The sequence below is a fragment of the Clarias gariepinus genome, chromosome 11 (genome assembly GCF_024256425.1).
Source record: "Clarias gariepinus isolate MV-2021 ecotype Netherlands chromosome 11, CGAR_prim_01v2, whole genome shotgun sequence".
NCBI lineage: Eukaryota > Metazoa > Chordata > Actinopteri > Siluriformes > Clariidae > Clarias > Clarias gariepinus.
Window position 1 is genome coordinate 21,070,265 of NC_071110.1, and position 50,651 is coordinate 21,120,915.

General features: G+C 36.5%; 1 protein-coding gene across 1 annotated transcript; it reads right to left on the bottom strand.

Moving 5' to 3' along the window:
- Positions 1-593: 593 nt before the first annotated feature.
- Positions 594-48,578, bottom strand: tyw1 (tRNA-yW synthesizing protein 1 homolog (S. cerevisiae)). Its single transcript, XM_053508038.1, has 16 exons — positions 48,390-48,578; positions 46,828-46,958; positions 46,539-46,673; positions 45,986-46,087; positions 44,103-44,297; positions 42,157-42,420; positions 41,314-41,430; positions 31,118-31,247; positions 27,033-27,085; positions 26,803-26,921; positions 23,453-23,562; positions 22,170-22,347; positions 18,942-19,077; positions 14,277-14,387; positions 5,106-5,273; positions 594-1,671 (listed from the first exon to the last, which is right to left on the bottom strand). Exons 1-16 carry the CDS (start codon positions 48,454-48,456, stop codon positions 1,450-1,452), a joined length of 2,238 nt encoding a protein of 745 aa, XP_053364013.1. The 5' UTR covers positions 48,457-48,578; the 3' UTR covers positions 594-1,449.
- Positions 48,579-50,651: the final 2,073 nt, after the last annotated feature.

Below are 50,651 nucleotides of genomic sequence, written 5' to 3' on the forward strand. Positions count from 1 at the left end.
TCAGAAAACAAAATCTTGAATGTAGATCAATTTAATGCTTAATGAAGTTGCATGGTAAAATCAATGGTAAACATCACAGCTATGTTTAATAGTGAAAGTAAGGGCATTTTTACACACACACTCAATGTGATGAGGATGCACAGGTTTGGGACTAAGCCTGTTCACATAAGAAAACCTATTGTTGGCGAGACTACTCCGAAAAAAACTTGAATTTACTAGGGAGCATAAAGTGTGGACTTTTTAGCAATAAAAAAATCGTCTGATTAAATCTGTCCAGATTGAATCTGTTTCAGAGCGATGGCGTGTCAGAGTAAGGAGGGAAGCAGCTGAAATCATGCATGGTGCCCACTGTACAAGGCTCTGGAGGCAGTGTTATGATCTGGGTTTGCTTTGGTTTAGTTAGGTCTAGACTCTTTAAGGACTCAAATTGTGAAAGAGTGGTTCTGGGAGCATAAGGAATCATTTTTACACATTTTTACCGCCCACCACTGTGTGAGCTGTAATCTAATGTAAAGAGTGTATATGCTACCTGTTTCTTACATAAACATTTTGCCCAGATCACAGTATTTAATAATTTTCAAAAGAAAACTACATTTAGTAAGTACAATATATTTTATTCAAAAAATTCAAAAGGCACCACACTTTCAGGTACAAGCAGTTAAAACAGTTACCTTTTAAGACACCCTTTGAGCAATCTAAAAATAGAAAGGTGTGGAAAATGCAGTTAGTGCAATGACAAATCACATGATATGCTTATATTCTGCAACTGCCATTGAAATCCAGATATAACCATGAAGCAAGTCAAGTCAAGCTCAAAATAATAAAAGCTCCTTGAACAAAACATAATGAGAAGTCACACACACAAAAAAGAAAATCAATTAACACCTACATTCACAGCAGGAATCTATAAGGGAGAAAAAAAAAAACTGCAGTGCCAATGTCACTGCAATATTAGCTTCCCTGACTGAATTCTGGAAATGAAAGCTCATGACACAGTTGGCCTTATGCTAATTTTGCACAAAAGAACTACCCAGTGTGTGAAGTGACATTTTAATTAAATAGAAAAAATAAAAGAATATTTTGGCGCAGACTAAAACAAGGCTGGGGACAAAAAGAAACCAGAAACAGGTGAAGGTGAAAAAATGAGAGAAATGACAGGACTTAATTGTTAATGCAAAGCACATCCACATTATGGATTATGAATGTGATGTTTCAAACCTAGCATACAGTAAAAATGAGAAATCTATAAACGGCAAGGGAACACGAGTGAGTACTTCTTAACGACATGGGATAATCCTTAAAAATTCTATTATTATATATAGAATAATAATTCAGACAGATCTTCAAGTCTAAATTCCTTTAAATAAAGTTTGTCTAAAATGCATCTATCTTATGCAGATGTTAAACAAGAGAATTCAGAAAAAGAGATTCAGCTGCCAGTGTTTGACATCAGCACCCGGAGATGTCTTTGGTCTTGTTTTTCCTCAGGAAGCGTGTGTCTGAGGGGTCGAAACCCCTCTCTTGAGCCCCGAACACGGCCCAGCTGGGCGTCTTGGCCATGTAGTCCAGACTGGTGAAGGTCTTGGTCCCACCACTCTCGTCGTACTGCTGAATAAGCTCATGGAAACGCTCGTAGTCAATCCAGGTCCACCACTCTCCATCCACTTTAAACTGGAAGGAGATATGCATGCAGAGGCAGAACAAAACGAGTGAGGGAATGTGAGAACAATGGGTCGAAGTGAGTACTACACTATAGATGGGACAAAAGTGTGGGCATGCTGGACAAAAGGCCAGCATGCCCACACTTATTTCACAAACATTTTGGGTAGTAGTAGGAATCAGGAGAACCCAAAGTGAATCCATGTGGATATATATAATATAGTGGATATGTGATAATAAAGAAATCTACAAAAGAACTATCCATCCATTATTTATACTGTAAATTTATATTCATAGTATTTGGCAGACACACTTGTCCAGAACTGTGTGTGTGTTTATTCATTATACATCTAAGAAATTGTGTGCTAAGGAACCTGTTAGACTGGGGGTGCTGGGGTTTAAACCTATGACCTTTCAGTCGGTAGTCCAATGTTTTAACTACTGAGATACCCCTATAGGTCAGGTACGCTGGAGCCTAACCAAGAGGATCCAACTTGGGGAACAAGTTCACACACACAAACAGAGGCATACATCTATTTATACACAAAGGATAATTTTGAAATGCCAATGAACCTGGATGTCTTTAGACTGTGAAGGAAAACAAGGAACCGAACAAGCACAGTAGAACAACCAAACTCCATGACACAAAACAACCCTGAAGCAATGAATTCCCAACCCCCTCCAATCTCTAAAGGGGTGACTACAGTTTCAGTTAACATAACAGGGAGGAGCTTTTCCGGACAGTTATACTGATTACAGTATATACCAGCGAGGTAAAAAACATTATATTTAGCTACATGCCTTATGTCCTGATCTTTACCCTTACGTTTTTTTTAATAAAGCACTGCAACAGTGGGCTCATCCCATGAGGCATAAAATCCAGACATCATTTCATAATACAAAGCATCTGCGACTTGTCAGCAGAAGTAGGATTTCCTACAGCTTTTCACAAAATGTAATACACCACTTAGCCCCAAATGGACTTCTACAGGCTGGGAGGCAGGTGGCCAAGAGGCACGACTCCAGGGTGTGTGCTTAAGTGCAAATCAAGTTGTTCATCAGGTGCCTGTGAGGGGTGATATAATGCTGTACTGAAAGGAAGGCTAAGCATTTTACCTCCACGAACCGTCTCTCAGAACAGTATTTATGTTGTCATAAACAAACATCTCTTTGGATCAAACATAATTGTGGACAGAAACATTCATGGATGCACAACATTCAGAATGCTGTCTGATTTAACAACATTGTTTCTTTGTTTTAATCAGCTATATTTTTTACAGGTTTGGAAGTACAAAAAACTAGTAAAAATAACTAATAAACACTGAAATGCTGTGTTCTTTCTTTAAATGCCATGTCTTACCTAAAAAATATATATATCTTTTTTTTCCCTTGTTGATCTTATGATTTACACTCCGGACCAGTAGGTGGTGGCATTGTACCAACTGCCCATAAACTTCAAAGAAGAAGAATAAGCATCAGCAATTATATTTTGCAAGTACTTTACAAAAGAGGCAAGCAGTTTGTCTATCCTGCCTTTTCTAGGCATTTTGAAATATAAATATTTTTTCATACAATTCATAATTTCCCTAATGTTTTTTTTCTTCTTTTTATTCTGTAAAGCTTATTTTGCGACAATGACCATTGTTCAAAGTGCTATAAAAATAAAATAGAAGTGAACTGCTTTGCTGCAATGTCATCTCTACCTTAATGCTCACCTGTGGTAGTGGTAAATGCAATTTCAGTGCTGAGTCTAGCAAGTCTTTAAATATAACTCCTCATGGGGCAAGTCCTTCTAAGCCACGCACTTTCATTACAAAGTAATTTGCCCGACGGAAGTGTTTGTGGCAACCCCCTTGGGTCACTGAAGAGAACAGTGCATAGACGCATAAAGGCAACAGTGCATAGATGAGTGTTCATGTGGGGCCAGAACTGATGTTGCTGGAGGCTGCAAACTCATCACCACGTCACCTCCACTCCTGCAATCGCATATCTAGGACCTTCAGCTAACTTGAGGTGAATTCTACACACTATCCTAGATAATGAACATGAAACACTGATTCCACATTTCCATTTTTAATAGGATCCTTGCAATCTGAGCTCTGAGTATCGACTGATACCTTGTCAGAGCTGACCATTTGCTTATCATCATTTAAATCATCTGCAAATGACTGGGTTTACAGTATGTTACTTAAAATATTTGTGGTTTAATGAAGGCATGCTTAAAACAAGTTGTATTTTTGCGCACATCATCAGTGTTTGTTCAACATCCCAGGCTCATGGCATACATTCTCCAGCCAACATCCCAGGCTCATGGCATACATTCTCCAGCCAACATCTCAGGTTCATGGCATACATTCTCCAGCCAACATCTCAGGTTCATGGCATAACTTTCCATCAAATCAAATCTAATCCAAAACATGTTTGTTCAGGTTTTTAAACTAGTAATTTGGAAAACAATAAAACTGAGTGTATATGAATATGAATACGTGTATGGAAATATATGGGTGTGTTTGTATCTCGATTAGAACTTTTTTAAAAATTACATTAAAACATTAATTCAGACTAAAACTAAACTGTATTCACTCTGTTCAGATATGCACTGAGCAAATTTTATGGTTAATATATATGCATCCTTTGTGTTGCATATCCTTAACCTCTGCTCTGACATACAGTAGTTGTAGGACAATGTTCTCACAAGTGGCCTTAATGGTGATCCAGTTGGGAAGAACCTCTGAAAGCAAATTTAATCCATGTGGGATGAATAAAGGTATATCTTATCTTAAAGGTATATCTTATCTTAAATAAACTGGTTCAGAAAACCAATATATGTACAACTGTGCCAATAAAATAAGAAAACATGGCAACTCCAAAATTTCCCAAAGCAATAAATACAAGATAACTGGAACAACACATATTAGACTGTCCTGACAATGCCCCTTGTGGGTCTCACACACACCGGAGACTGCACGCACTCAGCCTCTCTCTAATCCTGGCTGTCTGGGTGTGAATAGTGGCTGCTCCACTCTCATTGACTCACCATCCAATTTTCAGCTACTATCTTTAAATACACTATTACAGAGGTGATATCATGAGTGCACTATATTTCTGTATAGCTCTGAGATGATCACTATAAAGATAGAAATGTCCCTACAAAGCAGCATAAATCATGTAGAGAAATTATGAACTGCTCTGGTGACAGCTGATGCTAAGGCGCATCCATCATTATGCTTTCCTAATTGATTCAGCATAGATTGCAGATTGTGAAGGTGATTGAATTGGACGTAAACTTGGCATTAATTGTGTGGATTGAAGGCTGAATATGATCTATGTAACTTATCGGAATTCCGTTCATGAAAAACCAACAATACTAACCTACTGTAGCCTTAAATTCATGAGAACAACAATTGCGTGGAGAGTTTGTTATTTTACAATGATATAAAAATTACCTTATGATGGGCCAGTAAAATGCAGTTAGAGTGCTCGTGTTCGCAGGCGATGTCGTAGTCGGGCAGGAGGTCGGCGAGCTGCTGCACAAAGTGGACGACTTCCTCATGCCAGGGCACGTTGGCCATTGTCAGATTGCTGGCTGAGCTCTCGCCACAGTAGGTTACTCCCTGAAATGAAAGAGAGGAACATTGTGAAATTGCAGAGAAAATAAAATCAAAGGACAGCAATAGAGGAAAATGTCAGGTTCTGCATTTTGACTAATCTGTGTATAACTGAGGAGGCACAGTGCAAAACATAACTAGCTCTGACATTTACATTCAGTATACTAGGGCTGTAGCTCATCATGCAACCTGCATCTGGAACAGCTGCTAAATTAAAGTAATTTTAAAAGCTGTGATAAAAGGTTGAAAAAAATTGTTAAAAAACAACAACCCAAGGAAAGAAATGTAAGACTGCTACAAACCTCTTCTGCACTGCTATTTTATTTTAAATTCTCTGCTTTATCCTGACATTTATTTTTTTTTTTGGACTTTTAAAATTTTAGAATACATCTTAATTTGCATGTTGGTAGTCTCTTCAGAGTGACTCTTCCTGTACACAAATGTATTACTCAACATAGTCTTCATCACAAGCAATCCATTTGTGAAATCCTCTTTGTGGCAGATGTTCTCCCACCTCACTACAGAATTTTTACAAAGAGGACACCATTGACAAGATCAACGTGCACAGATGGATGAGGAAATTCAAAGAAGGCAAAACCAGCAGTGAAGACAAACTATGCAGCGTGAGTCCACCAACAGTGACGAAGGAAATTTTTAAAGAGCATCGCTTGAAATGGAGACTATGTTAATTAGTACTGTTGGGGAATACAGACATGACAGGTGGGGCGCAATGAACGGGAGGGAATTAGTGGAAAATAATAGGAAAGTACCTATTCTAATTCATGCTTTTCTTTATTGATTTATTTAATCTTTATTTTCTTTATCGGACACTTGAAACTAAATAATGACACACAAAGAAATGGATCATTAATACAAGTAAATTAAAATAACATCAGAGAAAATGTGGAACCATAGTGCAACAATAACGGTTTAACGTCGGCATGTTAATTGCAGAGGAACAATATATAAGGAAACAATCGGTATTATATATGTAATTTCATTTATTCCAATGTGTATGCTGATGTTTCTGTATTTTTGTTAAACTTTAATATTTTATCAGGCAGTACCAGTTTGGCATTTTTAGTTTCCAGTGTGTCAACAAAGTTGCTTTTTGATCCTTCAGGCGCTTTTTGATCCTTACGCAGCTATTGAATTCGGAGATGCGAATATCAAACTAACTTTACCGCGGACACAAACAGGTGTTATGCGCTAAAATGCCCCACTGCCACGGATGTTGCGCTTGGATTCATGGTGGGGATGGTGAGGGCAGAGGAGAGACCCATGTGTGTTTTGTGTCTTAAACCGCTGGCAGCAGACAGCATGAGACCCAACAAATTAGGAAGACACTTAGAGACAACACACCCCAGTCACGTTAATAAGCCACTCAACTTCTTTGAAGGAAAGCTCTAGATAAGTGACGAAGTAAGCCTGTTATAACAATTGCACATGTATTTTATCTGTTTTGAACTTGGTGTTATTTGATCTTATTGGTTTAGAAATTGATAGTTCAATAAATAGTAAACTTGGCTGTTTTCGTTATCATTTTGTTAACAAGTGGGGCTTGAACATTCGCCCACCGCCTTAAGTGGGGAATGACAGAAAATGTTTAAGAACCACTGGTATAGAGAAAGAGTTAATTAACCAATGTGTGCAGTTTAAATAATCTACTGTACCTCAGGTAATATAAAAGTTATGCCCACTTTTGCGTTATTTTTGAAATAGCCCTTTTATATATATCTAATAATATTATAATTTAATTTACTCACAGATAGTTATTTAGTCAATATACCAAAACAATATAAAAATTAATTTTTGGTCAAAACAAGTAAGAAGGAGTGCATTAACATGGCTGATATGGCATTCATTTGATTCTATTTAAAAAAAAAAAAAATATGCACATAATTTGCCTTGTATAACAGATGTTCTTGTTGCCTACAGCTCATTAAACATTTCCAAAAATTGACGATGTTTACGGTGTTTAATGTCATCATAAATTGATTAAGTCTTCATTTACAAATGTAATCTACATAAATGACAAAGATCCTAAGAAACACAAACGGCTCTAATTTACACTTTGTAAGAGAAGGGTTGTAAGAGAATATATATCACATTTAATTGTCCAAATCACTAATAAAAAAAAAAAATTATTAAATGAAAAACTGCAAATCGTTAAGGCTTCCCATTTTTCCAGATGCAAAGATGCAAACTACAGCAGCATACAAAATACTAAACCACAAACCTCAGAATATGTCTGTAACAATGTTAGAGAGGACAGCAGACTCGGTGAGAATGTTCAGGAGTGTCTTTATGTATTTGTGCACATCGGCATGTCCGACAGTCAGTAACATACAATCGGTTGTCAAAGTACATATCTTAGCTTCCCAGCTCTGTTACTGCTTTCTGTTGTTTCCATACACTTCTGCTGTCTTTCAGTTTCTATACACCTCTAGTTCCTCCCTTCACACTAAACCACACCCCAACTTCAACAATGCTGCTTTAAATAGGTTAAAGAGTTTAGTACATCATAAATTGAAAAATTATAGCACTGCAGAAAAAAAGCTGATCTGCTTATATGGATAATTGAACATGGGAGAACTCTTTCATTTTAACAAATGTGAACAATTAATAAGTTTACATTCACAAATGCTGCAATGATCAGGAAAAATGAGCTGTAGAAACAACCAGGAGGGAACCAGACCACACACAGTGAGAGCATATTGTTCAGTTTAATCAGCAGACAAAGGGACCAGGAAAGTGCTATAAACAGTGTTAACAATGCCTGATTAATTCCTTCCTGGTGAATTTCTCTCATCACTAAGTCACTGTAATCTACATCCAACAAACCAACATCAACCACATCAATAAAATACAGTTTAGGTTCATAAATTATGGAACCAAAAAAATTATGGTTTGTTGGTATTTGGCCTCCATACAACAGCAGACTCAATTTGAAATAAAAACCATCAAAATGTGAGTGAAGTCAGGACTTTCAGCTTTAATTTAAGGGGTTTGACAAAGTGTGCCATTACCATTCAGGAATGACAAAAAAAACAAACAAAAAAAAAAAAACCACACATGCACCATTTTATCATTGTTCTTGTATTTCCATAAACCTGGCTCTAAGTGTTATCTCACACATGCTCTGCAGGAGAAAGAGAAAGCGTGGCCTTGTTTTTTGTTTGGAAAAACAACCACATTATTAAATCAATAGACATTCACTATGTTACTTCCATAGTGGTCTTTCATCTACATTCACTGTGTTGGCATTGCTGTGTCACATCCATAGAACTGTGTGGCAGCTTTGAATTGATTAAACCTTCACTCCTGTTGAACTGCCAATCTATTTAGAAAATAGGATCCATTTAGAGGTTTGCTTTAAGATAATTTCAGGGTCATAACTTTCTCAAACAACCATGTGAAGAAAAACTCTGAAAAGAGAGTAAAATGAACACTGGAGGCCAAAAAGCAATCAAAGGAAAATGCAACAGACGCAAATAATTGGTCTTGTTTGAGGCTTGCTAAATAATCTCTCCATTTCAGAGGAAAGTTTTACAAGCGTGAAATTGTTTCTGTAACATATTACAAACCACAGCTCACACAGCACAATTCAAAATGTCACTGTTCGTGAAAGAAATACTGAGCTTCTTTGGACAGGAGGATGTAAACAAGCCTTGAGACAACAACAATAAATCCAAATGCAATTTACCACAGTTACGACCTAAATAAATCTCTAGGGTTACAGAACCTCTATTAGGAAACAACTAAAAAACTTTGAAATCCATTCTTTTAATAATTGTGTTCCTTAGCAGTTAATGAATAAATAACTGGCAGATGCAAAGCAAGTATAGGTCCCGCCCCCCAACCACCCCCAACCCCCCCCTTGCTAAATCATGAATGAACTGTAATTTTTGGGAAGCTGATAGTTAAATTTTAGCCAGGCCCGATTACTGCCAGACCTGTTGAATCAAAAAATTTGAAGTACACAAAGATCTAAAAAAGCAATGCAATCTAAGGAAATGCAAGAACAGATTAGAAACAAAGTAACTGACATGTTTTAGTCTGGAAAAGGTCACAAAGCCATTTCTAAGGCTTTGGGACTCTGGTGACTCACAGTAAGCGCCATTGTTCACAAATGGAGAAAATTTGGATCTATAGTAAACCTTCTCAGGAGTTGCTGGCCTGCCAAAATAACTCCAAAAGCACAACAACAACTCATCCACTAGCTCATAAAAGAACCCAGAACATCTAAAGTGGGCTCACTTTCCTCTGTTAATGTCAGTGTTCATGAATCAACAATAAGAAAGAGACTAGGCAAAAATGGCATCGATGGGAGAGTTTCAAGGTGAAAGCTACATCTGACCAAAAAGAACACAAAGACTCATTTGCCAGAATGACACAGAAATAACAAAAATGTGTGTATTAGGAACAAAAAGTGTATGTTTGAAATAAACTGTAAGTCAAATTGAGCTGACATTTGGTAGATTGCATAATTTTGATGATCTGCAATAAATGTTCTAATTTCCTAACATTTCATATAATTAGCTAGGAGTTATTATCACAGAACTGATAAGTATTTTGACCTATTCGCTATTCATACATAAAAAACACAAGGCACAAACTACGAATATGAAATAAAGAAATAATAAAAGGTAATTAGTATTGAAATATAAAAATATATACCTTAAAAGTATACTTATTTAGAACTGTTAGCATAGCTTAAACCTGTGTGTATGAAATACATCTTTAGCTATGCTAATTAGCAAGAAGTACAGTATAATGTGTACTATAAGGTTCTACAAAATGTTATATATGGAAATATTGACAAATGCACAGATGTGATGTGACACTCTATAGTTGCTATTTATATTATATCCCTGCTATGCATACATATTTTTAAACTAACCTGTAATCAATAAAGTGTTCTCACCTTATTATTTCTCGACACTGGGGTGATATTTGTTAAGGTTTTTTACATCTAGGGCTTGTTTCCAGAAACAATAATGCAGTCATGGGCGGAAACAACATGCCCTGGCAATCAATACGCACTTAAACTATGACAAGTAACAATGACCTACAACAGCGGCTCAGATAAATCAGACAATCCACAAACTATACAGCAACTTTAATGTGCACATGCCTAATGTGGATTAAATTAAAACTTTATATTAAACCATTTCAAAAGCTAAAAACAAAAGCTTATAGATTCAAATTCCAATTTATGTCAGACTTTCAAGGCTTTCAATTTCTTTTTACCCTTAATAGTTTAGTATTTGACTTAAACCTTAGCTCTTGGACAATAGCTTTTACAATTCTACCAAAATATACAATTATTAAACCTATTTACGAAATTTAAACCAATTTTTAAAATATATTTTATAGTATATAATGAATTAGTTTACACAAAAAATAATCTAGCAAATTTATCTGGCATTTTCTATTATAAGATTGTATTGAACGAAATATGTACAATTATTAAAACTTCTGATTGTGCTGAATATTAATGCAGTTATGAGAGTAAAAAGTCCATTTATTTCTCTACGTAATCCTCTGCTACAATAATGCACTTATACCAGAGTTTCACTAATACTTGGACACATCAAGGTAGAACGTTTTCTCAGTACACTGAAGCCATGATCGGACTGATTGCTTCTTGTCTGAAATGCTGGCCTCCTGGGACCTCCTTTAACGTCTTAAAACATGTGGAAATGACTTGGATTAAGGTCTGGACAATACAGGAGATGTGGCAATATCTCCCAGACGAGGGGCAATTGATGTTGGCGAATCTCTTCTGCAAGTTGGCACCAAGTTATCTAGCAAGGATCAGTCGTTTCACTCCCTGAATGTTAACAGGAATGACTTCAGTGGGCTCTGAGCCACTTTAGCCAAGATCACGGAAGTGCTGTCTTCTTTAAAACGTTTACACCATTTGAATGTTTTGCTGTGGCTCAGAGTCTCAATACTGTGCTTTTCTTGAAGACTTTAGTAAATGCCAATAGGTTTTACTCACAGTCCCAGTTTTACTTGAACACCATATACAGTAATGTGGTATTAAAATACCATAATTCCTGGTAAATACACACAGTACTTTGTGAAAGAGTGAGTATATTTTACACTTATTTCAAGTAAATGTAAAATACTTTTTACAATAACCTGGTTGAATAAAGAATACCATACTTAATGTAACTAAAATATTCACAAAGTAAATTTAATGCGCAGGTTTGCAAGTATTTGCTAATAATTTTAAATATTTTAAGATCATAGTAAGTAACCAAAAAGTCTGGATCTTTGTATTGTATACATCAGAATAAAAATATTTCTTTAATAAAAAAAAAAGTCTGATGAACCCTAAAAAGTATAATTACACTTTACATTACTGCTTGATGAAAAAATTCTCCTTCACTTGAGAAATTGGTGTGCTTTAGAATATGCACAACGAATAATAAAAGAGGGGAGAAAAATATATTGGCTCTCTGCTTCTGGAAACAGCAGATTAAACATTATTTTAGTGCATTATATGCAATAAAATAATCGTGGGAAACAATTACCTTTTCCTCCCAAAGACCAGGGACATCTTGTGAGGGCAGTTACATAATTTGTATACTGCCATTAGTGTCATCAAAGCACAAGATGTTTTTAAGGCTAATGAGTTCCTGAAGATTTAATTTATCTTCCAATTTTAATGATAATTACTCACTAATAGGAGGAAAGCAGAACTGCAAAAAAATGTAAATACGAATAACACTTTATTAAAAAGGCAGTCTGGTAGTAGCAAACTTCTAAAACACAACATTCAGCAGATTTCCACACATTCTTGTGTGCATTTAACAAGAAAGGGTCACACAAATACTGGCATCCCAATGTCCGTCAAAGCAGCTCGATTATTGTTGCTAGGAAACAGCATGTCAAAGTTACACGCTGCTTCACTTTGGAATGGAAATGCGCCAAGCCTGTTTGCAGTGACGCATCAAGAGGCTGTTGAACGGCTGCTAAATGGGATTAACAGCTTCACTGCGGACCGGCAAGGTTCCCCTCGCCTCATAATGGACGTAATGGCAGATATAAGAGTGCAGGGCAGGAAGAATTTAAAGAGGAGGCAACCACACAGGTTTAGTTAAGTGTGCCATTGCAAGCCACAATCAAAGATTCATGAGGATCTCAGAAAGAGAGTCATCAGTTGTCAACAGGCTGGAAACGGTTAAAAGCCCTTGGATTTGGCCTCCAACCCATTCAATGTGACGAGCATGAGATAAAAATTTAGGAAAGTCAACAACACTGTTACTCTTCCAAAGAGTGGTCCTCTAGCAAAAATCATTTCAGAGATATTTGGTGATTAGTATAATGAAAAGCCACAAAAAATTCTAGGGTAACATCTAAGGGTTACATTTAACACTTTTACATTGAATAATGTTAATGTTTATGAGTCTGCAAACAGTGTGCATGGAAGGATAGAAAGGGAGGTTACCATTCACAATTTTCCATAATGACATTTGCTTAATTAATTTTTTTTTTAGGAAGAATTGTTTAATGCCTTTTTTATTAGCTGGATTAAAAATATTTAGTAACTGTGGAATACTATAAGAAATAGTAAGAAAACTTCCAGTTCTTAAAAACTATGTACCCTGCCAGCCACTTATATGGAATGTGTAGAGTGGATGGTGCAGGTTCATGCCAAGACTGAGATGCCTGGAAAACTGCCCATTTGAACAGTGGCTCATCCTTACTTGATGAAGAAAAATATGGCATTAAAATCTATGCCTGTGCCATCAGGGAAGTAAAAAAAATCCATATGTGATACCTTGGTCATTCAGTACATGCAGGTAATCAGTTGACTTTTGTCGCCACATTACATTGCTAAGCCCAAATCTTAGCACTGTCTCCAGAGGCTTGTACACTGGGTATTATGCATTATAGGCGCATCGCTTCATGCTCTTTTCTTCTTAACCTGACATGAATCAATCGGAACTCATCAGACCACATGACATTTTTTAGCAAGCAAACCGAAGGCTGTTAAACATACTGTAGCTCTTTTTTTCACCAAGCATTTATCTTCAATCACAGTCATTCGTGATATTTTTTTCACATTTCTTATGCAAAGGTGACCGCTATCTTTCCATGTTTTAATAAAACATTGGACAGTTCTTAACCCAGTAATTCTTGTGTTTGCTTGACGTAGGCCAATAAGTTGACCCTTAATTATTTTTTTAACCAGGCAGTATACCACAATTCGAATATGTCAAACTTACACTATGAAAGCAATATTGAAAAATAATTTAAATTAATTTAATAAATCCAAAACATATTTTTTTCACCTTATTTTTTAAAATGAATATGAGCTTTCAATATTTTCAGTGCATCACTACAGGACATCTTATTTTAGGATTGTTTATGAGTCAGAATACTGAAAGTTAAGCACTGAAAAGTCAAATGCCTAAAAACATATGTTTTACAATAAGTAAGTTATAAATATTACATAAAATATATAAACAGTATATATAAAAGCAATTACACTACAACATTTATAATAATTAGAGTTCAACATAGTGCTTAGAGCACTTCCAGTAATTGTTCAGTACATTAATTTCCTCCCCCCCCCAAAAAAAAACAACAAAATAATTCATCTTAATTACTTATTTTGCTGATAGTCTAAATTCATTATTTGTCCACTTGCCTATAAAGTAAATGTAATGATTTAGTCATTATGTGGTTTGCTTGATAATGAACTAACGCACACATTTTTTTTTTTCAGTTTTCAGATAGCTATCTGGTTAGGCTGGATACATCTCACTAATCTTCCTATTTATTCTTCAAACACAGGCCAACTAATCTGTAGCCTTGTGGGGTAAAATGATCTGATTTACTGTAGATGCTTAGAAAATGAGAATAAACCCCACTTCTGTCTAAGAGAATTTGAAGGAACTGTCGATTAGAGTACAATATTTCGACTGATACGACCCTGATAACTAAAGAGAGGGAATATATATTTTAAGAGAAGAAAACACTGGGGCTTACCTTAATCTCAATGAAGTCTGGCTGGCCTAGTGCAATAAGCTCAGCATAGGCTTTCAGCTCGTCTACGTTCCAGGCCTTCACCAGGGTCAGGCGGTATACTGTGCGTTGTTGCTACAAAGGGGCGAGACATGAACAAAGGGAATCTTTAACAAAAAATGAAATCTAATCATACGTTGCTTGATGACACATCCTGCCCCACAACTAACTATTTCAGTTATAGGGGCCAGGGGTAGCTCAGTGGTTAAGGCATTGGACTACGGTTCGGAAGATCCCAGGTTCAAACCCCACAACCACTAAGTTGCCACTGTTGGGCCCTTGAGCAAGGCCCTTAACCCTTACCTGCTCAGATGTGTAATGAGATGTAAGTCGCTCTGGATAAGAGCGTCTGCCAAATGCGTAAATGTAAATTTCATAAGACATGCAAACATATTCCATAGAAAAATAAAAAGTCTTCTTTTTTATACCTGCACTGTTTATTTACCTATGCCAGAAACAGGTAAGTGAAAGAGATAAGCTTTAAAGTATGCAAATCTCACCTTATCTTTCCAAACATTCTTATACTGTACCTTAAACCCATCATAACACAGAATGCACCAGCACAGAAACTCTAAAGAAAGGCTATGCATTCATGTTACAATGGCTACTCAGTTCCATGTCTGCTGATTTCCCCTGTCAATCATTCTGGAGAATATGCTCTCTTTAGTATTTCTAAAAATAACTGGCAAGATGCATTACAGAGCCTGTCAAAAGATCTCATAATATCCATATCAACTAAGCTGAACACGAACAACAAAATGAGTGGAAGAGTGAGATCAAGAGAGGGAGATATATAGAGAGAGAGTGTGAAAGAGATCTTCCCATTTATCCATAGAAAATTACCAGGGGGGAGATTTTCTAAAAGGGGGACTATTTGTTATCAGGTGAGTGGTCACAATGTTATGGCCGATTTGTGTATATCATAAATTCAACACACACATTGGTGATATGTCGAGGAACTTGACCTTGGAGTCTTGTAAAGATTTCCTGAGCAGAAGAACACGACTCATCCATACAGAACACAAGACGAGCCAAGGACACGCTCTCTGTCTGAAAGTTTATCTCTTTGACTTTTGCTGATGCAAAGCAGCAGAACACAAAGCTTTAGGGGAAATAAGCCCCTAAACTGAATTAAAAAAAAAGTCATGGCTACAACAGGCTAACGATATATGTTACTTCTGAGCAGAATCTTCAGCTATATCTTGAGAATAAATCAGCTTTGGGGAGTCAATAGGATTTTGGGCCCTGGTCTGGATACAGATGTTTAAATAGAAATGCTGGTGTTGTGCACATTCATATTTACAAAGACCTCAACGTGACAGAACTTTTTGAAAATATGCCTATGAGACTCTCAGCAGTACTCCTGTTCCTATAGTGTGTATAGCACATTTGTCAAATAAAGCTCTATTAAGCAGACTTAACTGCTAATAATCTCTAGGTAATAAACAAGAGACGCAATAATCTATAGCTTTCCAACTGAACCCTAAAGAATGATGCACATTTTCATGCTGCAGATTCAAGGCCACCGAGTTCGGAGCTAAGTCAAGGAGGATCACGTCGGCCAAATGATCTGTGCCGCCCTCCCTACCAGCACATGCTCAACGCTTATTAACTACAGTGCACTCTGAAGAAAAAAAATATACTGCTCCGAATTCACTACCAAAAACTGCTTTATTACATCATCCATCAAATAATTTAAAAGTTTTACCAAGCTCGTAGCTATTATTCAAAAATGCATTATTTATATGCGGTTATTTATTAATGTATTCATCGCTTATGTTATAGCAGTTATAACGATTCTACCTGCACTATTGCTGTACTTTCTCCTAAGGTTAATAAGGCAAAAATAAAAAACTTACAAATTGTTACTTAAAAATGTTACAGAAAAACGTTTTTCACCCAGCTTTTCCCATAGAGCAAAGTTTAAAAGAGTAGTTATTCCTTTGCTTGACTGTTGTTCCTTCTGTAAATGGAAATCAGTCAAAAGTCTCCATACATAAAGTCACCATATCAACTGTTCTCCTTGTTAAATAGCTAAACATTAAAATAAGTTTATTATTAGTATGAATTATATACATACACATTGTTTAGCATACAGGATGGCACAAGTAGCTAAACCTTTTTAGAAAAAAAAAGAAAGAAATTACCAAATAGATTTTTTTTAGAAGTAAAAAGGTAGTAAAAAAAATCTCCTCTACTACCAAGTAAAAAAGCTAGTAAATCTCATCACTTGATTTGCTGTATAAAGTTTTTTAAGCCAAACAGCATTCATTTAAAGCTTTTTGAAGGCTTTGTGCTCAATACAGCAACACAGCACACATGCCATAAAGAAACATTTTGCCCAAATTTAACCTTTACAGATCTTCAAAACGCTCTCAATATGACTGCAATTCAGTTCATGAACATAAAGAAAGACAACAATAAAAGCACTGAGACGGATCGTCTCTTATGGGGGTACACTCATAAACCCCGTAATTTGGATGAACTGAAGAATGCCATCTGACGGCTGTTTATTCATTGGATAATCCTAAAAGTGGAACGGTCTAAACTAGTCCTTTATTGGCTTACCGTGTGGTAGGAGAAAATTATTTGCTGTTTGTTTAAAAATAATAATTATGGCAGATGACAGATGTATGCTGCTTAGTAAAAATTTTGCTTTTTGTTTAATTTAAAGTTAAATGTTAATCTCTTGTTTTTGAAGTATTTTTGAAACAGTTGAGAAACCTTATATTAAGGCTACAGTATATGTCAAAGGTTTCAAGGTCTTAACTTGTAACAAAATTGGAAAAAAAAGTAATATAAAATCAGGATATTTATAAAATAGTCATTCAGAATCGCAATATTGATTATATCGGCACCTAGGTACACGACATCTACAAACACAGAATCAGTTCTGATAGACAACTGTAAATGTCTTCCATTTGTAATAAATCCAAATCTAGCATATTTAACTCTAAGAGAAATTGATTAATGGGCTGAAATCAAGGTGACTTGAGAGGGATGGGCTGGGGATGATCTGAGATGTTGCTGTCCTGCCTCCTGCTGCTGTCAACAATATCTTTCAATATCACCCAAACCTTGCAGCCTCCACAGGAGCTGTCAAGTCATTCAACAGTAGCCAGTTTTAAGCTTCCTCGCTGCAGGGTTACTGAGATTTTACCTCCTATGATCTAAAAACAACCCCAAGGTTGTTCTTAGTAAGCACATGGTATGAGCTGTGGAAAAAAAAATCCCTGACCAGTGATGGCAGGTTCATCACAGAAACTCAAAAAATAAGGTGACAGATAAAAAAAAAAAAAAAAGGTTTTCTTAAATAATCAATGATGAGAGTAAATTACAGTGCACCCGGAAAGTATTCACAGCGCATCGCTTCTTCCACATTTTATGTCATGTCACAGTCTTATTCTAAAATGGACTAAATACTTTTTTTTTTTCAGAATTTTACACACACAACACCCCATAATGACAACATGAAAAAAGTTTACTTAAGATTTTTGCAAATTTATAAAAAAAAATAATAAAATTGAGAAAGCACATGTACATAAGTATTCAGAGCCTTTGCGAAATTGAGCTTGGGCGCATCCTGTTTCCCCTGATCATCCTTGAGATGTTTCTGCAGCTTAATTGGAGTCCACTTGTGGTAAATTCAGTTGATTGGACAAGATTTGGAAAGGCACACACCTGTCTATATAAGGTCACAGTTGACAGTTCATGTCTGAACACAAACCAAGCATGAAGTCAAAGGAATTGTCTGTAGACCTCCGAGACAGGATTGTCTTGAGACACAAATCTGCGGAAGGTTACAGAAAAATTTCTGCTGCTTTGAAGTTCCCAATGAGCACAGTGGGAAAATTGAGCTTAGGCGCATCCTGTTCTCTGCAAGCAATCTCTGCAGCAATCCACCAATCAGGCATATATGGTAGAGTGGCCAGAGAGTCTCATCAGACCTAAGAATTTTGTTTCCTATGGTCTGAGAGTCCTTTTGGCAAAGTTCAGACGGACTGCCATGTGCCTTTTACTAAGGAGTGGCTCCTGTTTGGCCACTCTACCGTATAGGCCTGATTGGTGGATTGCTGCAGAGATTGCTTGCAGAGAACAGGATGCGCCTGTGCTCAATTTTGCAAAGACTGTGAATACTTATGTACATGTGCTTTTTCAAATTTTTTATGTTTAATAAATTCGCAAAAATCTCAAGAAAACTTTTTTCATGTTGTCATTATGGGGTGTTGTGTGTAGAATTCTGAGGAAAAAAATGAATTTAATCCATTTTAGAATAAGGCTGTGACATAACAAAATGTGGAAAAAGTGACGTGCTGTGAATACTTTCCGGATGCACTGTAAATGACCTTCACTGAGTCCTGGAGAAAAGATGTATATTTCTAAATTACTTCAGCAGAACATGTATAATGTGAGTGTTAGCCTCTACCGTAGTTTAAACATTTGAATGTCTTTCATTTACATGACACACAACCTTCTACTTTGTCAGTTACGATGGTACCTGGCATTCAAAGTAGCAAGAAGATTCACACAGATATACTGCTGTGTAATATTTTGATATTTCTGTACTTCAAATAAAAGGAAACAAAAGTTCACTTCTATCAGGGTATCTGAACATTTCTTAGCTTTCACCTTCACTCCAAGGGCTTTGAGACTGTCCAGGAAACGCTGCCAGAAGTCTGTGAAAAGAGGACGGTCTATCCGCTTCAGACTGTCCTTGGTGCTGGCATCTACACTCACATACAGCTGGGTGACTGGCATCAGGCTCCTGCAGAGAGGTGAAAAACTAAATCAATAGCAAAAAATATATATATAAACCACACAAATCCATGGCCCTTAACTTTCCATAGATTTCTATTCAGTATGCAAGTCCACTGAGCTTTTAATGGCCTCAGGCACTGTGTTCCTTTATTCTTGTTTGTTTTTCTGTCCATGTACTCCAAATCAGGTGGTCAGCAACAACACAATAAGTGTATCAGATAAATTTTCTATCATCACTGTGAAACAGAAACCTAACCGTGTTACATCATGCAAACCATTTGCATGTGTCAAAATCCTACCTTAAGTCTCGAACTTATCTACTGACAGATATTTGTGCTGCTCTTAAACAAAAAAATTTCGGAAAGAAAGCAGTTAGTGTAGATGTGTATATGAGTAAAGCATTTATGTAAGCAGCAATTAAACTATGCAGAGCATTCAAATCAATTAGGGACTTTTGATTGTGTGTGCAGAATAACAGAAGACAGTTATGAGAGTAAAACATCATTTTATTTCTTTAAATATTCCTCCGCAACACTAATGCACTCCTACCAGTGGTTCACTAGTGCTTGGATACCATCAAGGTAGAAAGTGTTTAGTACTACCTGCTTTATGTCTGAAATGCTGGCCTCCCAGGAACTCCTTTAAATGTTCCAAACGTGGAATCTCTTGGAGTGAGGTCAGGACAGTACTGGTATGTGTTATTAAGTATAAGTTATCTGTCAATTTGATGAATGTTCAAGGGGACCGCTTTAGTGGGCTCTGAGCCAACTTGGCCAGGATCGTCACTGATGGTGGTACAGCCTCCTTTAAAATGTTTGCACTTTTTAAATGTTTTATTGTAGCTAAGAGTCTAATCACCATACTGTGCCTACAGTCTTCTGTAATCATCAATCAAGAAGAAATCTCACAACTCCTAGTTTGACTTAACCGCCACTCGTAGATGAGGAACAGTCATCCACACCTCTGACATGAGTCAGCAAAACCAGTATTCTATAGCCCACGAGGAAACAGTACCACACTGAACGTAAACTTCTGCTAAGAATCATCATTCCATTAGTAGTCATTAATAGAAAAGTTTTCTATTTTTATTTATAGTTACAATAAAAAATTTTTGAAATATCTTCATGTTTCAGGCTTTCATGGGTGACCCTCTGCTCTTACTCCCACTTCCTAACAAGCTGTGTTATGCAAAGAAAATAATTTTATTATGTTGAAATGTATAGGTGACAAATGAACTCATCTTCTACTAATTTAATTAGGCAGATTGGAAGATTTGCTCACGTCATACGTATTAATAATTACAAGATACTTTTATCTGACTCTAATGTAGTAACTCATATAACCCAAGTTAAAACTCATATTTGTTCGTCCACTGATTCATTTCAAACAATGGATACTATTTTAACAAAGAATATACTTTTTAGTTTTTGCTTTGGAGTATGGAAAGCAGTTAGATGCTGTTTTTGTTGAGGCACAGACGATGTAAGAAAGCCAGACACCTCACTTTAGCTGTTTTACAGCTATTGCTGATTGACGACAGTGAGGCAAAATGTCACATAATGTAAGTTCCAATCTGATCATTCTCATACAAATTTCATGATCACAATTAAGATATATATTCAATCTAGTATCTCTTAAGGAAGTAGCTCAGATCCAAAAACAAAAAGTAACTTTAGGCTGGTTAAGTTACCTTAAGCTATAGTTCCCATAATTATTATTATTTTTTCTCTTTCTCTTAAAGGTAATAAGAAAAACATTGGCGTTCTTAAGACACTCTATAAAGTTAAAGTTTTTCTTTTGATTGTTACATGAATTTTTCAGTCATAAAAGCTCCTCTTTAGTACAAAGGTTAGTTGTAAAGTATCCCTCAACTATCACTACTGCTTTTGGGATAACGTTTTTTTAACTAGGTTTGACAATTTACAGCACTGTGTTTGGCTTAAGACATACATAATAAATAGTTCTAATAAATGCACAACTATGAATATGATCTTGTCTTCAAGTCACAGGCTAAATCAACTTTTACAAAGAAGGCAAATTATAATTTCTGTAAGATAAATGGAATGCATGCGAGTTGCTGCATCTTAATAAGGCAAGATAACCAAAATGTTTTTTTTTTGTTTGTTTTTTGTTTTTTTACAAGTATGACAAAACTAGACAAGTTTGCCTGATCCTTTCTCTTACTCCACTATAAGCTTCCTTTTTTGTTTGTGAGCACTCCAGGGATGTCTGATACCAGAAGAAAACAGAAGTCCTTTCTTCCTGGGATTTTCTAAAGTATCCCTACCGTGCTGCATGCTGATTGAGATAAGAGAACTGTTTGTCCACAAGCATGTAAACATAAACCAAAAACCCATGAGGATCAGACCAGACAAAGTGTATGACAATTCATTATCACATAAGGTCACTTTGCAGCACCGCATAGAGCGGTGCAATCCGAAGTGAGCATGTATTTTCATAGGGTTTGGGAGAAGAAGCCACATAAAAAAGCAGAATGAGAGCTAAGGACATACACACAGCTTACTGAAAGAGAACCAAACAGGAGGTAGGGCAGAAAATTTCAATTCCATGGCTGAGTGTTAGTTATCAGCACGGCCCAGAACTAGTAAAGCTTCAAAAAAAAATGTGCAATTTAAGTTGGAGGCCATGATCGAACAACCAAGATGCAGAGCACACACAGCACAGTTGTTTATGTACATACTACTATACATAATACTGTAGTGTCTCCTCTAAGAATACCGTTTCATTTTTAATTATGATTGCTTAGAAGGTGTTGATCAGTCACCTGGAACAGCAGAATCCAAACAAGTTTCCAGATCCAAGTTAGATTTACATATTTACACATTTATATTAAAGTATAACAAGTTTTTATTCTAATGTTATTATTTTAATAGTAACAATGTACTGTACATAACTACTCACACAGTCTATAAAGTAAATCACTGTTTATACAACTCAAACAATGGTTTAGGAGATGTTTATACTGTGCCCTTGCAATGTCGGCTTAAACATATCGACTGTGGTTGTAAAAGGAACGAAGAACAAAATACGTGCTACACAAAAAAAAATTGCCCAAATATTTCCAATACTGAAACCCACCTGATCTCTTCAGGGAACTGGGCATTGGTGACTAGGAAGCTGGAGATTTTGCACTGGTGGAGGAGACGCAGAAAGGAGTTGATCTCTGGGTACATGATGGGCTCGCCCACTAAAGACAGTGCACAGTGCTTTACTGCCAAACCCTCCTCAAAACGCTCAGGCCGAACTCCTGGGACACCTGTTACAGACAAAACACCTTATTAACACTAAAAGGCAACAAGCATGGAGACAGATGTTCCGATATTGCTAACAAAATCTGAAAGAAAAAGCCAGACAGTTTAAACTCTGGATAAATGCATGGATTCCCCATAAGCTAGAACCAATCCGGAACTCAAGATTCAAGGAAATGTCAGCATGGCTTTCATTAGATCTTGTAATTTTGGGCTTCAATATATACTATATTGCTCGCCTGCCTGCACATGCATATGAATTTGAGGAACATCCCATTCTTAATCCATGATGTTGACCACCCTTTGCAGCTATAACAGCTTCAACTTGTCTGGGAAGGTTTTCCACAAGGTTTGGAGTGTGTTTATGACCATTCTTCGAGTAGCAAAGGTGTTCTATCAGGTTGAGGTCAGTACCGTGCAGGCTAGTCAAGTTTTTTCACACCAAATCACTCATACTCTTTATAGACCTTGCTATGTCTACTGGTACACAGTTATGTTGGAACTGGTGTGGGGTTGTATTTCAGGAGGTGGGCCCAGAACGTTTAAATTTACTTCACTCTTTGCTTAACTAATCAGAGACAGACATGTATGAATGTCAGAGAAGGAAAAGAAAAACGTAAAGAATCCCATTTGCTGTGTATAGCAGGGCTGCTTGACGAATGCTCTGACAAAGCCATCCATGGAAAAAACGAAACTAAATATCACATGGAAAAGATACTAAATTCTATCTCATGAATTAGCATCACAAACATCTGATCTCAAAGGGATCATCTAGGGGTCAACTAGAAATCTATTCCTCATTTTCTCCACGTTCCAGATGCTCACAGTATTCAAACATGAACCCCCTAATTGGTCATACTCATGTAAATGTTAAAACATCAGCAGCAGCTCATTGCTTTGCAGTTGTTTAAGCATAGCAGACAAATATTTTTAATAGCTCATTTGTTGTCCTATGGCTTTGAATAATGCCATGGCAACAGTATTATATCGTCACTGACTGTCAGACTGCTTCCCTTCTTTCTTTGCTTTTTCAGTTGTTCATTATCTTTTGGATACAAAAAAGCATTGCTGCCATATATACAGTAACATAAAAATCACAGAAAGGCAGAGTACCTCGGAATTGGCGGATCATGTTGCGATGATTCTCCAACGCTTCCTGAAAGATCTTCTCAGCAGGGTCCATCTTCCAACGCCACTCAGTGCCTACAGGGTTCGTGTGGTGTCTGTGGTGAGAAAATAAAAGAGAGCACCAACTGTGAGCAAGGTGAAATAAGGAGGACGGAAAGAAAGTCTAGTAGAATATGGGGGTCAGAACTGGCTGGGTGCTGAAATTATCTTCCATGTTATATACAATAGTCACATTACTTACACTTTTGCTACTATATTTGTGGTCAAAAATATAAATAAAATTGGGCCACAGACATTCACAGACACTAAAGTAACTTTTAGAAGCGTCTGATTGGCTAATAGCATCATTAGAAGTTAACTGGGTAATATAACATCTAAATATAAAAAGACCAGACGCTGCATTCTTCAGAACTAATACACAAATTAAGTCCCAGGGTTGAGCAAACCTGTTTGAGAGATTCAATCGATCTCTCCACACAGCACCACCAAAGAAACTGGTAAAGAAACTGGATGCATTTGGTGTACATAACTCTGCTTGATCCAAATTGCACAGTGTAAAACAAGTCAAATATATTCTGTAGGACATAGATAAGACTTAACTCATCTCTGTGCTGAGGTAAGCTTTCTATTTAATGGTTGGTGGGTTTGACATTTAAAGGATTTCGGTCTATTGTCAAAAAGACTCTTCCCCTCCCTCAGAACATGGTTAATTTTGTACCCTTAGACTTCCAGCCACTCTCAGGCTGTGGCATCATCAAGATTCAAACTCATGATCCCTGGATGATAAGGCAATATTTTTTTTCTGTTGTGTCACTTTGGGAGCCCCAAATAGATTTTCCCTTTTTCCCTGTGTTCTACACACTCACCAGCCATTTTCTTAGATATATATTTTTAATACTTGACCCCTTTTGCCTTCAGAACTGCCCTAACTCTTTGTGGGCTGGATTAAACAATGTGCTGCAAATATCCCCTTTAGAGATTTTGGTCCATATTGACATATGTCATAAGCTGCATAACCCTGCGAATCTCACCTTCCACCACACTCCAAAAGTGCCCTATTGCATTGAGATCTGGTGACTGTGTAGGCCATTTGAGTACAGGGAACTTGTTGTTAAAGAAACAGATGATTTTAGCTATGTGACATGGAATGTTATCCTGTGCTCATAAAGGAATGGACATAGTCAGCAACAATACTCAGGTAGGTTGTCGAATTTAAACCATGCTCAATTGATACTAGGGCCTAAAATGTGTCTCATAATTACACCACCAGGAGCAGCCTGAACCATTGCTACCAGGCAGGATGGATTTATGCTTTTATGTTGCTTACATCAAATTCTGACTTCACCATTTGAATGCTGAAACAAAAAATTTAGACTCCTCAGATCAGGCAATGATATTCCAATCTTCTATTTTCCAATTGTCAGCATACCTCGGTCTTAACAAGATGCTATTAAGCTACTGTTGCCTTTCTATTATCTCAAACCAGTCTGGCCATTCTCCTCCAACATCTATAAAGCATTTTCACCCAGAGAACTCTCACTTCTCACCAGATATTTCCTCTTTCTCTGTAAACCCTACAGATAGTTGTGTATAAAAATCTCAGTAGATCAGCACTTTTATACCCCTATCTGACCTACGCGGTTTCACGCGGTGGCCATAAGTACGGTTTATGCAGTTCATGCGAGATTCAACTGCGAGTTTTGCCGTTGTAATTATGTTTTCATCTTTCCGCGCAAGAATTAAGTGATTAATTTAATTAAACAGCTTGCGGACCTTGCAGAACTTTGCGGGAAGGTAGTGGGCAATCGCGGCATCTCACCGTGGGCCAAGCCGCATAGGTGAGATAGGGGTATAAGAATTACTCAGACAAGCTTATTTGGCACCAACAAGCAAGGGTTGCTTAAAAGTTGTTTCAAAGTTGCTTAAATCACCTTTCTCCCCCCATTCTGGTGCTTAGTTTGATCTTTAGTAGATCTTCTATATGCATTGAGTTGCTGCCATTTGATTGGCTAATAAGATATTTGTGTCAAGAAGCATACATACCTAATGAAGTGGTCTTTGAGTGTGTATTCCAGTACAGGTAAGTATTAATGTTAGTCATTGCTGGGATTAATGATTAATACAGGATAATGCATGCTTTGCTTATTTGGTGTATTCTGCTTACAGTTAAGGATACAACATTAATGATGGTTTATATAATTAAAAGTTATTTCATTCTATAATCACAGACTACATAAACATTAATCGGTGTATTTAATTAGTCATTTGATTCAGATTGAAAATGTGAATTAATTCAAGGGTCAGAGTTTTCTTATTTGAAAATAATTCAGAAACAATATGCATGCCAAAGGCATCACAACAGTGCTGATATCCATTGCAACTTAAGTATGTGTATTTGTGTCTAATTGGCTAATTGGTCATCTGTTATTTTCTGCTATCACAGATATGAATATTTCTGAGAAAGCAGGCTTTTAGAGCGAGGACCAAACAAGCCCAGAAGCAAATAGCACTTCTTTTTTTTAAAAATGTATCCATGATTTTAATCTTTCTTTTCTTTTTTTCTTTCCTCTAAATAGTGCAGGATACAAAGAGAACACTGAGATGAGTGGATGAGTAGAAAACCTAAAATTAATTCTGTGGTGCATTAATCACTGTGGCTAGACAAAAGAACATCTTGGTATTAGCTCAGCTTTCCAGTAGCATGTATCCTAACAAAATAATGTTAAACTAATATGGCTTTGAAGCATAGAAAGCATCCTATTTCCATAAAGCAATAATATGTTAATCTGGAGCATTTAATGATTATTATTGCACTTCTGCTTCATTGAACAGACCTCAAGAAGGAAAAAAAGTACCATCAGATACCATCAGTGTATCACCGGTGTTTGTTTACAGAAATATTTACACCTTGTCAACAACTCGGAACCAAGAATCTGTACGGCGGAAGGCAAGTCATTCTTAATCTAGCCTTCAAAAAAGATGTGCAGAGTCTTTGTGACAGCCCTCCTCAGAGTTCTTTTCATTTGTGAGAAAATAGCAGACTAGCTTGTGTTTTATGCATTGATGTCAGCACAAATCAGCATCACTGTCTGAGTTGCTTAACAAACCTGTGTGCAGGAAGTTGAAAGCGGTTAAGTAGCTTGATTTCCTCCACTAATCGATCACAATGACATATCTTATGATCTTAAAATTCAAGCAGAGTACAGTACTTATGCCCAGTAATAAAAGAAAAAACAAAACAATGAGTGGCTGAAAAAAATATGTAAAACACCCTGGAAATACCATATCAATCCTTCACAAGGTTTATCATAAAAGAGCAAAAAACATCAGCTTACCTCCAGCAAAAAACACACTTGTTGGCACAGGCCAGACTGGGAGTGGTCTCCATACACCGGTGAGATTCAATGCCGTAAAATGTGTGTTTGTAGCATCCTCCTCTCCCTCTCAGCATGGACTGGATAGTGAAACAACCAATAGTTTCATAAACCTCTTGATGGAGGCGCTGATGATTTAAGCAATTTTAAATATGAACTTGAAGGCAACATAACAGAGAAAGTGAGCTTACCTTGGTCCAACGACACAGCTTTACCCCAGAGTGACTGCCTATTAGTTTATATCCTGTAGGGAAAAAAAAAGAATAATAAATCACATAAACAAAGAAATTAATCTGTCTAAATAGTTAGTAATCATTAGTTGCCAAGTAGAATGATATCATTTTGCAGAGTATGCAAGTGGTTACTATGTTCTGCTAAAGCTGTGGTAAATTAATTTGTCTAAGACACATTTTAAAACCAAGCAGAAACTAAGAGAACACTCTTGCCAGCACTGCCCGATTTGCTTGCAGTAAAACGTGTCGAGAGAAAACAAGGACATTACCCAGTCACCAATACTATTGTTAGGCCACCTACAGATGCTCAGCGTCAAAGCCGTTTTAATCATAGCTGAAACATGATCCAAGAACTTGCCGAGTTTTTCAATCGAGGACAAAAACATATGAGAAACTTAGGACAGAATAATGATCATATACACTGGTTTATATCCAAGTATTACTCTGCATGTGACTAGCTCACCACAGGCAGCCCATTATAGCTTTCACTTGCCTGCTGTGCTAGCTTTAAATGACTGATTTGTCCACTGTTACTACGTAATGCCAATTACAGTACACTAGTGTCCTTTTCTGTGAAATACAACAGCGGTCTTGATCTGAATAAATATCAACCAATCATTAAGTGTGTTTTGGCCCCCAAAAAAGTTTCTATAAAACCGTAGGGCAATCGGTACAAATATTTAAATTACATTACAGGGATTTAATTAGGCACAATGTTCCTGATATAGGATGGAATCTGAACAGAATAGAGCTGATTATTCGTGAATAATCATCACAGTACAAACATTATCACAGAAAATAGATGGATTATATGGGGATTATGAACCATTTATCTAATTTAGTACATTGTGCTCTTATAATGAACCTACATCTGCTTTCATTATGCTTCTTTCCACTGCAGGTGAACTAAAACTGCGAGCTCTCTCCCTTGCCTTAGCTGATATGTTTTAGACATTCCATTCCAAAAGCCATGGGTATTAATGGGAATGATGTTCCCCCTTTACCGCTATAAGCCTCCACATTAAATTTTATAACAGACACAACATCTTTATTGTGGTCCAGTTCATCTTAAGAGTTTTCAGTGAATTTGAGTTCTTACACATCATCATGTCTTCCTGAAACTTGATTTGGTGATGAGGCAATGTCATGCTAAAACAATCTTCCTTCAACAAAATTGAGACATTTCATTTTAAACATTTTTTTTTGATGAGTTTAATAAACACTATCAATTATCATTGTAATAGAAATACGTACAGGTTTTTGCTAGAAAACTACGCTGCTGGTGAAGTTATTTTAAGGTTAGCGTTGTCAAAATGAGGCATAGGTTCAAAGTTCTTAGCCTTAGTCGTTTGCAAATTTTCCCCTTAAAACCCAACTAATAATTGTTCGTGGAAACCCCCGCAGTTTTTCGAAAACCGAAAATTATCCTTTGGAATTTTAATTCTCCTCATAATTTTTCATGCTAAATGTATTTTCTCATGTTTTAAGGCTAACATATTAAGAATAATATAATTTGCTAACTTTGTAACAAAAATAATGTAAATTTAGGTAAATTTTCATATAAAATATAATACTGTATACATTCTTTAGTACTGTAGAGAGAACACAAAGCAACCGTAGAGGAAAACGTGGCTTGAGATGATGAATTATTACCTTATTTACCCTTCATACACCAGACAAAACCACAGCGCATACCAAAGAAAACGTGAGTGCATGAATAACAGTACATATAGGGGTAACATTGGTGCATTTTACATTCTAGAACTGCGGAGACAGCAGTGTACAGTATACGTATTTACCTTTTTTAAGGGTAATGTATTAATCGTTTGAAATGGAAGTGGGTCGACTGTATTCTAAACATTGGAGTTTTATGGATTTTCCCCAAGACCCGCCTTGTAACAAATTAGCACTCGCCATATCTCATCAACTGGGCATGATACAATAATAAAGTTATTTACTCAACGTCAATACCGCTTTATCCTGTGGAGCCTATTAAAGAAGACTTAGGGCACAAGTCAGAATATACCCAGGCCGGGGTGCCAATCCATCGCAGGGCACTCACACACACACATTCACACACTATAGACAATTTGAGAACACCAATGTCACATATGTCACAAATATTTCAAGTACACTATACTGTTAGCCATGCATTGTATATTTTGGCGAAAATTACATGTACATTATATTACATGTAGGCATTTGGCAGATGCTCTAATCTAATTAGTTATGCTCTACTTCTCCTACCAATTTACTCTGCCTGGGCCTCATAAAAAAAAAAAAAAAATGAAGGACTTTTAAAATTCACAACCCCATTACCAGAAACAGACTAATGAGTCTGTACCTTAATCATGCTATGTTGAAGATGGGTTTATGACCACACCTTGAATGCCCATCATCCTTCTGGAAAGGTGAGGAATGATAAGGACAGAATAAACTTAAGTACTCATTACAATAATTTACAGACATCATAAAAAAAATCCATCACACAAATTAGGTTTCCTATATTTTCTTTGTTTGGTTATTGAAAGTCATGAGTTTGGATAAAAGGGGAAATAGATTTTAAGTAGGCGACCTAATCTGGCATTCACAAAGTAATCTCGAAGGCCTGACTCTTTAAATAGGTTATTAGCAAGCATGTAAGGAGCCTGTTTAGTAATCAATGTTAGATTACAGCCATGTTGTCAAGGATACCACTGCATGCAAAATCTAATAATCTAAATACCTAGCGACAACCAGAAACATAATACTACTCATGGAGTTGGTCTTTATATTTTCCGTTAAATATAAACTATTAAATTTCGCGTTACATAAATAACAAAAATTGCTGTAATTTGTAGTGCAACAATAATATATGCATCTAACGTTAGACAGTGCATATTGCACAGAATTGTAAAGCACCCTCAAAAAGTACAACAAAATCCTTTATTGTTCAGGACTTCTTCATTCCTCTACAAGAACATTATAATCTAAAAAAAACTAATGTAAAACACTGTCTTCTCTCTGCCTGGAGAGCAACATGGAATGGAGAGTGACACTCTCTTCATAAGAAAAAGATTAAGTCTTTAATAACATTAGATCTTTAAAGTACTTTTCAGACTAAAACATAAGAATAAGTTAATGAAAAAGGTAACAGAGTGTAAGTCAAAGACTTAAAAAAAAAAACGTAACCCGTAAATCCTAAGATGAACCAGAAGGCCATCAGGGAAAGTGTGAGAAGCTACAGATTTTACCTGCAGCACCCTGTACTATGAAACAACAACTCAATGACATGACTGAAAACAGTATCCATCATTTTATATTATAATTTCTTTAAAATAAACCGCAATCATGCAGGAGACAGTATTGAGACAGTATTACTTTATATTACAGTGCAAAGGTACATAGCAAAGGTACTGCTTTATTAATATACTGAGCTAGAAATAGCACATAAATTAAAGGAAATTGTCAGCAGGCTGAAAACCTAAAGTATGCTTCACACTTATAGAGAAAAAAATGCCTGTGCAATTATGGGAATAAAGTTATAGAAGAAAAACTCTGAAACTTGCTCAATTTAAGGTCAGTATAACAAGACACTTTTTTTTCATCAAGAAAGAAAGAAAAAGTATGTAATGATGACTGTAGGGTCTACTGTAGGGTCAACTTGAGAAATGAAGCCAAAATGTAAATATGTTAGGTTCAAGAAAAATATATTTAAACAGTCATGAACAGTGTATTTTTAGATACTGGATTAAGAAGCGTTTAAAACTAATCAGTGTTAGGTTTTGCTGTCTTCATTTGTGCCCTCTATTCCATCACAGAAACGTAACTAAACTTTGAAATCAATGTCAGTTATGTTAATGTGACTATGGACATGGACTGCACTAAATTCAACCGAAAGCATCATACCATTTGCTAACTGCAATTTAGAGGCACTCAAAATCATATAAAATAAAATTAAGGGTGTATCTGAACTTGATCACAAGCAATGATGAGTTGCAATAAATACCCAACTGTCAAGCATCTACATGTACATTTTATACACTGAACACGTAAAGTTGTACCTTGCTTAGTGAGCGCTTCTCTCAGTGCTGAAGTGATCATCTCTCTCCCCTCTTCCTCAGGCTCAGTCTTCTTTGATCCATTCAGTTTTGACAGTTCACCCAGCTGAGAAGGGTCCTCCTCCATTTGTTTCTGTAGCACATCACACACACACGAAAAAAATCAGTTACATTTTACTAATTCTTTTCTGTGGCAATTCATACATCACCGTACTGATTACAATTAATTTATACACTAATCAGCCAGGTCCCCAACACTTCTGCCATTTTTACTACCTAATTTATACCTAATTATCTCAGGCTGAAATTTTCTATCAAAACGCAATATGCTAAAAAGAGGCAAGATGGCAAGACTATTAGCCAGAGATAAAATTTAAAATGTTTTGTAATGGCTAATAAAAAGTACAGCAGTTCAGCTTCTGAAACTGATTCATAACTTTTTAAGTATCTTAGATGTAAAAATAAAAACTGTTCTGTTAACTTGGCAGCTTACAGAAGACTGATTAGCACTTTATTAGACTTTACAAAGTCTGATATAAAATTGACAGAGAGGACAGTGTATCACTGACAATATTACAGTGGTGTTAAACAGAGACTCAGCACGAATATCCAGTTATCAAATGACGAATATCAGCAGCTATGTGCAGCCTCAGGTGTCTGGGGATCAGCTGTCGAAGACAGTAGCTCATACCAGTTAGTTGATCATACACTACTTTTGATACATTAACCGTGTGGATGCATGAAATTTTCAGGGGTGGACAAAACACTAACCAGATGCCTAATTGTATGCCCAGACTCTTTTATTTATGTACTACTTCAACAAATAGGTATGCTTTGGGCTCTAGGCAATACCAGTCTCATTCAACAACTAATGAAAGAATAAACCACACTTGCTGTTGACTAGAAAAACAAAAGTTTGTATCTGGTAAATACCAAAGATGGATTTTTTAAATTATTGTTTCACATTATTACTGGAAGTAACATTTAAAACAAGCCACGCCACAAATGGGGATACCAAATTTCCTCATTTATCTTTCTTATCCAACCAAACTGGCACCGTGTCTTACATTGCATACTTACCTACTCTTCTAGACTGTTACTGAGCACCAACACTCACAGGTTCCCAAAAAAAAGTCTGTGTACAAGCAAGTGTGTTAATTTGTTTTTGCAGCATCTGGACACAGTCATGGTCAGGTCATATTACACTACCCAGGTAGGGATTTTCCAATAACACAACAACTACCAATGGAGTTTGGTCAAGGATGATGGGTTCAGTTAAAATGTTACAGCAGCCCTTCATTTTAACTATTAACCCAAAACAGACAGAAACTTCATAACTTCATAACGTCCCCAATGACACAGAAACTCCAAAGCTACCAGGTGGTGTAACCTCCAAAACCCTAGTGCTACACTATACACATCAGCTGAAGTCAATGCGTTCCTGGTGTTGGTCTTCAGAGTGTGACGGGCTGTTAGTGCCATCCCAAGTCGCATGCTTTTAGCAGGGGTCCCAAGTCAGTGCACTCTTAGTGACGGTCCCACTTCTGCGAGCTCATATGGACGGTGTGCTCATAGGGTGTGCTCTCTGTGACTGTCCAAAATTGACCCAAGCATGCCCATCTTAGCAACAATTCCAAGCTGACGCTTTTAGTGACAGTCTCTGAAATCGGTGTTCTTCCAGCAAGTTTCAAGTCGATGCACTCATATCCCAAGTTGGCATGTTCTTAGCAAATGTCGGCATGCAGGTTCCATGTCAGTGCACTCTTAGTGATGGCCCAAAATTGACCCAAAGTCAGTACACTTTTAACGACACTCCCAAGTCGGTGCACTCCAGACAAAATGGGAAGGGTTGCATCAGAATGGGCATTCATCATAAAACAGAAAAAAAATATGGAGACCAAGTGATGCCCTGTGGTAAACAAGAACAGGAGCAGCAAGGGGAATTTAGCTTAATCTTTTAGGTTCATGGGTAACCAAAATATGAGACCGAGAAAACCTCATTTGTGTTTACTAAAGTCTTTTACTGCATGTAACCTCCATCTTCGTTTCCCCAAAGTACACCATCCCTAATAAGGTATAAGTCCTTTCCATTACACCTGCTATAAAATTCAGGTATAGTTACAGTCAGAATCCAATTCCGGTGTTGTTATTCTCAGATTTCCTTCGAGTTGCCAAGCCATGAGCCTAAGCCATCCATGCCAGGGACAGCAGTCATGCAGGTGTTGATACGAGCTGTGACCTGCATGAAGGCGGCCCTGATGGCTGTCACATTCAGACTGATTTCACCCAGACCAATGTGTAACCAACTAATGTGATATGCTACTGAGTCAACTCACGCCTGTGTCAAAAGTGCCCGAAATGCACCCACACACTCTCACATTAATGCGGCCTCACAATTAATTGACTTGATATCTACCATACAAACGACCAACATCCCCTCATTAACCACTCCAGCACTTTGGATGAACTACCTCATTAAATCAGACGCAAAGCATTTAAATCCGAATGCAGTGTTACATGATTTAAGCAGCCCATCGATATTACTGCTCAATAGCGGGAGAAACCTGATTAATTCGCTCCAAGTTACTCAAGCAATGTCCTCATCTGCCGTGGATGTGTGACACCTTTCAATATCTTAAATGGGCTACAAGCGATGAATCAGTGACACAGACGGTGTGAAGAAGAGTCATTACCCCTCCAGTAGGAGGCAAGTGGAACCAGGAAAGAAGTCAGAACCCGAGAGAGACAAGACCATGAAAACAGCATTATTCTAATAAAACATTTGATCTGGCAACTCTGTTAGGAATGATGCCAAAGAAAAAAAAAACAGAACTTGTATGTGTGTCTGTGCACTCACAACGATAGCATAAAAACTATAGTGGAGATGCTCAAAGAAAAACAGTGCATGACCATTCTCAGTGTTTAAACAGTCACTTTTCCTTAAAACAGGTTATAGCCAGCCACACAGAGGTTTTGGAACATGACAACAGTCAATGATTATCTGTGAGGTCCTACACAAACATAACAGGATATTGGAGTATAAAATAAATAAGTATCAACACACAGTATCTGAGTATACAAGCTTAATAATTGTTCCATCTGCTCCCCTAACTCCGAACGTCACTGGTAGGCAGATGACAATATAGAGGTTTATTTTGGGAAAGCTTTTAAAAGGTATCAAAATTAGACAGTGCCCATCCATACACAGCAACAAAACAGATTAGCAGAGTCACACTGCCATTAGGAGGTTGTGAGTTTAAAGCTGTGTGATGTCCTGGCTGTCAGTGGCTGGGAGTCCAGGAGAGAAAAATTGGCCGTGATCTCTGATTAGGATGGATGGCACATCATAATCATGGGTGCCTATGGACTTATATATGAAGAAGAGAGCAGATCACACGGTCCCCAGAGTGTGTTACAATGTCATGACAGAGCAAGATAAGCAGGTTACAAAGATTCATATAATGGCTTTGTGTGTTTTGTAGAAAGCACATAATTGCTCCACCCTCCACTCGTAGTAGCAGCTGCATTTTTTGTGGAGAGCTGGCTGGGGAGTGGTAATTTGGACAATAACCAATGAGCACAAATTACTTAAGATATAACCCTAATCGCATTTTTGATTAAATAAAACCCACAATTGTTTGCTTGAAATTGAGATCTCAACTCCGGCCAATTTTATATGGTACAGTAACTACATTTAATAAATGCTTACATTACTGTAGCAGACCATGGGAGCTATATTTCCCACCAGAGGTGTAAGAGAACCAGTAAAAAACACGTGTCTGCATTTGTAATGATGATCTACTCCACATTTGTACAGCGATAGCCTAAATCCTGTTTGAGTGCCAAGTGTGCATCAGGTCTTCCTGAGTGTAAAAGGAAAGAAGCATTATTAAGAGATGGGTAAATAATTTGTGATCATATCCGTTCATCCGAAGCGACTTCTTGGTGAAAAATGGTGTCAATAAACATGCTCTAAGCACCAAATGTCAGCAACGGATGGGTTTGGAGTAAGATGGTGCGTGCATGACTCACTCACTTCATTTATTCATTTATTCATTTCATAGATTTAGTCATTGTTTGTTTAGATACAGGGAATTGAATATTTAGTACATAATATTATGTAATATACAAATAAAAAAAAAAAACCTTCACAGCTTCAGAATCCAACACTGAATCAAAACATTGCATAAAATGTATTAAGAAAAAAATATATATTCACTATATTGCCAAAATTATTCACTCATCCATTTAAATTATTGAATTTAGGTTTTCCAACAGGTGTACAGGTGTCCTAGACATGTGACCGATAAACATTTGTGAAAAAAACGGGTCGTTCTCTGGAGTTCAGTAAATTCCAACATGGTACCGTAATAGGATGCCACCTGTGACGGGAACTGTTTGTGCAATAAGTCCAATCATGAAATTTGCTCACTACTAAATATTTAACAGTCAACTGTTGTATTATAACAAAGTGGAAGTGACTGGGAACAACATCAACTCAGCCACGAAGTGGTAGGCCATGTAAAATCACAGAGCAGGGTCAGCGGATGCTGATCCACATAGAGGTCTTCAACTTTCTGCAGAGTCAAAAGATACAGACCTCCAAACTTTATATTACCTTCAGATTAGCTCAAGAACAGCAAATAGAGAACTTCATGGAATAGGTTTCCATGGCCGAACATCCACGCCTTACATCACCAAGTGCAATGCAAAGCATCGATTGCAGTGGTGCAAAGCAAGCCGTTACTGGACTCTAGGGCAGTGGAGACATGTTCTCTGAAGTGACGAATGACACTTCTCTGTTTGGCAATCCGATAGATAAGTCTGGGTCTGGCGGTTGCCAAGAGAACTGTACTTGTCTGACTGCATTCTGCCAAGTGTAAAGTTTGGTGGAGGAGGGAATTATGATGTAGGGTTGTTTTTCAGGAGTTGGGCTCGGCCCCTTAGTTCCAGTCAAGGGAACTCTTAATGGATTGACATACCAAGACATTTTGGACAATTTTATGCTCTCATGTTTGAAGATGGACCCTTCATGTTCCAACATGAAGCAAGATCCATGAGGACAGGGATGAGCAAGTTCGGTGTGGAGGAACCTGACTGGAGGTGCGATCCAGGCCTTCTCACCCAACAATCAGTGTTATACCTCACAAATGCACTTTTTGGAAAATTGGTCAAAATTCCAAAATTAACTCATTCCTGAACCCTTTTGAAAAGCCTTTCCAGAAGAGTTGCTGTAGCTGCAAAGGATGGGGCAACATCATATTAAACCCTATGGATTAATAATTGCATGTGAAGGCAGGCGAGCGAAAAGCAATATAGTGTATATTAAACAGAAAAAATTAGGGGATTTTTCCAAACATAACACCAGAACCACAAACTGAGTAGAAAAATAAACAAAATACACTATAAATCGATACCAGTGATACATTCCATCACCACTTCACCATAATAAATTTCCCCTGTAAAACATTCCATCTAAAAAAGTACAACTTATAGCCAGTTGTACCCGATATAAACCACATAAAGGAACTAAATTATTTACCTATTCTTGAATTACACTTATTATTGACAGGATAAAGAACAGAAATAAGTATACACCTACTCAAGGAACCTGTAGAGATATCCCATTCCCAAGATTCATCATGACACTTGACAGAAAAGAAAGCCTTTAAAATATTTCCTGTTTAAATAAAATAATTATTATTCTTGGGATAACTGTGTACCTGTTCCTTTTACAATGTAATCAATAATTGCTTTTGCTTTATAGCTATACACCAAGTTTCCATTAACCAATTTTTTTAGCTGCCATCAAGCACCAAAAATGACTGAGGAGATATGAAATGACTGGAATTGTGTTATGAACTGTCCAACACATTATTAAAACCTGAAAGGATATTGCTGAACTTTGTGGAAGAAATGTGGTTGGAAAAAAACATGAATGGAGATCAATTAAATGCTGGGTGAAGTAGCAGCATTAAAAAAAACTGTCAGCAGACGTCACCACTATGTTTAATAGTGGAACTAAGAGCGTTTCTACACTCACGATGTGACGAGAACTGTTTGTGCTGTGTGTCCGTAAGAAAACCACTTGTTATCAAGACTCATCAGAAAAGCACAGGCTTCAGTTTTCTACGGAGCAAAAAGATTGAGCAATGAAAAAGTGGCATGTGGTCAGACTGATCTTATACCAAAGCATAGGTACATTGGGGTAAGGAGGGAAGCGCATGAATCGATGCACCGATCATGCATAGTGCACACTGTAAAAGCCTCTGGAGGCAGCGTTATGATCTGGGGTAACTTCAGTTGGTCGGGTTTAGGCTCAGCAATGTTATGTCACAATAAAATTAAGTCAACTGACAACCTGAATGTACTGAATGAACAAGTTATTACATCTATGGAGTTTTCTTCCCTGGGGTTACAGACATATTCCAGGGCCCAAATTTTTTACATTTTAAGAGTGATCCTTGGTCATGAAGAATCATTTTCACACATAAATTAGCCGCCAAATTGTGTGGTCTAATTAAAGCTAAAGGCAGTCAAATGAAATTAGAGTGTGCATTTTTTATGACCAGGTGTTGTAACATGGATCCTCACAAAAATAACAATGATGGTGCTACATCCATTATGAGATAGATAAAATTAATCATAAAGGCAGCAACCTGTACAGTATTATTTATATCACTGTCTACAGAGTCAGGCAAAAAAAGAGAAATGCGCTGGATGGCATAAACAGACAGGTCCATTAATCTTCAAGTCCATGCATACAGTAAAAACAAGAAGCAAGAGACTGTTATAGTGTACAGCAGTGTACTGTAGTAGTAGACCAAAAAAATGTATTAGCACAACAAAAAAGGAGGAGCCATAGCTGTGATCTTACTACTGATTGGGGATTGCAGAGGAAATCTTTATGTAGAGGTTTGATGCAGTAAGTTCAATCAAAGGAAATGAAAATACAATAAATCAAATGCAATACCAACAATAAATGTTAGTGGGTTGTGTGCAAGAGTGAAAGAAATTAAAGCAGGAAAAATAACACTGGTAAAAATGATAGATTTATGAGCTATATACTGTATACCATTTAGACCAAGAACCTTCATTTCTAGAAAACTACTCAATCACATGACAAACGTGCATGTATGTTGCATCACAGGATTAAGACTTAACACAATAGATAATATAGCCCACTGAACTGAAGGGGGATGTGCACTGCTCCATCACTTATTGTGTGTGCGTGTGTGTGCGTGTGTGTGTGCGTGTGTGTGTGCGTGTGTGTGTGCGTGTGTGTGTGCGTGTGTGTGTGCGTATATATATATATATATATGTGTGTGTGGTAAGAGGGGGATCCATCTCATGAATCACTCCTCCATACAGACCTGCAGAGTGGGCGTCAGTGATCACAGTTCACAGTTACGTAAATTCTCGCAGCGCCTGCTGGAGCTGCTGTCTACTGTAGCAAACCATCTGCCGCTCAGTCTCCTTCAATGGAGCTACAGATTCTCTTCATCCATCTCCTCTTACATCTATACGCCATGTTTTAAAGCTTGTGCAGGGCAGAAGCCCATCTTTTATATATTATATATATATTTAAAATGACTGAAGTGAGAAAAGGCATCTAACAAGGGTTGTGATAAGTCTACACTAAAGAAAGGGGCATTTAAAAAAAAAAAAAGAAAAAAGGTTTACATTCCTTGACTGTAAGACAGGAAGATACATTTCTGGCATGAACTCTTACGTGCACAAAATAACCTTCTTTTCAGTGAAAAAAATGAAAGTTTTTTTTTCCGTGTTTAACTAAATGCCATGTCTGTACATCTGTGTACACTTGCACCACCTGCTGTGAAATGATCATAAATACAAGGGGGAAAAACACTACTACTGGTAGAGTTTTCTGCTGTACAGAAAGGTAAACATAAATGTGGCTTTAAACCTGAAATAACAATAATAATAATAATAATAATAATATCACTGATTACAGTAAAGCTGATCCGCTTATTTTTAGCTCCTACTATTTCCACAAAATCATTTCCCGTTAAAGACAGACTAATCTGAATGTCTTTGGACTGTGGGAGCAGACCAGAGTACCCAGAGAAAACCCACCAAGCATGGGAAGAACATGCAAACTTCATCTACACAAACCTGAGGTGGGAATCAAACGAGACCACAGAGGTGCAAAGCGACAGTGCTTTTTTTATAAAAGTGTCGGTTTACTTTTATAAAAAAAAAAAAAAATTTAATTAACCAAAGTACATTTACATCCCAGAGCTTTCTTTCCAGGAAATCTGTATAACACCTTGAGATATATTATACAGCATTTTACACTTTAATAATAAACTGTAATAATAATAATTCATACAACAAGTACATGTTAAACCTTAGGATCTTGACATTAGTTCGAGACACAAATTTAATCAACTCTTTTTAGGATTAACTTGAAGCGATATTTAAAGTTAATTAATAATTCTTTTATTATTAAAAGTATCTAAAGTATCTAAACCAATAAAAAGTAATAAGTAATTCTTTTGCAGAGAAACTTGTACATGCACCTTTACTCATGTCTTAAGTGTTAGTCCTCAATTACAGTTCAACACTTACAAAATGTGGCTGTTGAGTTGTTTGTCTTCCCGTATAGAGTCAAGATTCAACTTCTACAGTATAAAAGTTAGTGCCTCGCTTTTTTTTTTTGTTGTTTTTTTTGTATAAAAAAAAACAAAACCTGATCGTAGCAGGTCTTACTATTTGGCAAATACAAGCTCAGACCAACAACATATAATTTTTTTCAATATTCCATTACATAGTTAACAATAATGAATCCCAAAAAATAACTATGCAGGCTACCCACTAATTGCTTCCACAGGATTTAAGAAGGTAAGTTGCAGACAGGCTCTGCAGATCATCTGCTCTTAGTTAACTGATCATCAGAGGTGTGCGGACCTCAATAAAAGCAGAAGTTGTGGCAGTTTGCTGGTCTGGAGCACCCAGATATGTGTACTGTAAACACAATGCCAAGAGTGAAAGACATAAGCAATGGTCTTAAAGAAGCAACTGTTGCTGTACATCAATCAGGAAATGGTTATAAATTCAAAACAGTTGCTAATCTTGCCAGGAGTGCCATGTGCCATGGCTTTTAGAACGATGTCCTATGGACAGCTGAAACCAAAGTGGAGTTGTTTGGCCGTAATGCCCAGCACCATGTTTGCCTGAAATCTAACACACGCAAGCACTGCAATGGAGGGGTGATGATTTGGGCTTGGGATGACTTTACCTCATACTAAAACCCATTATAATCAGATGATTTGAGAATTATTTTACACACAAAGAACATAGAATTGAAAGAGGGGACACTAACTTTTACACACATCTGTAAAGACTCTTTAATTTGCATTTAAAGTCTTTCACTGACTTGAACATCGCTACATCTTTTCTCCACGTCTCTGGGATCTCCAGGACTGCTGCTTCTGGCTGAGCCATGATCCTGGTGAAAGCACAAGGCTGACCAGACCTTATCAGTCCCTGCCTTTAGGCTCCGATGCAACTTACTGCAGAAAATTAGTTCCGCTCTAACTGTTGTAATCTTTTCACCAAAATAGACTAGGGGAAAAAAAAGTTATCTACTTTTTTTTCTCATTAATATGATGTTCAGTGCTTTTAGTTTTGATTACGGTGTGCAATGTGGTGGTTAATTATAGTGTAAAATGATTTCTCACACTCCCAAAGGCCCTCTTTTATAATACATTGCGAGTCCTGGAATATGCCTGTACCATCAGCAAAGAAAAGTCCATATATGTGATAAATTCTGGACATTCATTCATTCATTTATTCAGTACATTCAGGTCATTAGCTGACCACATAAGTTTGCTAAGCCTAGACCTGACCAACTGAAACAACCCAAGATCATAACACTGCCTCCAGAGGTTTGTACAGTGGTTTTCAAATGGTAACACAGCTGTTGAGTCCTAGTCTTGTGAGCTATTTTCACATTGTGTGTTGGAATACTCTTAAGCGGTCAAAAATATCCCTAGCTGTTGCAGGCTAATAATTACATTTTTTTGACCATGCAGGGTTGAAAACATAAATAAATAAATAAATAAATAAACACACACAGACACACACAAACAAACAATAAAAAGCATGCTGAAACTCAGTTATAACTTTAGATAAACTCCACCCCTTACTAGTAATGACTGGGAAACCGCGCCTACCTTAGCTTTCCTCATGTGGTTCATGACGTTTCCAAGATCCTCCATGTCTATGACAGAGCCATGAGTTTTTTCCTCTTCGCTTCCAGACTCTGAATCACTGCTGGACTCGTACAACTCCTACAACATAAAACACACCACCATGTTTAATGCGCGCGCACACACACAAAAAGACATCATATTTGACTATTTATAGGAACATAGATGTGGAATTTCAGTAAATCAAGTTCTCACTTACAGCAGCCATTAACATTTACTTTCTCCTCATGTTAATAAAAGAAATTGCAAAGCGTAACCGATTTTGATTTAAGAAAGATTCTGTTGCTTTAAGAAAACCTTCATCAATATGCCTGTCTTTGTTAAATATCTAAATTGTGTTTATAACTAGCTACAGTATATATTCACTGAATATATATATATATATATATATATATATATATATATATATATATATATATATATATAGAGAGAGAGAGAGAGAGAGGAGTGAGAGAGAGAGAGAGAGAGAGAGAGAGAGGAGAAAGGAGAGGAAAAGGGTAAAAATTTAAACAAAAGCTTCTGACCGTCTGAGACCTGAAAATTTGAGAATTAGATTGAATATTTAATTAAGCATATTAACTAGTAAAAAATAACCCCCAAGCTTAATAAAAGCCTGCCGTTTTGCTGTAAACTGAAGGTAGAAAAGCCATACTCTTTACAAGAGCGCCTAAATGGTTTTGGAGTAAAGGAACGTTTCACCCGCTGCTTGAAATCCATTTACACACAGGAGCCGTGGAGAACAGATAACACGCTATCGTTACTATGACTACACAAGTTATAAAAGAGGCCAGATATAGACAGGCTTGCCTCAGAGCTGTGCCTTTCGTCTTCCCCGTCCTCGTGGTGCTTCTTTTTACTCTTGCACGAGCCTTTTTTGCACTTGCCGCTGCACTTCTTCTTCTCACCCTTGGCCAGGGCTTGAAGGCGCTTCAGGAAATCATCTCTCCATGCCTGGAAGTCAGCCTGGATGCTGCCATTCCGGCTTTTTACCACGTCGCAGTCGCCTTCGCAGCGGGTCATGACACGTGCTGCACTCAGCATCCACAGCCACTTGTCCACATTTTTGCTGACCTGAAAATGGATTTTGTGAGGTTTTGATTTTACTGTAGGAGTAGTGATGGTATTATTAATAGAGTCATCATCATTCTCTCACACTTAGGGGTTCAATAATAAAAGATTAAATAAAACTGAAATATTAGGAAGCTTTCTGAATTCTCGTGTGACACCTTGGTAATAATTTAAAACTCGGTTTAAAATAGCTTATATGAATACCGAGCAGGCTAAGGACTTCAACTATTGAAAAAAAAAATGAGGTTTTAGTCATTCAAGTTATTTAATCAATGCAAAAGGAGCAACAACATGACATGCATTTTTGGTGTCCAATATTTATTTTCTATGTAATTATTTAATAAATACTTGATTATTAATGTTTTAAAAAATAAAGGTAATCAGAAACATGAAATATAACTTCTAATTAAGATGGAAGCATGACCAAAAACTAAAGACTTTTATTCTGAACAAGGTGTCTAAATCGTAAAAAAGGAAGGTTTTTTTTTCGTACATCAAAACTTGCTCTTTCAATGATACATTTCATACATTGAAGGGCTAAAAACCAGTCTCAGAAATAGTTTACAGTGTACAGACTTTACAGTGTACAGACTACAGTCAACTACTTAGTTAAAGCTTTTAATAAGCTACTTGCTTGATGTAAACACCTAATGAATTAACACCTGCACCAGTACATATTAATTGGAAATGCTAAAATAAACACTTTTATTTGTTATATTTTTCCTGCTGAAATAAATGTTTCTGATTTTTCAACTGTTTCACTCTCCGATTACCGAACAGGTGTATTTCACACATTAAAAGAAGTACAAGTTAGCTTAACAAGGCGAAAGATACTCAACCTTACAAAATAATTTCTTGTACAGTATTTATAAGTTGAGTTCTGTCCATGTACTTGGGCTTCAACTTAAAATAATATCATCACTGATTATATTAAAGCTCATCAGCCTATTTTAAGGTTTAAGCTTTTAACTATTTATAAAAACCCTTTACCCATCAACGACAGGCACTTCAGCTAGCTGCATCATAAAGCAGACCTCACTAGCCCAAAATTGGGAGTAGCCATTTCACAAAGACTAAAAAAACTGATGGTTAGCCAGGTTCAGTTTGTATCAATAAGCATGATTTAAAGCAGAAACAATTATGTCCAAGACAGCTGTTTAATTTAAAAAGAGCCTAAAGAGTCTGGTGGGACAACCACTAGTCAAATAGTACAACGAGAGAACAGCCGGCATTAAAACAAATAAATTCTACATAAAACTGTGCAAATAGGTAGGAACCGAATATGTAAAGATTTTTACATTATTATTATTTTTTTGGCCAGGTGTATGTAACATTTAATAAATCACCTTAGATAAATAATGTACTTATACATACATACATACATACATACATACATACATACATACATACATACATATAATCATTTGACATAAAAAAAAATTGCCTACTAGTACAAAAGCCTACTAGTTTTTAACTGATTTATAATTTTTTTTTTTTTTAAGATAAATTAACTTCTCCCTAATAATATGTTTAATGTTCCTCACTATTTCTGGAAGAAACCTAGGATGCTAAAACTGACCTAACAAGCTAACTGAAGAAGCTGTACGCATAAAAGGGATATATTTCACCTACAGCATAATTCCAACAAGCATGCCCTGATGCGAAAAAAGGGGAGTGTTTCTGACCGTGTTGTAATGGCCGGCATATACAGAGTTCCCCAGCCCAAAGACAGCATATCTCATTCCTTTCAGATAGGTTTTGCCATAGCGGAAGTCTGTGGATGCCTCCTCCAGCCATTTACAGAACCATTCAGCGTTCTCTGTGGGCTTGCCTTCAGTGTACGTGGCCATGAGGAACACACAAATCATTTTACTGGTGCACTGTAAAGAGGAAGAACATAGTTATAAACATTAACTAAACACTGGCAAATAACAGCAATTTTATAAATAATATCCCACTTTTTGATTTTATTACAGTTCTAAACAAACTTGGCAAATAATTTGCTCAAAGCAGACAGAATGCTGTGCTGTTTGGCAATATATCGGTAGTGTAGAGTGCACCACCTGTAGGATCTTAGAGGAACTGCAACATTTTACAACCTCAAATGCAAACCAAAATTTAGGCAGCTAAATTATAAAAGCATCACAATACAGAACTAAACTGTCTAAAAACAATGACTTTTTCCCCCCAATGTTTAATAATCAGACATTACACCGATATAACCACCATGTTACCGATATAACCACCATGTTAAATTACAACGACAGTGTGTACTGGTATATTAATTTTGATCTTGATATGTATATGTAACCAGGCAACCCTTTTACATTCTATTTAAAGTGATTCCAATACACTTAATTGCCAGTATGGCATGCTCTACATCCTTCAAATACTAGATTTACCTTAATACCAATACCATGATGGTATTCAATTCAATTCAATTTTATTTGTATAGCGCTTTTAACAATTGTCATTGTTGCAAAGCAGCTTTACACAATCAAAAGAATTATTTAAAATCAAAGGAAATAATATAATATAATAATAATATAATATATTATAACATCATAAATCATAAATTATGTTCTTTATACAATGTTATATGCCTGCTTTGTGTTGTAATCACTGCACCAGATTATTGTGGTGGTGTACGCAGGCAAAATGATGTCATGCAACTGTAAGTCTATGCTTGCTAAAAAAAAAAATCCTCCTAATAACAATGGAGTTGTCATTGAATGTTCAGTTATCACATGTCTGCATACATTTTGCCCATTTACTGGGCACAACCTTGTACAACTTTGTTACTTTGTACAACCTAACTTGGCTTAACTTTTAGATGTCAGAAAATAAACTGATCGAGACATGATGTGCAAAAATCTGCCAGCCATTTCATGCAACTTTAATCAAAATACATTTAGTAATTTTTACATTTTTACATAGATATTTTTTTTTTTACTGTATCAGTATTAATAGACAGACCTGACATAAGATCTACCATGTGTTACTTTCTCCAGATCTAGTAGTTGGCAATATACACTACAGATGGGAAGAAAATCGATTCAGTTATAAATCGCAATTGTTTTGTTTGACAATTGACGTATCGCCTGAATGACTCCAAAATAATTGTTTTAAAATATTTTTTTACATTTATAATTGAGATGAACCGGTCAACCAGCAAGTAACGAGAATTAGTTGGCTTCCAGTATGATTGGCCATGTGTGATCCTGAGCCTTAGATGTAACCGTTACTGTACAGACAGCAGAAGCTTCCGAGTGGCGCAACAGGAACACATTTTTATGCCGATACATTATTAACAATAGCACAAAGATTTGCTTTTTTCTCCAAACTCTGTAAGCAAATTAGTCTTAAACCAACTCATTTCACACGCTTACACCTGTCTCAAAACAAAGCAAGCGCAAATTCGAATTAATATACCTGTAATTCATGTAAGACTGAAAAAATCAGAAAAAAGGCGCATTCATGTTGTTTGTTTGTTTATTAGGAGAACTGGAATTACAGTTTTACTTCAACTGAAACCGTTCATAGGATCTAATTTATCACAACAGCTTACCTCATCTGACAATTTGTCCTCAGGGTCATAATCCTTCAAGTCAATTACATCAGACTGGAACCCGAGCGCCTGGACATTATCTGCGAGTTCGCTGGCAAAACCCTGAGCAAAATGATTCAAGTTAGTTATCGCCACATGTGTACGGTATCTCCACTTATATACAGTATCTGGACTTAGATGTTTTGTCCATTATTCCTGCTGAGTGCCAGTAGGGTTAACACAAACCACTGCCACCAGTGTTGCCAATGGCTGATTCAAGAAAATTCAGAAGGATAGTTCTTAATTAGACGATTTCAGGCTTTGCAGGATTATGGTTTACTGTAACTGTTTAAACTAAAACTATATCATGTAGAAGAAAAAAAAAAACAGAGTTAATTAAAATGAAGTAATTTCAACTGACATTATAACACAAAAAACAAGTCAGGCAGCTTTCATGCTTCATGGCCTCAGGAAATTCTCCCTCCATAGTACTGAGGTACTAATCTGGTGTCGGTTTTACAAATCACTGAGCTAACTGAATGTAATCGTGTGTATGACTATAATTAATGCAAACCTTTGCAGTTCCTGTCTGCGACCCATAGAAAATTCGGACACCTGCAACATGTACAGGCTTCTCTTTGCCAGTTATTTTCTCCTTCTGGTTCTCAGAGTTGGAAACTTGGGCTTTTACAGAATTGATCTGCTCCTTCTGTGAAAAATATAAATAAAATCAAGCAAGCAAGCAATGAGTAAATTCCTTTTACACAGATATGTCTACAGTACTCTAAAGGCCACTTGCTAATTTTCACAGAGCAGCTCTGAATGTTTATGAGCAAAAAAAAGATGACACATTGCATTCATACCTTTTTCCTGGTCATGTTAACAGTTAACCATAACCCAATAAGGAGGGCAGCTGCAGTGTACAAGTATAATCTGTTGTGCCACACTGCCAAAAGGGAAGCTTCAGCATAAAGCCAGGCATTGTTCAAAGACCCTGGAAAATAGGATTTTAGAAGATATTCATGTCCATGTAAATTAGACCTCTAGTACAGATAAAATTATATGCTTTAAATTTCTAGCATTTATCTTGTCCAAGAAGAAAAACAGGTTTGCAATTCAGCTTGGAGTTGTAAGCAGGCTCTTTTGTTTAAACTGATCATCCTCTGCACACACTCCTCAAATATCCGCAGTAATATAAGAGCTTATCGAACCACTAACGTCACACCATAGCAAGCAAAGGAGATGAGAAATAAATCTAATTTCTTATGATTTTGGACTGAGCTGCTTAAAAACCTGTATATGGTAAAAAAAAAAAAAAAAAAAAGTAGCACAATTGCTCAAGAGTGTTGTTAATAAAAGCATTGCAGATATTTTTCTTGCTTCTATTTAAAGCTCCAGCAATTTTGTCAGATATACATTGAATAGTAATTCACAATAAACATATTTATTCTCATAGACAAAACTTGGTAAGATCCTACTAAACCATTACAATGCTTAGAACTGAACTGAACCAGTGGCATACTGGCATTATACACTGCATGGCCTCAAAAAAGTTGCACATGCTAAGATTTCATTAAGTCACTTTCAGCTTTGATCACAGCACACAATCGAGTGGACAGTCCATGTGTGAAAATTATTTCCCACACTCCTAAAACCACTCACAATTTAAGCCCTGGAATATCCCTGTGCCGTCAGGGAAGAAAAACTCCATAGATGTGATAACCTGGTACAGATACAGTACATTCAGGTCATTAGCTGACTTCATTTTAATGCCAGATAATATTGCTGAGTCTAGGCCTGACCAAATGAAGCAAGCCCAGATCATAACACTGCCTCCAGAGGCTTGTACAGTGAGCACTGTGCATGATGTGTGCATCACTCACTTAACACTCCCTATCACATTGAAGCCTTTTTTCCTGAGAGCTTTCATCGCACTGTGTATTGTATGGAAATGCTCTTACTACAGCTATGTATTTACTATGGATTTTTACCCTGCAACTTAACCAAGCGTGTAAGTGATCTCCATTCATTTAACCATAAAGCTGAAAGTTCAGCAACATCCTTCCAGGTTTGGTAATGTGTTGATGGGTTCTCAGCCTGACTTCAGTAATTCCAAAATGTTTATTTGTTTTCTTTGCTTGATAGAGACCATTCTGGAATAACCAGGCAGTCTATTTTTATTTATTTAGACTTTATATAAGAAAATAATGGAAGTTGAAGATTTCTCAGTTGTGAGGTCACAGCACCTGAAACCACATTAAGCTGCTAGCAGTCAGTCGGATATAATGCAGTTCAGTGTAAGTGTATTTACCCAACTCCATGTTCTTCATGTACACTGCTGGTGTGTTCGCTAACGAGACACAGCGCTAACTAGCAGAGGAACAGAACACCGAGTATGGACTCCAGGCTAGCTGAACACACTCACCTGATATTTCAGCAGCAGACACAACGGACAAAGAAAACGTTAATAAAGTTATAACGGAGATGATCATGGCTCTGTGACACTTAGCACTTCATACACGCGGAAAGTAATATCGAGTGACCTGTCTGACTCGGTAACTAAAGCAGAGAAACTCAAAAATGCGAACACAAGGAGGCAGCCATGTTGTTTTGACTGTGGAATTATGGGTAAAGAGGCGGAGCTTATTTCAGGGTGAAATCCAAACTAATTTGTATTATTGTATTGTAGTCAGGTATTGAATTGTATATTATTTGCTTTTCGTAATTTTATTGACGGATAAATTTAAGTCTTAATAGATTTTTAAAAGGTCATAAATAATGTATATGACAAAAAATACAAATTTACATTTAATATAAATTACTGTACATATAAATATCAATATTTCCCCAAACATTCTTATTAATTTTTTAGCCATTTTGTTTTCTTGAATAAATATTTTTTTGATATATTACACATATTTTTTAATTAAATATCTAAAAGCATTTAATTAAGAATTTGTATGCATGAATAAAGTATTTTACCATTAATATTATTCATTTTTTATTCTGTAATAGTTTTGCATGAACTGTGCTTTAAACAAGACACAGGAACTGCTTTTTGTAAGTGTTGATATCCTAGGCGTCCCTACCCATGTAACAGTAGGCATGTCACTGAATGTCCTGTAACAGTAGCCAGCGTAATCACTTTTTGTGTCATATTGTGAGGTAATAATTCAAAATGAGGCTGATGGATCCCTCTTTCTTACTACTTTACACAAACAAACTCCCACTGGCCAAATCTCATTAACCCGACATTACAGTAATGAACTTGATACCAAAATGGATCTTACGGATTCAGTTTAAATCTGAATATATCCATAACCTCATCTAGGTCAGGGTTAGCTCAGTAGTTAAGGCATTAGACTACTTATTGGAAGGTCCCAGGTTCAAACCCCAGCACCACCAAATTGACACTTTTTTGCCCTTGAGTGAGGCACTTAACCCTCAACTGCTCAGTTGTAAAAACAGATAAAATAAAGTCGTTCAGAATACGGGCATCTGCCAAATGACATATAACTTAAATATAACCCAAATCACCCAAAGTGCCACTAAATAACTCATTAAATGTGAAAGGTCAATTCATTTAATTGTGGACAATTCATTGAACAATTAATTTAAGTCCCAAAACATTTTACATGATTTGAAATGTAAATATCTGAGTAACTACACATTCTAGACAAACAAAATAAATAGGCTGCATATTAAAAAATTAAGGATTTATTTAGCAAATCTTTAACAATATATTTAAATGGATATAGATTTTATAACTAATTTCACAAAGCTTTACAAATTTCGACTATGCACACTGCCTGTGACACAACACACGTCAAGTCAGAAGTCCACCTCCTGCAAAACATGCTGTAGCGTATCTTGCGTAACATTCTTCAGCGCCTCAATGATATTCTGTTTGAGCTCCTCTAGGCTTGTGGGAAGAGGGGGTGATAAAGACTTTTGCATCCAAGGTGCCTCTGTACACTTTTTTATTGATGCCATCAGTTTGGTTAACAGTTCAGCAGTTTGGTTGGAATTCTAATGGAATAATTTGCTTTCCCTTAAACTAGTGTCTTTATATGTATTCTTATTTATAAATGTCTTCCTTGATTTGTATTTTAGAGGCTGATAAATTGTTCCCGTTCTGTTGCAATGCAGATTTAAAATTATTTAAAATAAATATTTTGTGCTCTGGTTGTATCTGGCAATTCTTACAAATGCCTAAAATTATCCTTGCAGCTGTTTTTCTTAATTTTATTCATAATTATGTCTTGTCTAGGTCTTAGATTAAAATAAATGCCACTTGGTTTGACTTTTAAAAGCAGTAAGACTTGACAGAAAATACTTTTTATATTTGTGTCTATTTATTTGATTGTCTGGTTACCATCAAATGCAAACCATCAGCTGAATTCACCACCATTTATTTCATAACGTGAAATGTTAATTATTTCTATTATTATAGAATATTATTTCTATATATTCTATTTATTTATTTATTTATAAATGTTATTAATAGATAATACAACAAGAAACATTGCTAGACCTGTTTTTCGCCTGTAATATATACCGTATAGTGGATGCCAAAAGAAAGAATACAACACATGCCATTTATATATTATAGTTCTCCATGAGCACAAAACAGACGATTTCACTAATTAGTTCTATCCTATCTGGCCTGACAATATGTGACAATGTT

What these genes read in the sequence shown, in the direction of transcription:
- tyw1 (XM_053508038.1), bottom strand. Translation starts at nt 48,456, where the DNA reads ATGATCATCTCCGTTATAACTTTATTAACGTTTTCTTTGTCCGTTGTG. An exon ending in TTAACATGACCAGGAAAAAG is followed by an intron (nt 46,674 to 46,827) that starts GTATGAATGCAA and finishes TATTTTTCACAG; the next exon opens with AAGGAGCAGATCAATTCTGT. An exon ending in CATGATCCGCCAATTCCGAG is followed by an intron (nt 22,348 to 23,452) that starts GTACTCTGCCTT and finishes TGTCTGTAACAG; the next exon opens with GTGTCCCAGGAGTTCGGCCT.